General features: G+C 37.8%; 5 protein-coding genes across 5 annotated transcripts; 3 read left to right on the top strand and 2 right to left on the bottom strand.

Annotated features, from left to right (window-relative positions):
- Window positions 1-3,496: 3,496 nt before the first annotated feature.
- LOC133521426 (G-protein coupled receptor 143-like) lies at window positions 3,497-8,554 on the bottom strand. The gene is made up of 7 exons (XM_061856384.1): window positions 8,228-8,554; window positions 7,886-7,997; window positions 7,641-7,735; window positions 6,908-7,086; window positions 5,677-5,836; window positions 5,170-5,337; window positions 3,497-3,826 (listed from the first exon to the last, which is right to left on the bottom strand). The coding sequence occupies exons 1-7, from the start codon at window positions 8,378-8,380 to the stop codon at window positions 3,617-3,619; spliced, it is 1,077 nt and encodes a 358-aa protein (XP_061712368.1). The 5' UTR covers window positions 8,381-8,554; the 3' UTR covers window positions 3,497-3,616.
- An 11,968-nt stretch (window positions 8,555-20,522) lies between these two features.
- LOC133521427 (uncharacterized) lies at window positions 20,523-27,870 on the top strand. Its single transcript, XM_061856385.1, has 2 exons — window positions 20,523-21,352; window positions 26,568-27,870. Exons 1-2 carry the CDS (start codon window positions 20,544-20,546, stop codon window positions 26,746-26,748), a joined length of 990 nt encoding a protein of 329 aa, XP_061712369.1. The 5' UTR covers window positions 20,523-20,543; the 3' UTR covers window positions 26,749-27,870.
- A 3,326-nt stretch (window positions 27,871-31,196) lies between these two features.
- On the top strand, window positions 31,197-57,385 carry LOC133521422 (MICAL-like protein 1). Its single transcript, XM_061856378.1, has 14 exons — window positions 31,197-31,634; window positions 31,710-31,894; window positions 32,392-32,456; window positions 33,134-33,476; window positions 34,134-34,807; window positions 35,292-35,419; window positions 37,523-37,600; window positions 38,288-38,471; window positions 39,571-39,706; window positions 48,641-48,817; window positions 49,673-49,787; window positions 51,917-52,016; window positions 52,783-52,921; window positions 54,538-57,385. Exons 1-14 carry the CDS (start codon window positions 31,483-31,485, stop codon window positions 54,729-54,731), a joined length of 2,670 nt encoding a protein of 889 aa, XP_061712362.1. The 5' UTR covers window positions 31,197-31,482; the 3' UTR covers window positions 54,732-57,385.
- LOC133521423 (nuclear cap-binding protein subunit 3-like) lies at window positions 57,287-62,239 on the bottom strand. Its single transcript, XM_061856379.1, has 3 exons — window positions 61,892-62,239; window positions 61,506-61,800; window positions 57,287-59,776 (listed from the first exon to the last, which is right to left on the bottom strand). The coding sequence occupies exons 1-3, from the start codon at window positions 61,988-61,990 to the stop codon at window positions 58,767-58,769; spliced, it is 1,404 nt and encodes a 467-aa protein (XP_061712363.1). The 5' UTR covers window positions 61,991-62,239; the 3' UTR covers window positions 57,287-58,766.
- A 112-nt stretch (window positions 62,240-62,351) lies between these two features.
- On the top strand, window positions 62,352-71,856 carry LOC133521425 (polymerase delta-interacting protein 3-like). Its single transcript, XM_061856383.1, has 9 exons — window positions 62,352-62,623; window positions 62,698-62,905; window positions 63,387-63,471; window positions 65,258-65,389; window positions 66,179-66,238; window positions 67,317-67,506; window positions 68,193-68,367; window positions 70,634-70,818; window positions 71,604-71,856. Exons 1-9 carry the CDS (start codon window positions 62,559-62,561, stop codon window positions 71,692-71,694), a joined length of 1,191 nt encoding a protein of 396 aa, XP_061712367.1. The 5' UTR covers window positions 62,352-62,558; the 3' UTR covers window positions 71,695-71,856.
- Window positions 71,857-72,089: the final 233 nt, after the last annotated feature.

Here is a 72,089-nt window from a genome sequence, read left to right as displayed (position 1 = left end):
GCGGTTTGCAACCGCGCGTTTTTATGTATCCCATACTTCATGTACGGCAGCGCCCCCACTGCGGTTCGTAAAAAGCGGTTTTTTCGTCAGTTCGGCTCAGAGAGCGGAGCAGTGAGGTGTGTGTTGGGCGCTGCATTATGTCGTCGGAGTCCGAAAGTTCGTTGCCGGTCGAAAGTGAAGCGTTGCCGGTATGCCTTCAAATATCTTTGATCTGTTAGAGGATGCACCCAGTACTTATGTTGGCGAAACGATTTCTATTTTTTTATTTCTTAAAACTAAGGCCACAACACATACTGCTCTGAGGAAATCCATTGTCATACTGAACGTGAAAACCGCGGAAACGCAACCGCAGTGCGAGTTCCTCCGCGGTTCGGCGTTTTCGGCCAGACCGCAACCGCAAGAAAAAAAACCGCAGTGCGTGCTAAGCCTAAGGATACCTATACTAAAACTAATAACGAATAAACTGGAATGGTATGTGAATAAGTACCTAAAGAAACAATTGTACCGCCAAACCTAGCACGAGAGCAGGACGGGGGACAGCACATAGCGTATAGCAGGTAGAGTAAACATATGTTACTCTACCTGTAAGTATGATGAAACATGGGACCATAAATATGTGATGGTGTAGGTACGTTAGTACGATCTTACTTAATATAAGGTTTCGTATATATATTGATGCCAAATTGGTCGAATTGATATATTAATCTAATTAGAAACATTAGTCTTTTAGTAGTAGTAGTAAACTCTTTACTGTACAAAAATACATATTAAAAGTCAAACTTATCCTTTTGAGGGATCTCATCCAGTTAACCTTTTCATAATAAAACGCTTTAAAAATTCTCGCAGGCGTTTCTGTTTAATAAAAAGATATTACGCCTTGTTTTGAAGAAATATATAAGTCTGCCAGGGCTTTACCGTCGAAACACCATGAAATGAGGGTGCACACCCACCGACTGGAATTGGTTTCATGGTGGTATCAGATGGGTATATTTTGGGGTCCCCATGACCACCTTTGAGAGCATTGACATATATCTAAAGACAGGCCTTACGGGCAATGGTCCAGTACAGCGGTGTCACGCACACGAATTCGAGCCAATCGTGCAGTCTAAAGCCACAACGTGATTGGTTGACGAGTTCACATCACGCACGCGATTGGTCGCAACTATTTGCGTTAGACTGCACGATTGGCTCGAATTCGTAAGTGACACCACTGAACTACCACCATTCTTAGTGCCCATTAGGCCCGTCCTTAGATATATGTCAATGTTTGAGAGCGTCTGCCAAGCACTTCCGACAAAAAAAATGCTGACAGATTTCGCTTTTCTGTGTTTACCAATAAATTTCTAACTGCTGCCATAACTATTATTTCGGTATCAGATGGATTAAATCAGCCTCCCTTTTTCGCACCGGAAGTGGCCTTCTTTTTTGTACTTTCAGCAAGTTCTGCCGTGGCAGACTAATAAATTCAGACTTAGCATCGCTTTTATGGGAAACTTGTGCATTTCATCGTGGTACAAGTCGGTACGAAATTTTGCAGTCAGCTCTTCTACGACTAAGATAGAACATTGTGGTTCGATCTCCTAACCCAATTAACTCAGATGATTTCGGGCTAGCGAAGAGAGATGGCGCTGCCATTAATACTCTAAGAACAAATTAAATTACTTTCTATAAAAAATTTTGAATTTGTGTTCTTAGGGTTCCGTACCAAAAAGGTACAAAAGAAAAAATAAATGTCATATACAATTCATATATACACAATATTTTTCGTTTAGCGTTTCTCGATGTACAATCCTGCTAGCGCTATTGGTCTGGTCGAACCGATACCTACTCTATGTATATCAGTCTTATTAGACCGCGGGCCAGGAGCATATTTCGTCAGTCATCGCCTCCCGGCTGATACTTTGTCAGATGATAGTTTAGATTCTGTTTTTAACTTAAATAACCGGCCAAGAGCATGTCGGGCCACGCTCAGTGTAGGGTTCCGTAGTTACTTTTCCGTCACAATAAGCTAAACTGGAGCTTAAAGTGTAGTATATGGTACCTTTCACCCGAGTTAAACAAATAGGCAAATTTGCATAATCAGTACCTAATTATATAATAATAAATAATAATAAATATCTTTATTCACTAATAAAGGACAATATTTGCTTACGTTTTTGTTTACATAGATATAGTTATTAATTAACTTAGCAAGTAGATATAGTACAGTACAGTTACATGGCCAACTACAGTCCCTGAGTCAATATAATAAGGTGTACAATTGGTCAATTAACTGCACTGTTTAGATTACAATAAAATAATATATGATCTTATCTGAATAATATCTGATGTTCTTACCACCGCGATATAACCGGCTGACGATTTTTTTTAATTAATAACAGCATCTGAACTATCATTTGACGAGTATCAAACGGGAGGCGATGACAATTTTTTTTTTGTTTTACGTGTTTCGGTGGCTGCCATTCCTCAACCCACCAACGGAGCGGCAGCTGACGTCCACGAGGATTCATTATACCTAGCCGTTACCCACTACACGAGTTTTCAGCCGGGAGGCGATTGATCATAGAAATTGTTCCCGGCTCGGGGTCTATATCCTACTCGCGTAGATTGTGATATGATCAAGAAGCTTAAGCTTAACTTTTTAAGAAAATCGAATTTATTTACGTCTGTTACTCCAAGCCCCAAGGTGATTCCCTCGAAATATCCCAGTTTTGACAAACACGATATTCACTCATAATTTAAACAAACTGCTTTTATTACTTTTCAACACACTTGCTCAAAACGGCGTTTTTATTCCACTGATTTTTGGCTTATAATCCTATATATTAAACACGCGTGCTTTTTTCAGTATATTATACCACTCGTGCCTTTTCATTTTTTTTATCCGAGTGAGTTAAGAAGGTAACTGATCGCTAATAATATGTATGGAAACGGAGCCTTCTTAAATTGGTCGAGTAGATTTTACAACGTGGACTGGCGGGGCCCGCGGCGAGCCGGCCGGGCGGCGGCGGCGGGCGGGGGGACCGGCCGGCCGCCGGCGGTGGGGCAAGGGGCGACAGGCAGTATGACAGATGCAACACTGCATACTAACCGATTTAACAATTAAAATTTGATTAAAATGAAAATTTCTTATTTCCTCGCAAGTGTGTTAAAAAACGTCGTATGAAACGCTTGTGACAGATGTTTATGTATAAAGCCATAAGCCCCGTTCTCCCGTTTCAGTTTCAATTATAACCTCTTTTTATAAGCTGTTTTGATGTAAATGTGACCATAACTGGCAGTGTTTACATTGACTAAAGAATAAAGATCACAGGGTCGAATAATTGTTGATGCTAGACGGCAATGGATCCAAATGCAGCCGCGGGGGCTCCGAGCCAAGAAGCGGGGACTGCTCGTCGCTGAACTGGAATCCTTTGATTGTGGCACTCGACATTGTGGGTGCCATGCTGTAGCCAGTGGAACTCCACTTGCGATAAACCATAGCGTAAAGTGTTTATGTATAAAGCCATAAGCCCCGTTCTCCCGTTTCAGTTTCAATTATAACCTCTTTTTATAAGCTGTTTTGATGTAAATGTGACCATAACTGGCAGTGTTTACATTGACTAAAGAATAAAGATCACAGGGTCGAATAATTGTTGATGCTAGACGGCAATGGATCCAAATGCAGCCGCGGGGGCTCCGAGCCAAGAAGCGGGGACTGCTCGTCGCTGAACTGGAATCCTTTGATTGTGGCACTCGACATTGTGGGTGCCATGCTGTAGCCAGTGGAACTCCACTTGCGATAAACCATAGCGTTGAATAGCGCTTGCATTGGGTTCATTAAAGCCTGTAAAAAGTAAAAGTAAAGTTATAGTCGGTCAAACAAGTTTGGTACGATAACCCTTCGCGCCTACGTTTTATAAATTTGTACCTTTTTTCTACGGACGCAAATGGCTTAACAGACTAGATCAGTAGTAGGCAAATTTTTTTCATGGGGGGCCCAGAAAGTTTAAGAAATTTAAGAGGAGGGCCAGAATTTCATCAAAACTGTATCTTGATTTGCGATTATCTTAGGCCAATGCCATCTACTAATATTTCATAGGACCGTCGGCGGGCCGGATAAAAGCCTTTCACGGGCCGGAGATGGCCCGCGGGCCGTACTTTGCCCACCACTGGACTAGATGCTTTACCAAGACTCTTTCAGCTTTGCTCTGTTAGATTAACCGGGTTCACACAGAGCCAGCATACGCGCGAGGCAATTTTCTCACGCACAATACGGCCAGTGTAATGGTGCCTCGGCCGAGGCGACGCGCGCGTATGCTTGCTCTGTGTGGACCCGGCTATTGACATATCATGGCAAGAAAGTCCGCATTTTGTGAAGAAAATTTAAAAAATAAATTAATAGTTTAAAAAACACTAGATAAACACGCTTTTATAAATGCACGTATAAAGTCCATTACGTGATCTTTCTCACAAGTGCAAACACGACTATAATACGATATTCCATCATGGAATGCCAGTGCCTATCTTTCGGCTTCATCATCAATCAGACCTAGAAACCTAATCGTGGTCAAAGTTCATTACAAGACTTTTCTTACAAATCCAAATACAGCTATGATACGATGTTCCATCATGAAGTTCCAGTTCATATCTTCCGGCTCCATCATCAGATCAGTTCGACAGTACCATATTATTGTATTGTCATCAGAACTATATACAGCTGCCAGTTTTCATGACGCTACGATCCTTGGAAGATGGTTGAATTAGTTACCTTACCTTAGATTCCATTACGTAGTTACATACTGGTCGATCTAATAAAAGCGTGTTAAAAACACCCTATAACACCTTTTTTATATTTTCATCTACAAAATTTTCAGGACTACAGATTGGCGTGGCCTAATGGCTTGTATTGAGGACATTTTTCAGTCTTGCATGTTAAAGGGTTAAATGAGCTTGTTTATTCACACACAATGTCGTTAAAAATCAATTTTTAAATATCCTAGATGAGGATAAAAAAAAATCTTGATTTAATGATAAAGATAAAACAGTATTGTCTGGTAACATACAATAGCTATCATAATTTACCAATAGGTACGCAAGTAACTCGACATTACGACGATTCTCAACATAATACAAAAAACACGGAACCTTAACTAGGCAACAAAATTGGAGGTTTTCTTTTTTACTTACCATTACATACCAAATAGATATTATAACTTTTACTGGCATATTGAACCACATAGTCCACAATAGTATTCCGTTCAAAAGATTAGGTAACCAGCAAATGTAGAATACTGCATTTATCATAAAAAACTTCAGTCTCAAAGCGTCCACAACACGTCGCTCCTTACTGGTAAACTGAAATCATCAAATAAATGTATAGTAATTTTAAAACATAAGTAATATAGTGGATACCCCTAGTCTGTCACTGTCAGCTGGCTTTAATACGTATGATTTTGTACCTTATCACAATAATCATAAAGACTAAATTACAAGTGATACGATCATGAACTACTTGGGAGTGAGCAATTAGCATGGAAATACAAGGAACTTTCATGAAAAACAATACAGGATTGAGGCAAAAAGTATGGAAAATAAAGGAGTAAGGACCCTTCATGATTAGTTGGATGATTTGAGCAATCAGTGGATAGCCATGGGGTGTGGTGCGCCTTTGAGAACCACACTTCAATTTTGTACCTGAGCGAGCGGCAGCGCCACAGCCATTTCAACATCTTTGCCAGCGAGCACATACATGATGGGGTTTATTACCATCACAAGTGCTATAGGCACATACGTTGCACAGTAGTTGGGGAGAATTTTTAGTAGGGCACTTGTGACTGATGTTAAATTGTGACATCTGAAATTAGGTTTGAAAGATTATGTTGTGTACAATACGCACAAGAGCGTTTTTTTAGGGTGCCGTACCTGTAACGGAAAATACGGACCCCTTTTAAGATCACTCGTGCGTCTCCCTGTCCATCTGTCACAATCTATTTGCTCCAAAACTACTGGACTAATTGAGTTGAAATTTGGTACAGCAATGTAAATCTGTGGCCCAAAGATGGACTTGTAAATGCATTTTCAACATAGGTGCCACTAAGATAATCTTACGGTTTTACTCACGTGTTTTAAGTCACTCGCGCGGCATGTCTTTTTTTATTTTATTTTATTTATTAAGTACAAACATATCGTATATATTACATATGTTACATCACAATAATCTTTAAGTACTTCACATTGTCATATGTACATAGCATTGTCCAAGTATGATATTGGGAACGACATAAGAACTATGGGACATAACATTTTATAACATTAAATTTGTAAGACTTATAAAACAATTAACTACTATATGTACATTATTTACAATTTTACAAATAAATACTAATACTAATATATAATTTAACACAGAATAATTTAAATTTGAAATTTGAAACTAATTATTATTTTTGTTTCGGCAATGTCTTAGATTTAAATGTGGCGACGAAATTTTTGTGGGTTGTAAGGCTGTTGTAACTCGAGCATATTCGTACCATGGGGGCTTGCAGACCAATGTTTGTCCTGGTAACCGGTATAGAAAAGGGTTTAGCTATAGGCCGCCGTGGGTAGTTGTAGGGTGTAGTTAACGAGATTTTCTCAAGTAGTCTAAAAACATATGTGTTATAAAATTATCTTAATGTCTCACAACAGTTTAAATTCTATAGGTGCCACTTTTGGGGAGTAAGTGTGAAAGTAAAAAAAAATAACAAACTATATCATGTTATATATCAATTGACAGGGCTCACTATGAGAATCAGTGAGCAAAAAAGCGCAAAAAATTACCATAACCATAAATGGTTATGCATTGTATATAAGACAATAATTAATATAGATTACGCAACATGACCTTGTTTAAATATTGATAATTAATGCTTAGCTAGGAACTCACGTTGCGTCTGGGAAATAAAGAATAGACAGTCCTACTCCAATAGTGACTGCTGGAAGACCCCAGGCCACTGAGTGGTAAACCATTTGGTGAGAGTCCCTGCCTTTAATAGTAAGCCAAGTGTCAATTGCATAGAATAGTGTCCAGAACCAAGTTGCTGTATAGAAATATTGAGTCCAAGCCTGTAGAACAACAGAACAACATACATGGTACGCCACAGAAAAGGAAAATAAAGTTGACAAAAAAGAAATAAAGTAATTTTTGATTAGCTAATATGAATTGTGCTTGCTTGGTAAATTGTTTCCCAAAGTAAAATGGCAGAAAGATTGAGTCATTTGCTATATTCTCATGCCTAGAAAAAAAATTGCTCAAATTTTCTTTCACCTCTACAAACATAATAATTCGTAAATATATGATTAATAATGACTGTACCTATCTATAATTTGGCAAATGATGTACCATGCACCCTGTATTACAATACAGGATAATAGTTTATTGACATTAATTAATAAACTAGCTACACTTGTAGCACTTCATCATAGACAATAACTCAAGTTTGTTGGCAGGTAGCAAAAATGTTTTGTAATAAGACACAATATCAAAATAATTGTTTGTTTTAAGATTTTATTTTAACTCTAAGCTATTAAAGAAAGTTATTGGTTAAGTACTACAGTAATCAAGAGAACATAAATGAAAAGATAACAGTAAATTTACTCCAACTAAAGCAATTACTTACTGAGGTAATACTGCAGAATAGTACACTAAAACCATCATCTGGCATAGGCATAATAGTTTTATATTTCAACCATAGTGAAGATCTAATTAGGACACCTGAAAAGTAAGATAAAAACTTAAAAATAAACATAATGCATTCATAAATAAACATAAAACAATAAGAGTATTCTTATGTTTGTTAATGATCATGATGTGTATGAGATAAGTGAAACAAGGAGTCAAAAATAAATATTGCAATAAGTTTACCAGAGGATGCCAATAAATCTGCAACAGCTAGCCACATTATAATGTTTCGTCCACGACTGGATGTAAACGTGTTGTACCTTTGTGGTATATTTTGCCATAGATAGTGTACAATCTAAAAAAAATACTGTGCTTAATTAAAGTTCTATGCCAACTACAATGCAACCATTTTAGAAACCTAGAAACTTCAAACAAACTGTACTTGTGTATAGTTTGAAAAACTTTCCATTTGTAAAAAAAAAAAAAAATACTTAACATAATTTATACGCACGGTATTTCACTTATATATTTACTATTCAGTCAGGCATACAATTTAAAGATACGACGCATTTTTAAAGTACGTACCTGGAATAATGCGCCTAAAATACCGACTGTAGAAGAAACCAAACAAACAGTGTTATATGAATCTGTATTAAACTCGTTCATTATTCTCACTGCCATATCTTCATTTTTACCAGAATGATGACAACAAAATGTTTGTATTGTTGGATCAGACATTGTGTTTCATTGGATAATAATACCTCGCCGTAAATATACACTTTTTCACAATTTCTTAGGAGACCAGCCTCAGGAAGTATCGTATAACATTATCTCATATTTGACACTGACATATCAATTCAAAACACGACACACTGACAGTGACAATTGTATCAATAGCTACAGAGTATAAATTCGTTGCGTTCAGAAAATATCATGAGCATGTTTGATAAATGATGTATATATTATAAAACCTAATACTCACTGTAATGTTCTGTTCGCAATACTGCAAGAGTAGAAGCCAGATAACTGCTAGAGTAAGATGGACCGATATTTTATTATTTCTTCAAGCGATTATTTCCAAAAGTATTGACTTTATTAAATGAATGCTTTTAAGAATTGACTGTTAAAAACCATCACTTAAAAGTCAATTCAACTGGTTAACATTGGAAAAAAACTCGAAATTTGCACTCTAGAGGACTGATTAACACACTGTTTAGGGTTCCGTAAAAAGGTACAAAAGGAACCCTTATTAAAGAATAAAGAGCGTCTTTCCAACCCGGAAATTCTAAGTAATACTTTTAATGCAGACTAGGTATTCACTATTCAGAGTACCTCTTATTGCAAAGTATTTGTATTTTAATAGTACAATGTGATACAAGTGTGCTAAGCTGGTCATTACACACGAGGCGATATTGTAAGAAAGCCGATGTGTCTAATGATTATATTATTAGCAATCAGTTACCTCCTTAACTCAGTCGGATAATATGATGAAAAAGCACGAGTGTTATAATATACTGAAAAAGCACGCGTGTTTTATATTGTATCCTAGGATTATGAGCCAAAAATCGGTGGAATAAAAAGGCCGATTTGAGCAAGTGTGTTGAAAAAAGTATTTTAAAAATACATATTTTGTATTTTGCATTTGAAATATTATCTCAAGGAAGTATTTGCATTTAAATATTTTGTAAAAACAATTTTTCACATCTCTGCATTTTAGATTATTACCAAAACTATATGAACGCCAATAGTCAAAAAAATAGGGAAGGACATCTAAGACCATTATTTATTTATTTATACAAGGAATTCCAACAGCTATAAAAGATACATTAAACATTTTAGATAGTAATACAGAGCCAATTACAGGAACTCGCAAATAGAAACTTTATATAGTATATACACTTACACAGTACTCACTAGATACAAAAACACATGTGATACAAGATATTACAATTTGAGATATTATCGCGCAGAAGAACAAGATCAGGGCTATAACCGCGAAAATCTAAGTCCGTTAATTGCGGGCATTTTTCTCTGTCACTCTAATTATGTCTTAGTGAGAGTAAAAGAGAAAGATCCCCGCAATTTGCGAATTTCGGTTTTCATTGTAGGCCCCTGGTAGCTGCCTTCGCTGAGCTATTTAAAAAATCCACTCTGTTTATGTGTATTGTAGGTGAGAAAACATTCTGCACACAGTATTTATTTATTTAGAAATTTGAGAAACAAGCAGGCAAAAACAACACACATAGTTAATCAGATTACACATTCACAAACCACACAGCTTCCACTATTACTAATATTAACGTTTAGGTATGTTGCTCAGAACACTATACAATTTAAATTATGCAAAACTCAGTATACAAACCTACACTTGAAAATATAAAACTATGTTACTAATTAATGAATATTATTTCTATTGTAGTTTTACTTTTTATTGCGGTAATTAACTGTTTGTATTGCAATGAAAAATGGAATACGGAAAAGACATACCTGGCCTAGGTATAAATATTTGTTTTGTTTTTTACCAAGTATACATTTTAAACGTTCTAGCTAAAACCCGTTTCATACATGTATAGTACGCCTTGTGTATATTATAACACATATACATTATACAAATATTTTGTCTTTAATAAAAAAAGAATACATAGTAAATAGTAAAGGCACGCGTAATTAATTTATAACCGAAGAAGTAACTGAAACATTGTAGATGGCTAATATTTAATCCATTTATAAATTATGCCGCACTGGGAGTAGAATTAACCATGTCACTTGGAACAGTTGGGTTCAAAGGGATCACTGTTAAATTGTGCGTTACGGAGAAACACGGGTTAATGGGATCCCGAACGTCACCCGACTCCATCGTGCAGTTTAAGCCGCCATTGTTAGGGCTATTAGCGTCACCGGAAAGCATTAATGCCGAAGGTTGATTCGCAAGAGTGACAGTTTCGTTTGCAATGTCCGTCCCATTATTAGGAACCTCAGGCGGCTCAGTTACATTATTTTCTGCGGCTGTTCTAAGCAAAATAGAACATGGAATTGTTGTAGCAAATTCTCTACCCGCCTTTGTTACAACTGTGACAATGCATTCTGTCTTATCGTCGGCATTTGCATCTTGTGCCTTTTCCTTTACGTCTGCCTCGGGCGTGAAGGAAGTAGCAATTGCACAAGGAATCCCAAGTACTTCCGTCGCATTAGGGCTGCTTATAGTTAGAGTACAATTAACCAAGTCTCCCAGTATCGGGTCTACCACGGGCTCTGTACTATTATTTGGCGCAACCGCCACTGGTTGCCCTCTGTTGTCGTAAATAACTGTATGATGATGGTGGCCAGTTGATCGCGCCAAATTCCATAAAGCTAAACCGGTTAAAAGTGTTCCCACGCCGGCACCTGCAATACCAACACCTTTGAGTGCACTGCTAGTGCGACTTCCACCGCCGAAACCTCTATTTCCGAAGTAACCAGGCATCTGAGATCCGTATCCGTTGAATCCAGAACCCCCATAGCCACCAGAACCGCCGTATCCTCCGTAATGTGCTCCTGGATTCGAATATGCGGGCGGTGGAGCCTGTGGATGGTAGTTGTTACCGTAATTGTTTGTTCCATAGTTTCCTCCGGGCTTGTATCCAGAATACGGAGGGGGTGCAGCCTGGTATGGGGGTGGAGCTATGCCCGAACCGGGGTACTGCGCACCACCAGCCGCAGAGTAAGGTGGAGGAGCTACTCCAGAAGCATGTCCACTCCCTTGTGCTGGTGGATAACCATGGCCTGACGATGGGCTGTTACCAGAAAGACCATTTGAAGGGGGATAACCGCCATTACCTGATAGCCCGGTACTAGCTGGATAGCTGTTACCAGGTGGCTTATTAGCTTGTTGCGGTGCATTGCTCCTTTGAACACTTTCTTGCGCGGGATAACCATGCCCACTGTTGCCTGACATTCCATTTGCTGGAGACTGGCCCCCGCCGCCTGATAAACCATTACCGCCTGGATAACTGGGCTTGTTGTTCGCCGCTTGGGCTTGAGAACTTGTTGCCTGCTTTGGTTGCGTATTACCTCCAGAAAGACCGGTCTGACTCGATGGATACGAATGGGTTTTACTACCAGTCGGCGTAGACTGTTGCCTCTGCGTCTGCGTCTTGCGTTGAGCAGGTTTTTCTTGCCATCCGAAAAGCGATGGTTTTGGGGCTGAGGGTTGAGGGTAGCTGAATGAAGTAGGTGCCGGTTGAGGGGCTGTTTTCCCTCTCGACGAACTTCTCGAACCGGAGCCTGAACCCCGGCTTTTGCCCGTTTTCTTTCCTTCCACACATAATAACACCACCAAAAACAACGTAATCACTATCGTTATTTTCATTTTCGTCGCATGAGTAATCTTGATTACTGGTTGTCAGTAAGCTACGTGTCACCGAGGACTGTCCAACACGCGTTTACACAAAGCAATGGCCTGACACAATCTGTATTTCGATCGTTACGACTGGGAGGTCATTTGTTGGCACTTGGTAGTTGTTCACAACACCACGCTATCGACCTAACTACGTAGGAAGGTACGAGTAAATTTATAACCGTAACAATGTAAGTTCGTATAGAAATATAGATGTATAGATATATGCTGTGTAATAAGAGAGACCCACACAAACAAATAAATGCTTGGATTGGAATCATATGACAGACTTTTCTATTGTAAAACGACGGCTTACCTTCTTAAATTCAGCGTTATTGAACGTACTTCAATTATGTATGAGTAGGAATACTACAAATTATTTCTCTCTTCTATGTGTCGTTTTACATAAGTGAATAAATAGCATAGTAAAATACTACAATAATCGGGATAAGAAGGTGGTACTCTACCTTCTAGTAGTTTTTCGAACCTAAGAACATTCTACAATAAGGTCATCAATCCATTTATCAATTGACACAAGATCTACAAGTACAAAGTACCACAACAGGATAACATTCATTACGCCGGGACCGAAGAACTGTATAAGCCACTTTGTACCTTGTGGCAGGTGCAAGATAAGTATAGAAATGCGTATCGACCGTATCGACGTCCTCATGGTCATGAGACTCATGAGCCAGACATAATCTAATGTTTTCTCGACCGACACATAATATTGCTGATCTACCTTACATACTCGTACTCGTACCTACTTTAAGCATCGGGTTACGCAGCATAGGTAATACATAAGTTATGTACTACTTTACACTCCGTAAACTTCGGAGTATAGGATAAAGATAAGAGATAAAAGATATTTATTCGTGACGATCACAAAACATGTACGAACATGTAGAGACAACAAAAGAAAGAAAAGAGGAAATCATAAAGAGTGCATCACGAAATGGACCCAACAAGTATATAAGTAGGTAAAATATAAGTAAGAATTAAATGTATAGGTAAGGAAAAGCCTAGGTAAGTCTAAGTACATTTAAGTAAACCAAATGGTTAATTTTAATTTTCTTAATATATTTTATTCATCATAATACACACGCACAGATACATAACGTTATTGTAACACTACATTTAACTCAACCAAACAATTGAAAACTATAACATAACAATGTCATATCGAATATCGATCGTCTGAGATAGTATTTGCGTTTAGTAGGAAAAGGTAAATACTAAACACTAATCAATATGTAAACAAGCCCTAATTTTAAGACAAGTGTGGGGGCCTTATCAGAAATATAAATTATAGATTATATCTGAAATGGAGTCAATTAGTGTAATACCAGTGTCTTTGAGAAAGTAACTTTTCACCACACCTGCTGGTAAAGGCTCTCTTGCTTGTTTAAAAACTGATGAGAAAGTTGCATTTTATCCACATGTGTGGTAAATTAATGTGATGCAAATTTTAGAATAGAATAGAATAGAAGAAATTTATTCAGAAAACGCTTAAGTTTAGGTAATACATGAGACGACAGAATCAATTTATTATTAAGCGTCACTGAAAAGGTCTCCACTCAGCTTAATGTTAAGATACCACCTAAGGGTCTCGACGCTGGTCTTCCGTGGAAACCTTTCCGAGAGAGCGCAGCTACACGCTAAAGTACAAAATTTTATATAGGTATTTAAGTACAGAAGTTTCAAGTAAATATCATAAGGCTATAATTATTATTCAATTAAAAACTACAATAACAAATAAATTATTTAAATTATCGGTACCTAAACAGTCAGTCAGTCGTCATACAAGGCGAAATAATTTTGAGTTATTTCCATATATTGGCTGGTAGAATTGACTTTTAAATTATAATTTTGAATGATAATTATTTAATAACGTTTATTTTGATTACATTTGTTGTGATTTTGTTTTATGCTGTGGTGAAAAATTTTGCACTCGGTGGCAAAATTTATTTAACCCTCGTGCCTTGAAACCTTTGCGACGCTCTAGATTCCACTTTTCGCACCACTCACTACGCTCGTGGTTCAATTTTGGAGTCTTTCGCTTGCTCGGGTATTAATATTAGCACGAGCGATTAAACAAAAACTTTGCCTCCATGTAAAACAAATTATTATTTAAACTCAGGAATGCACTCTTGAAATTAACGGAGGTATAAAAAACACGGTGTATAATACTTAATTAATTACCTATGCGACTACGACTACTACATTGTTACACGGGCATGCTACTTGAGAAGTTACGAGTATCATTATGGTGGCATTGTCATAGCGATCGCAAATTAAATGATGACTCATGCTAAGACGAATCCTTTCCCGACACGAATGTTGGCCGGCAGACTTTTCTGTGCCACGTGCCACGACTGCCATGACCAAGTTTTAACCGGGAAACAGTCTTCTTCTTCTTCCTCGCGTTGTCCCGGCAATTTGCCACGGCTCATGGGAGCCTGGAGTCCGCTCGACAATCGACAATTAATCCCAAGATTTGGCGTAGACACTAGTTTTTACGAAAGCGACTGCCATCTGACCTTCCAACCCAGAGGATAAACTAGGCCTTATTGGGATTAGTCCGGTTCCTCACGATGTTTTCCTTCACCGAAAAGCAACTGGTAAATATAAAATATGGCCCTCAGACCACGACAACACGACCTGTTGGCCGTGCCGCCGGCGCGCACCGTATCGCGCAGGAACTCGCCGCTGCCCCGCGCCCTCTCACTGCTCAATGCGCTCCTGGCATCGACGCCTGAATGCGATCTATTTGCTTGGCGATGGGCGGCAGTGTATAGTGAATGCTTGAGATTCTGTGAGGCGATGGATGCTAGGTGCTCAACTGTTCCAATTTAATTTGTTAATGTGCCATTTTTGTTTTATAATTGTTAATACTTATAATTATTATTGCTGTTAGTCTAAGTTTTATGACGCATTGGTTCAACTGTAATGTCATGTAAACATTTTTATCAATAAAAAAAAAAGATATTTTGTACATAAGTTCCGAAAAACTCATTGGTACGAGCCGGGGGCGGGGTTTGAACCCGCGACCTCCGGATTGCAAGTCGCACGCTCTTATCGCTAGGCCACCAGCGCTTAGAGAGAGAGGAAAAAATATAATATTAAAAAAAATCACTTAAATATATCCCACCCATAATAATTTTAAGAAATATAACAACTATAAGTCTGTCAAGCCATTGCCGTCAAAAGAAAAAAAGCGGCAAATTTAAAAAATGTAGGCAAGAAGGGTTATTGTCCCATAGAAAATTTAATTTGTCGCCTTTTTCTACTGACAAAGTTGTTTGAGAGACTATAAATTATATTATAGCAACTTACAAAATACACCTGCATTCCAATTTTCATTAGTATCCTGAGTACCTACTTACTTATAGTTTTTTTTAGTTTCAGAGTAAAATGCCTATGACTTACCTACGGGTACGGACAGACATGACAAAATTGGATTCCATTGTCTAAACACAAGGTATAAATTATAAGTAATGTTATTTTCTTATTATTGTTGGTAATATTGCCGGTTGTATATTTTGTCGTCGTCGTAAACCCCTCCCAATGTAGTTTTTTTGTCGGTACCACGGTCGGTGAGACATACTTTTCTAACTACTAATAGGTATTAAAATTTAAATACAAGAAACGTGATACTTAAATTATAATTATATTACACTTGGACATTCTGCAGTACGACATTTATTAATATAAATGTTTAAAAATGTCGTAGAGATACTTTGGAATCGATTTTTATAACAATAAGAAAGCAGGAAACTATGCAGTGCCGGATTAACCATTAAGCAAAATAAGCACTTGCTTAGGGCACCACGTTTGGGGGGGCACCAAAATCGCTGGCAAAAAAAACGGGTAGTTTGTACATGAACCTTTGTGCATCGTGTACAGGGCACGTAAGCACGTCTCCAACGCAGGCCTTTGCCCCTACGAGGAGACCCATTCCATCAGGCTTGCAATATCCTGATTTTTTCCTCACACTTTACCCATTTGTTCGTGGTTGATTTTTGATTGCCAGCATTCTGCAAGTCTGTCAGCCTTTGAGTCAAAGGGCCTTACACCCAACGTAGAGCTCAGTTTTAGAAAGCTTTTTTTTGTCTTCAACCCTACGTAGAGCTTGTTCTTCAGCCTTCTCGGGGTGTCGAATTTAATAGTAGATCTACACTTTTGTCTTAATTTATAATTATGTCGTGTCCGAATTTCGCTCTCTTGCAACTCGGCCTTCGGCTTCGCACCGAAGTTTTAACAGGTTTTCGAGGATCGGAATTTGTCACTCATGCTGCCCGATCTCTTGCACCCAGATTGGTTTGCGACGTATTGCACACGGCCAAGCTGCATAGCCGCGATCGTGCGAACTAATTGTCAATGTTTTATGATAAAAGAACTGATGACGGAATCAAAGGCTAAAGTGCAGGTTCGGGGCCCCACGAAGGTCGAAAACCAAAAGCTTTTATTTTGAGGTTTTATTTGAACCAAAGGTTTTTAGCAGAATTAATCTTTGTTTTCCTAAGATGTAATTAAGAAGTGATGCCACCCAGATTTTTGATTCTGGTTTATTTCAGCTTCGGCGAAGTCGGTCAGTCGGAGGTCAATAATTGTTCAAGTTTAGGTTCTAAGTTACGTTTGGTATCATTTTCGACAAAATCTAAAATGTAGATCATACCAAATTTCATTCTAATAGGTGCAGCGGTTATTGATTCCCCACATAAACTTCCACCCTCCTTTACACATCCTAAGCGATGATTTTTTAGATTAAAACTATCCTATGTCCTTTCTCGGAACTAAACTAATTATCTCTATACCAAATTTCAACTAAATTGGTTCAGCGGTTGAAGCGTGAAGAGGAATATTAAAAAAAAAAAAAAAAATTTACATGTTTCCACTTCGGAATGGTGTCAATGTGATACCATACTCGTAAATGAGTTCGGCATTCCCCATTTTTACGAAAACGATACCAAACATAGCCTACTAGCTTAACTGATGTAGATATCAAGATAAAGTTGAAAGCCCACACCCTCCTCTAAAAATATACACTACAAAACTTGGTGGCTCCACTTCTTAACTAAATCAACCCTTGGGCTTGGGTCCTAACTCCTAGGGGCCAATCCTGCCAAAGGAAATCTTCGGTTCGAAACGCCTATTTCATCGGCTGCAACTAACTCTAATCACGTGCCCTTTTGAGCGAGACCAAATGCCGAGCAGCAGGAGAGCCCTGATCACATTGGTTCGATTTCGTTAGGTCTTACTCATACTCGGCTTTTTACTTTATGCAAAAGTTGACCTTAAGCCTCACATAAACTTGGCGATGTGTCCAAATCCAGGCTTTCGTCTCTCGCGGCTGGGCATTATGCTTTGTTTACAATTCGCCATTGTTTTTTTTTATAGCGCGCCGCCATCAGACTCTCCGGGCGTCTAACCTAACCTTATGAGGACCTCAGCCTTCGGACTCATTCACACAATTTGTCAATTCCAAGTTCTACTTTCTTGCAGCGTGGGCTTTGGCCTCATACGTAAAAGCGCCGATCTGACCGCGCTTTCAGCCTAATGAAGAGCTCAGCTTTCGACTTAGTTTTTTAAGACACTTGGCCATAGATTCTTGCCAGAGCTCAGCCCTGCTGAAGCTCGACCTTTGGCCTCACATGAATGCGCTTCTGAGAAAAGCTCTCTTTTCAACCCTGCGTGGAGCTCCGCCTTAGTCCTCGCTTACACTGGGTATTTTTTTCAGTCAGTTATAAAACCCAGCCCTCTCGCAACTTCGCCTTTAGGTCTTGCTCGGAAGCGCCAAGTGGGCACTTCGGATCTTCAACCTTATGAAGAGCATGGCCGTTGGATTTGTTTTTTGACTATTGCCACCATTGGTTCAATTCCAAGCACTGCTGTCCTGCAATTTGGCCTTCGGCCTCGCACGATTTCCCGCCACGGTTGAAAAAACTGAGGGTCAACCGCGAACCACGTTCGACGTGTTGTCTCCCTGTCGCACGTACGAATTACAATTGCCTCTGGGCCTCAGTCCTTAATGTAACTTTCGGGTTACTTTTGGTCATGTTACTTCTAGGGTTTATTTGTGAAGTGAACCAAAGCGGGTTTTAATCACATAGTTAGCGGAAAGGCAAGTACACAATCATAGATATAGGTAATTTCAGTCATTTAGTTCACGCATGCTTTGATAAAGGTGACATTAGGATGGCGACTGCACCAGCATTACTGTTGCAACGTTTCTGCTGCAGCACTGTCAATTTCCTTGATAAAATAAGTAATGGATTGAAAATACAAATTGCAGCAGTAATGCGACCATGAACGTAACTTAGTTTACCAAAAAAAAACAATGTTGTCAACGTAATCTGGATGAGCCTAGGCAGAGGGGGCACCAAGATCTAGAAATGCTTAGGGCATCAAAATTTCTTAATCCGGCACTGAAACTATGCAATAATATTATAACAGCTGGCCAATCTAATTGCGCATCAAATCAAAGAATGCAATCAGATATCTTTGTTGGTGTATTGGCAGTGCTTTCCTTATCAAACATATTAAGTGCTTTGTCCATGTTTACGATATAAATCGTAGGGTAGCCCCGGGCTAAACGGATCGCTTTAAAAAGTTGGAACCGCCACTTTCCGTAATCTGCAGTAGGTAATAAGTATGCAATTATACGAAGAATGCGGCAGGCATGTTGTAGTCGTGCCTATAATACAATGACCTAAACAGACATAGTTATAATATATAGATTATAGTTATATATTATGACAAAAAGGGCTTTTCACGGATGCATAGCTGAATGTGCAAGTCGCAAAATGTGCACTAATGCAAATCGCAGAAGGTGTAGATCGTAAAAAGAGCAGGTCGCAAAATGTGCAAATCGTAAAACGAGTAGGTCACAAAATGTATAAATCGTAAAATGTGCACGTCGCAAAATGTGCAAATCGTAAAATGTGCAGGTCGCAAAATGTGCAATTCGTAAAATGTGCAGGTCGCAATATGTGCAGATCACACTGTACTCGTAGATGAGAATGAGAAGTCTTCTTGAATTCTCTTCATCCGGGCGGGTCACGGGTGTTCAATACCCGAGTAGAGCCGATACCGCAGATCCGGACGTGAACTTAACCTGGACCTTAACCTTGTCCTAGAGGAAACGATTCTTGGCGGGCCCGTGTAGTTGTTAGTACGACTTTAAAATAAGAAGTTTTTCCATACGGAGGAAGATTAACTGTCAAAAATGTTAATAAGAGCACTCTATTAAAACACACTAAGGTCCATTTTCATTTGACAGGGTTGAAGGAGGAAAACGTGCCGAAAAAGAGAGCAAAAGAGACCACTGTCCTTTTCTAAAAGTAGTCATTGGTTAAAAAGAATAATCTATGATAGGTGAATATATTATATAAAATACGCGAAGAAAATAATAGAATAAACAAGGACATCTGAATATTTAATCAACGTTAATTTGTAACCAACACGGTAGCCATAGCAATACGATAGGAAGGGACAGTTGTTAGTTAATAGTTAGTTATATTATTATCTGCTTGCACATTTTGCGATCTGCCCATTGTGAGATCTGCACATTTTGCGATCTGCCCATTATGAGAACTGAACATTTTGCGATCTGCCCATTATGAGATCTGCACATTTTGCGATTTGCCCATTATGAGATCTGCACATTTTGCTGTTTGCTCATTGTGAGATCTGCACATTTTGCGATTTGCTCATTTTACCTAACCTGCACATTTTGCGACTTGCACATTCAGCTATGCATCCCTTGCTTTTTTGTCTTAAGTGATAAGACGAGCCACCTGATGGGAAGCAGTCATCGTCGCCCATGGACATAAGCAACATTAAAAAGGCCACTTATGCGTTACGTTGTAGTTAATGTGCATCTGTAATAGACATTTACCGCCTTCATGGGTTATTATTATTCCAAACCTTATATTAAATTTTGAATGTAGTAGGTAGTATAATTTAGGCTGCACAAACGGCGGCTTTATAAACGGTTGACTCTCCTATTTATTAAGTACCTATACCTATAACGAGTCACAAAGCTAGGTTAAACCTAGTTAAACTAAATAAATATATATTAGTTAGAGGCAAAATATTACACAGGTCGGCCAAGTCCTACAGTAAGCTCAATAAGGCTGTGTCGTGGCTACTAGACGACCATATATAAACCTATAGATATATGATAAAAATACTTAAAAACATAGAAATCATCCATAACTCTTAGAACACACAAAAAATGCCCTTACCGGGATTTGAACCCAGGACCTCCAGCTTTGCAGGCAGTTTTTTTATGAGTTAACATTGGGTAGGTAAATGCGTATCGTACCTATTGTTAAGATTACCAAAACATGAATATTATGCTATAATCTTCGAACCACTTAGCTTTCATCTACCTACCTCCTTATGTACCTACCGCTGATTATCAGGTAAGATATTTTACCTTAGATTCCCCTCTTATCTCATACGTCAAGTCTGATCAGATAATGTAATTAAAAGCCAATTAGTTTTATTTTCCAGACCAGTATGTTCTTAGCTACTCTCCAATCGTATAGCCAAAGTTATAAAATAAACATGTTTTTATATATCCTCTTTGCTCTTCTGGCGACAAGCTTAGCACGACCTCCCCATGATTTCGAAATAAGCCCAGATGTAGCAATAGCAAACGTAATTGCGAGAACTCCTGCTCCACTGAACGTGATAACAGTGCCAACGAATTGCCCTGATGGTCAGGAATACATCAATGGACAATGCCGTGATGTTTGGAGAGCATCAGACAATATTGGCAGAACCCCTGCTCCACTGAACGTGATAACGGTGCCAACGAATTGTCCTGATGGTCAGGAATATATCAATGGACAATGCCGTGATGTTTGGAGAGCATCAGACAACATTGGCAGAACCCCTGCTCCACTGAACGTTATAACGGTGCCAACGAATTGTCCTGATGGTCAGGAATACATCAATGGAGAATGCCGTGATGTTTGGAGAGCATCAGACAATATTGGCAGAACCCCTGCTCCACTGAACGTTATAACGGTGCCTACCAATTGCCCTGATGGTCAGGAGTACATCAATGGAGAATGCCGTGATGTTTGGAGAGTATCAGGCAATATTGGCAGAACCCCTGCTCCACTGAACGTTATAACGGTGCCTACCAATTGCCCTGATGGTCAGGAGTACATCAATGGAGAATGTCGTGATGTTTGGAAAGCAGAATATATTGGCAGGACTCCTGCTCCACTGAACATGATAACCGTTCCAACGAATTGCCCTGCTGGTCAAGAATATATCAATGGAGCATGCCGTGATGTTTGGATCAGAATTAATTCAAAGTGAGTACCTACAATTTCAAAAATCCCGTTTGCTTTCATGTTTGAGTGTAGAATTGTGTCATTCATTTGATATTCATATAGCATTTAAATTAACACGGAAACTTATAAGGTAATCGCAAAGTTATTGACCGATTAATTGGCTACTTGACTGTTTTTTGTAAATAATGTCAAACGAAAATCAAGAGATTTTCCTGAGGATTAAATGTATATATGGGACTCATGGCATTTAAGCAACACAAAGATCAGAAATGAGAATTAAAGTCTGACGCTCGACGATTGAAACGCCTCTAACAAAATGATAAGGTGATGTGACGTCACATCATATAAGTCTGTCCTAAATGTATGGAAGATCAAGGAAATTGCCATTTTGACCCTGAAATATTGCGTTTATGTGTATAATTGTCATACAATTTACTTTTCAATTACCACAAAAAAAATTTTTTTTTGAGACTTCGGAACCTTGTATTTTTTTATAATCTCAATATAATTTTTTAAATTCCTTTTTTCTAATGGATGGCTCATTTTCTATCCATTTAACTAAATTTTGTTATAACTTATAATATTCAACATGTGTCAAGTACCCAATTGTTTAATCACTTACTTACCTCTGAGACTTTCATTTTGTTGTGTAATAGATTTCACAAGACATACATATATTGTCTCATTCTTTCAGCAGGTAGGTATAATGCACCGAAGTCGTTGCATAACAGATAAAATAGCTAGGAACATTTACTGCGTCATGCGTAGTCTAGTATACATGTATGTAAAGACATCAACTAGGTATATTCTATTGTTTTAATGAAAGACTTGGGGCGCGCTCTATTTCCTAATTCTTTCAAGAGACTCACTAAACTTCACTTTTATCTGCTTCCTTTCCATAATGATGTCTATAAATTTATGACTGACATGACATAAATTTATTTTTCAACACACTTGCTCAAAACGACGTTTTTATTCCACCGATTTTGGGCTCATAATCTTAGATATTAAATACGCGTGCTTTTTCAGTATAATACAGGGTGACTGGTAATTCGTCGTATTCCTTCAAGGGGGTTATTCTACAGCTTATTTGGAGTGATCTAAGTCCAGTCAACCAGGGGTCAAAACTCATTAGTTTTCAAGTTATTCAAGATTTTAGATTTTTTCAATAAATACCCGCTTTTTGACCTAAAACTAGTATTTTTTTAACCTACGTATTTTTCAAATAAAAAAAAAGATTTTCCGAATAGCCAATGAATCACTGATTACGTAAAATAATAAAAAAAGTACAAAACATATCAAAATTTTGCAAATAAAAGCATCTGAAGTCAGAAGTTTTTGTATTTTTTTTTTCAAATCTTGTTACATTTTAAGGCATAACTAAAAATAAGTAATAACACTTCGCGTACAAATTACAGAATTTATTTCCTCAGTTCATAAGCTTTCTAAAAAGGTACAATTTATGACATTTTATGCTCATTTTTTACAATTAATAATAATAATACCAGAGCAGGTACAGGACTTAGCGTACTTGACTTTACTTGTTTGTGTCGTTTTAAACTCGCCGAAGGCATACTTTGTCTCCAGTTTCTTATCTTCTGAGACTTTAAGTTGCCCGGGGTGACAATTTGGTAAGTAATTAAGTAGGGGAATAAGAAAATTGGAAAAATACAGTTTCATTATTAAATAAAAATTAATCTTAAAAAGGAAAAATTATAAATCTTGCTCGAACTGTTTGCCCTGCCTGCGTATGCAAGAACGAAGCCTTCTTCGTACTTCAGTGATTGTCACTCGCCTCGAAAGCCCGTCTTTCATCGTCTGTGCAGCTGCTAGGATTTTTTGCCGTAGGTCTTCTACGTCACGTATCGGTCTGTCGTAGACCAACGCCTTCATGTGACCCCAGATGTAGAAATCACACGGAGTTAAATCTGGGCTCCTGGCTGGCCAAGGGGTTGGGCCACCTCGACCAATCCATCTTCTTGGGTAGTTTTCATCCATCCACTGCCGCACACCCCGGTAAAAGTGAGCAGGGCAGCCATCGTGCTGATAAATCATGTTAATTCTTGTCGCAAGCGGCACATCTTCCAGTAGCGTCGGTAGCTCATCCCCCAAAAAAATTTCATACGCGATGCCGGTTAATCGAGCTGGCAGAAAAAAAGGTCCGATTAAATTATCGTGCACGATTCCCATCCACACGTTCAAAGAAAATCTTTGTTGGTGAGCTCCTTCGTTTGATTTTTTTGGGTTTTGACCTTTGGGAGCCCAAAAGTGCAGATTGTGGTAATTTGTTATCCCGTCACGGTCGAAATTAGATTCGTCCGTCCACAAATTCGGGATCTTCGATATCAGCATTAATTAAAAATCTGCAGAAATTTATTTTTCTTGCTGGGTCTCCCTCTTCAATAGCGTGTACTGACTGGAGTGTAATGATACGGATACTGTCGAGCTGAGTGCAGGGTAAACCACACCTTCCACTGAGACATACCGAGCCGGTTAGCCATAATTCTCGTCGAAGTAGTACCGTCTGCCGGGAAAAAGTGCAAGATTTCTTCTTCTTCAGCAGGATCGTATTGTTGAGGTCTTCCAGCATAAGCTTGACGGCGTTTAACTGATCCTGTTTCCCGAATAAGACGGTACGATGAACCAAACACGCTTACGTGAGGTAAACGGCGGTTAGGGTAATGAAGTTGGTACTCCCTTCTAGCTGCAGCGGCGTCACCATCACAGAGTCCGTAATAATAAATGATATCTGCGAATTCTTCAAATTCGTAAGTAGCCATTTGAGAAAAAACTTAGTTATCAATATCGTCCGAATTGGAAAGAAAGTTGAAAGTAACTAACTGATTAATTACTACATGACCTATTTAAACCTGGTTAGTCTCACCCCCACCCCATGAGAAGCATCGCCACCCAATAAAATTAAGATAAGATAAGGAACAGAAGGCGAAAAACCCGCCGTAAGAATTAAAGTGACACAAACAAACTAATTAAAGTAATTTAACTTCATTAGCTCATTAGCTAATGACCCTTAATCAGTTTGTTTGTTTCACCAAAGGCAATCTGCAGTGCCTACTACCTCAAGGAATAAGATAAGATAAGAAACTAGAGACAAAGTATGCCTTCGGCGAGTTTAAAACGACACAAACAAGTAAAGTCAAGTACGCTAAGTCCTGTACCTGCTCTGGTATTATTATTATGAATTGTAAAAAATGAGCATAAAATGTCATAAATTGTACCTTTTTAGAAAGCTTATGAACAGAGGAAATGAACAAGATTTGAAAAAAAAAATACAAAAACTTCTGACTTCAGATGCTTTTATTTGCAAAATTTTGATATGTTTTGTACTTTTTTTATTATTTTACGTAATCAGTGATTCATTGGCTATTCGGAAAATCTTATTTTTTTATTTGAAAAATAAGTAGTTAAAAAAAATACGTAGTTTAAAAATATCTAAAATCTTGAATAACTTGAAAACCAATGAGTTTTGACCCCTGGTTGACTGGACTTAAATCACTCCAAATAAGCTGTAGAATAACCCCCTTGAAGGAATACGACGAATTACCAGTCACCCTGTATAACACTCGTGCTTTTTCATTATATCATCCGACTGAGATACGAAGGTAACTGATTGCTAATAATATGCATGGCAACGGAGCTTTCTTAATTTGGTCGAGTAATTCATTTTTTTAACCAACTATCTGGTTTCAAATGTTAGTTCAAAGAGGTTTTATTACACCAAACATAATTTATAGATTAAATTATCTCGTAAATTACATGAATGAATAAACATAATTTTTATCGATTTGATCTCCATCCGTCGAATAGAAATACGAACATATTAGCTTTATTACATTTTTTTCATTGGCTGTTTGTCGATTTCGTTCGCGCTTCTGTCTTGCGCGCGCATTGGAAACGTGCGTAAAAAAAAAGAACGCGCCAGCCATTTTCCGTATTTGTCATAAAATTGGAATAGTTTTGCATGTTTTTAGTTCGAATATTGACGAAAATGTCATTTGAAGCATTGAAAATGAAGAACACATAAAATTGACGCTGCCAGTAATACTAATAGAGGCAAGAGCCGAGAACGATAGCCTTTTACCATCAAAATCGGGTGAAAAATATTTGGCGGCATATAAAACTTTTATTCAATGGAAAATCAGCAAAAACGTCCAGTCTTTGTTGGAAAACGTGTTGGTAGCTTACTTCATTAAATTGTCGAATAAGTGCCTACAAGCCCAGCACGCTTTGGTGCAATTATTCAATGTTAAAACTGTAAGCCACCATTTTGAAAATTGTACTTTTACTGTTTTGACAAAAAAAAAACAAATGTATAAGTTTTGTTTTTTCCTCGCAAGTGTGTTGAAAACGTCGTATGAAACGCGTGTGCATTGGTAATTTCTTATTACACAATATCGCCTCGTGTGTAATGACCAACTTAGCACACTTGTCTCATAATGTACTAAAATTCCGCTTCCCAAAGGTTGTCTGGAAGAGATCGTTTTTTAGCGACAAGACCGTCTGTTGTTTACCTCTCCTTAATGTGCAATAAAGATTATTCTTTATATTGTTTCTGTACTTAGATGTGCAATAAAGAGTATTTGTATTGTAAATTTATACAGTAGAAAAAGGCGAGGCGAAATTTTCTAGGGGACGAAACGATAATAACCTTTCGCGCCTACCTTTTTTAAATATCCGTTTTTTTTACTGACAGAAATGGCTTGACAGACTGTAAGTTCGTTGCTTATCTGTATGATCTAGGTATATGTAAATACTTACAGAGTATACATACACTCTGCCACGGCCACCTTGTCAGTACTTAGAAGAGCGATGTGTGGACTTCCCATGGAAAATTTGAATTTCATGCCCTTTTCCACTGAAAAGTTGGCTGTGTTTTAGTATAAGTATATTGTATGTATGTATGTATGTATATACTTTATTGTACATAGAAATAAAAACACAGTTACTGAGTAAATTAAATACAACAAAGGCGAACTTATCCCTGTAAGGGATCTCTTCCAGTTAACCTTTGAGGAAATGAGTAAAACAGAAGTAACGGTGAATGAATGACAAACACAAACAAAAGTGTACTATCACTGAAATTAATGAAATGCACGTTTATATTGTTATGATATTTCCTAGGGGAGCCATTATCTAAATCTTGTTGACTGCGATACAAACAATACATACTTATAGCTGGTTCGCCAGTTATTAAATAAGAGTTTTCTTTTCTTTTTAGATTTTCACTTTTAGAGGACTCGGCCCCAGAAGTTGAAGATCAGCCAAATAAAGAAATGGTGAAACCAGTCAATATCTTCAATTACTATTCTTGGAAAAATGTTATAAGTGTGCCTAACCAATGCCCGGCGGGATATGCACCAGACGCGCTCGGTGTTTGCAGAGAGATTTGGGTTCTATAATTACCTATATTATATAGACAATTGATGTAAAACTTGGCGATTCATTGACTGTTGTTAAAATTTAGAGCAAGATATTTATGTACTTACCCAAATTTTAATAAATAATCCTGCTAAAAATGGCCTTTTACGTTAACAGGGGCGGTTAGGTCATTAAGGTCCAGTTTAGAATATTATTTTATCCTTTCGGTTTAATTGGCGCAATCGTGGGCGCGACAGATCCATATTTCACCGGTGGGAAAAGATCTGATGACAAAGTCAAGCATGTAGCTCACTGGTTTACTCTTTCCTTAACTCTCACTGGTATTCGACGTAGGTGACGTGAGTAAAGTTCATCATGGACAAGCGAACTTGTAACTTGGCTGATTTTTATTTTCGTTTAGTTTTTTCGGAATAAATATTATATAGAGTTCCCAGTTATATATAAGTGCAATTTTACTGTCCGTCCTACAATATCCTCCTCTGAGCTACGAAAGCGTTATGGTATATCTATTTTCGTAAAACCAACGGATAATTACATATATTTTTGTCCCAAATTGGTGTTTTGTATATATTCCATCCAGAATTAGGAACTCTTCAAAATTTCCAAATTTTATCAAAATCTGACGAAAAACACTGCAATTAAATAAAATTGGCCCATCTAGTGTAAAAGAATCTTCGAATTGAAGTAAATAGAAATTAGTTTTTATCAAAGCAAGAAAAAAATTATTGATATCCGATCAATCTGCCTATTTTTCCATAACTTCCTCCATCATTACAACAGCACGGCCAATTTAAAAATTCAATCAAATGACAATAAAATTGGCTCTGCAATTTTAAGTGCTCACCAATATATACAGCGACAACACATCATTCAACTAAAAATGTTGTTGATTTTACTTTTTGCGCTTGCGGGAACCACAGCACTCCCTCTTCGAGACAATGAAGAGAAATCTCCTGTTCCTGAATTAACGTCTAATGCGGCTGCTCCTGTCTGCAAGCCTGAAGAATGCAGTGAAGTTCGAGTACGAAGGGCAGTGAATGCCGCAACGCCAGCTTCTCGTTCTTGCTCTTGTCACGGTTAGGCAAGGCTATTAGTTTTCATTTTCTAAATAAAATAATGATGGCATCAGCATCACGGCTATAGTTATGAATTATTATTTGTATTTTGCTTTTTACATTTTGTGTAACAGGGGCGATGTATCCATAGGACTCGATTCCAACAAGCGTGCTAGTTTGCCTACTTTTGAGGCACTAGGAATTTTTTTTCTGCTTAAAAGGATAGACCAAGGCCGCCCCGAAACCGCCTTTCATGCAAACGTAGTCCTCATTTTTCTCTCTGGATATGTATTAACATTATTAAAAGAGGACCCTTCCGAGGTTTTCCCGAGGATCTACAGTATGGGGTTCTTCATAAAAGGAGTGTATCAGGTTTTTAAAGGGTCGGCAAAGTGTATGTAACACCTCTGGAGTTGCAGGCGTCCACAGGCTCCGGTGACTGCTTAACATCAGGTGGGCCGTATGCTTGTTTGCTTGCGTATGCCGTGCCAAAAAAAAAAAAACATTATTAAAAATATTATGACACAGTTTGTTGTATATCAACCACAGCTTCGCCCCTGTATTTGATTATTTTTTCAAATCTTTAATTAATATAAGTATAAGTTAGGAGCATTTAAAAATTTGTATGAAATCTGTTTTTTGCTCTTAATTTTTACAGAAATAAAATATCGGAAAAGGTCAAACAACTACGATTATACACCGCCACTAAATTGATAACTATTAATTTCGTTCCCGTTTAAATTGTACTCATTTAGTACAGTCGCCATCAGATATATCGGAGCGGCCGAGTTGCTCAAACATATCTGGACGCACTCTTATATTTGTGAGCACGTTCAAATATTTGTGAGCACCCTGGCCGCTCTGATATATCTGATGGCGACTTTACTAAATGAGTAAAATTGTACTGTAAGTAATACGTGGTTTTGTCACAAATTTATTTTTAGGGTTCTGTACCAAAAGGTACAAAGAGAACCCTTAAGGTGCGACTCTGTCCGTCCATCCGTTTGTCTGTCTGTCACATCGCTAAATATCTGGAGAACAACTTAAGCTATCGATTTGAAATTTGGAATAGTTATTAAATTAAATTAAATTAAATAAACATTTATTTCAGAATTATTTCCATATTATATTATATTATATTATATTATATTAGTAACTTATTACCTAATAAACTAAACCTATATTAATACCTATTTTATTTTATAATGTAGTATCCTATCTCGATTGTTATGGGCATGTAGGCTGCTCCAGTACTGCCAGAAAGCTGTTATGAACAACGCTATCCCAGAACTAACCCCCCCCCCCCCCCCCCCTAATTATCTCTGCAGTTTACTATAAATTTTACAGGAAAAATATACTCTGATCTCTACTCGTATCTTAGTAACTTTTTTTAACTAACAAAAAACATTTCTGAATTAGTTTGTAATTTAACTAACTTTACGTGTTTATTACACTTGAAATGTCTATGTGATATACATAAAAGACACCTTTTTTCAAATAAAAGTTCAATTTTTTGAAATTGCTTTACATGACTGAGAATTATCCTCAATAAACCAACAAACGTGCATTAAATCGCGCAAATTAGACAACTTGCCGATAGATGGCGCTGTACACAAATATATTTAATATAGGTTCTTCGGTAGCGAGTAGATTATTGTACTAAAATACATAGAACTGTCTTTGAACTTTTTTCTTTATCAGTTTTACTTAGGTATTATTTTATTTGTGCCTTCTCTTTTACGCATTTTACGTATGAAGCTGTAAACAAATTGTTAAGTGTTGCTGCCGTGACGATGGAAACATTTTTTCGCTTGCTATCCGACTGTAGCGAACGGACGGACACGACGAAACTATAAGGGTTCCGTTTTTGTCATTTTGGCTTAGGAACCCTAAAACCCGACATACATATTAGCCTATTCGCTGATAGGTGGCGCTGTACACAGACTTAGTATGCTTCTAGTCAAAAAGATTTCGTGCTTAAAGTTGCACGAGATAATTGAAAGTGCATATCCACGGCATTGACATAAATGTACTACGGAACCCTTGGCGCCCGAGTTAAACGAATTCGCGCTTAATCGTTTTTTTTTGACGTGATAACGTCTTCCAAATTGATGAACACCGGTAAAACGTAGTGATTATATGCTCTTTGAACACCGGTAGCATACACGAAAAAGTGTCACGTTGTGGACAGATCTCCATGGTAACGTTACGGCCACGTTGTGGACATATCTCCATGGTAACTCCTTTGTATTATATAAAATCATGATAATTCAGCGATAATAATTCAATTCAATTCATAAATAAAAGTATGCATTTTTTCATTAATGTTTTCTTATGACGTTATCACGCAACATTATCTTCCGTAAACCGACTTTACAGACAACCAGTTTTTATGTTTCCTCATGGGTAGGCTGGCCTACCTCCACTATCAATACGGAGTGCCGTTTTAAGCGTTTTAAGACGTCCTTTATAATACTCAAATGTAAGCAGGATTATTGCAAATTGGAATATATAAGGAGGAAAATCTCTATGTTTGAAAAATCAAAATAGTATTTTATGCAACAGTTGTATAAGAAGGGTCAAAAAAGGCGAGTGGCGTGAGTTACAATGTGAGCCGGAGCCGAAGGCGTAGGCGAACATTGTAAAGGAATACGCCACGAGCATTTTTTGAACTACTTATACAACGTTGCATACAATATTTTTCCTACGAGTCAACAAAAATAAATCTTAATTTAGGTAAACAAAGCAAAAGTATATAGCCAAGACGCGCGAGCATACCTTGTTACGCTCCCAGCCCGCCCCGGGCCGCGGCCGGCCGGTCAGCGACACCTCGTAACTCATGAGGCCCTGGTACTTGCTACTTGCTAAATTAAATTTTTGGACAGTTTTTTCTCAATTTTGGCCACCGTAGCCTACGGATACTAACAAGCAACGCTAAGCGGTCTTCGTAGTCTATGGGTGTTGCTATATTACGGGTGTCACATGCGTGTTTCTGACTTATGAAGTAATTATTTTTACTATGCAACCAAATGAATATTTTGTAAGTTGGCAGCAATGCACTTAGTTTAAAACTGTATTCGTTTTGGTTTTGTTAGGTTGGTAGCCATTAATCGCAGTAACATTATAGCGATTAAAAGCACAAGAGCTTTTATGAGGAATAGACAATATAGACTTTTCTTGAAACCTTTTATGTATGTTCTTATATTCGTGATAATGAATGCATAAATGACAGATAACAGTAGAGGAGTAGGAAAAACATTAAATAAATGGCGCCGCAATACACCGAAATATACGCTCTGCTATGGAGTGTACTCCATAGCAGAGCGTATATTTAGTCAAATTACCCACACATGTGTATCCAGCCTTATTTTCATTAAAGCCGCACAATGAAAAGCACGCATGTATTGGACCATAATAATACAGCTGTCAAATAACTTTGACGTTTCAGAAATGTCATTTACTGAATAGCAGTTAGCACTCTACTTGTACTTGCACTAAATGCCAACCCAACAATCACTTTTGTTCAACTAAAGATTATTCAATCGGGCTCATAAATTATTTCATTAAAGCTAAAATCTGATTGTGTGGCATAATCTTCTTCGTAACATTAATTGAAGATGCACGGAAACTTATATGAGTCATCGTGTAGATGACCGTTGTGGCTTACTTTCTAGACACTAGTAACTAAAATACTCGAAAATGTCTGAGGTAAAAGGGACGAAGGCCTTGGAATTATGGTGTAAACGCCTAATCAAGGATTGCCCTAATGTGCAGATTGATAATATGACTACATCATGGAGAAATGGCATCGCTTTCTGTGCATTAGTTCATCACTTCAGGCCTGACTTAATGTAAGTTATTTTACATTGTTTTTATATGTATAGTTTAATGAATATATATAACTAATTGAAGGTTCTTTTTTACAGAGATATATCGAGTTTAAAACCAGAAAACATTTATGAAAACAACCAGCAGGCATTTAGTATTGCGGAGAAACATTTGGGAATTCCCGCGCTGCTGGATCCTGAGGATATGGTGGAGAACGAAGTGCCAGACAGATTGTCTATTCTCACTTATTTGTCTCAGTTTTATCAACGTCTTGGCCACACAGGTAAATTCTTTATGTATATGAACATTTGTGTTGCAGGTGCATGTGTAAAACTGATAAGAAAAATGGAAATACAGTGTAAATTTTATATAATGACACTCTAGGTACCAGACGTTTTTTGAAACTATAGAGAGTTATTGTTACATAGAGAGAAATTAATTGTAAAATAAACCAACCATAGCCAACAAATCTTGATGTTATACCGAGTGACGTTATATAGAATTTACACTGTACTAATAAATTTCTCTTGTGTTTTCAAAAGCGTTAAATGTATAGTTGTGTGATTGTGATATTTTATGTATAATTAGTTTGCTTCATATATGTTATGCCCTTATTCTGAAATGTGGGTGTACCTAATGCCCTTATTTCCTTAACTAGAACAGGAAAGATATTACGTACCTACATCATTAAAATGATGAATATCTCTGGTATGGTATATCCTCCTAGGTACATTAATCATATCTGTGCAAAAAAAAATAGGATATCATTTTTTTTTCCAGTAAACACTAAAGCCTCTGAAAATGAATCCAAGACCCCAGAGCCTCCATCAACCTCTACAGCAGCGGTGAGTACATTTTACATGTTAATGTTATCCTTATTCTCTCTTGGTTTTGTTTGCCATACCTTGTATATTCTTTTGGATCTTTGACATTTATCTAAACTTACTTACACTGTGAGCACAGTGATCCATAACGAGATTTATATTTACATGTAAACTATTCCCCTGAATAATAATGTTTTCTGGTAATACCCAAATTTTTCTATTTGTCAACCTATTAATTAGATCAGTTGGGATTATGTTAGCTGTTATTCTTTAGTTTGTGATAATTTAAGACTGTTTATGGTGTGAAAAACAGTATTATAGCCAGCACAATTACTTTTTATAATTTCACTTCTATTGCATGAGATTAGATTGGTTTTATTACATACTTATTTATGAGCATACATTTGGTGAAAACAACAAAATGTATGCTAATATATGTCTTAGTTCCTACATAGGTATATGTCTATCCTTTTTCTGTGATGTGTTTGTTACAGTATAATATGTGATGTTTTTCTCTACTACAAGTAGCAGTGTGTCATTGTCATAAATGTATAAATTATTGAAGCTAAACAAACAAATTCATTCAGTGCCTATGTATAGTAAACATTATTATAATTTGGACAATATAAAAATATGTAATGATACACTACTGATTTCTTGCATTCCATACTCTATTCTTTATTTATTTTCACTTATAGGCACCATTCAAATTCGGAAAGACAGGCCTAGACAAGTGTGCTGCATGCGGCCTGCCTGTTTACCTTGCACAGCGTCTCATTGTCTCACACAAGCTCTATCATAGAAGATGTTTCCGTTGCTCCAAGTGCTCGGGTCACTTGAACCCCAAGAATTTCCAAGTTATCGAAGGATCTGAATTTTGTTGTGATAGTTGCAAGAATGAAAAGATAATGCCTGCATTTCTTAATAATAATGACCAAATAGGAATGTTAGCATTTCATGAAGACTTGTCTAAACCTAATGAGCTCCCCAGTGAAGAGCCTATTGTTCCAAAACATAAGACAAGGCCTCAGTCAATCTTAGGTGAGTATCTTTACAAAACTTCCCTTTACTACATCTTCTCTATTACTTTAGAACTGGCTTTGTTGTATGTCAAGTCTATGTTATTTGTGTTAAATATGAAAATGTTATTGTTATTGCAAGCATATTTAACAATACTTCTCTATTTAAAAATGTTAGTAAGTATGTAGTATAATATTTTAAATGTACTTAGATAGCTAATTTAGATTTCGGATTAGAAATGCACCTGTAACATTTTGGCTGTTTGGATTAGATTAATTAGATGCACCTTTTTAACCACTTCGTAAATGAGATCAATACGTTACTGGTATTTTGTTAATAGATATTGTAATTACTAATTTTAAACATAGTTTGCACAGCACTATAGCCACACTATATTTAAAATTAATATAGTTACTTTTCCTATATGATAAAATCTTCAATGAATTATTTTAACTTGCACTGATAAAAAAAGAACTAGTGATATGAAACAATTTTTGTTATAAGAAACCTGTGTCCCAAAATTAGTGATAAGAAACCTGTGTCCCAAAAGTTAGTGTAGATGCTTCATAAATACAACTGCAGCTTTCCCATATTAACTTAATGATGGTATTTTACATTATAATCTAATTGACCATTATTAACTATTAGTATAATAAGACTCATTTGCTTTTATTACAGAGAAAATAAGCATGTTCGAAAAGCAATCAGATAAAGAAGTTAATCTAGAAGACAAGTTAGGGAATATGTCTTTATCTGACAATTTAGATAGTAAACTTAAAGACAGTACAGCTAGTGTTTTAAACACCAGCAAGTTACAATCTCAAGCAGCAGACAATATGGAGTCAGTGGTTGACAATGGTGCTAAAGATAATACCGAATTATTTAAACAAAGCCCTGAAAAAGTTTACAAGAGTAATATAAATAAAATTAATTTCTTGCAAACGCAACTCGCTGAAGATACCAATGGTGACAATCAGTATATTGTTTGTGATACTGAGATCCAACATGAAAAATTTAATAATTCGAAAGATGATAACGAAATCAGTGATTCTGGTTTTAAGGAAAAATTTGACTCCACTGAAAGTGTGCGAAAAGACGAGAGTAATATGACTGATGATATTAGAATAGCGAAAACCCATGTTAGTCAGCCACCTGAAATTGACTGTCCTCCGTCAGAAACAAATGAATCTAGTATTATTGAGCCTCAAATATCGATTAGTGTACCCCCACGGAAGAAAAAAAATCTTACGCCAAGTGAAAAAACGACAGAAGCTAAAAAATCAGACAATGAGAAAAAAGTCGACAAACTTTATCCTGACCATTTAAACCCGTTTTCGGACGATGAAGAAGAGGTATGTAACAATTACAAATGTAACACAATATTAATCACTATGATTCTATTGATTTATGTATTTGGATGATCATTTGACGCGCGTAATATGCAAAAGCGCCTGGCAGAACTTTAGCAAATGTCGCACCACGCACAAAGGGAGGTTCAATGTAGTAACTTAATAAATTACTTACCAAGTTTGAACAGTATAGTTCTTATAGTTTCGGGAAAAAGTGGATGTGACATAAACGGACAGACAGACGGACATGACGAATCTATAAGGGTTCCGTTTTTTGCCATTTGGCTACGGAACCCTAAAAAGGCTTGGAAAATTACGAGTTTTGTAAGAGATCCTGAATAATATTCGAATAGTTTCTGAAAAAAAATCCTGTTATGTAAAGATGTACAAGCAGGCCTTAAGAATACTGAAGTGACTATGAATCCCTACTACTTTATATTTTTAATATTCGTACTACACACTTATTTATCGTACTCAAATATTTTAGGAGGAAGCCAGTAAAGATACATCAAAGCCAGTGAGCACCAACCCTTTTGGCAGCAGCGACGAGGAGGACGACGATGTGCCGCCGATCCATCCTCCGAGACTGCCCACTGAACAAACCTCTACTCCCACGTATGTATGATAATTGACGACCTGTGAATCTTATGGCTATGGGATACGATCTATTAGTGGTCAATCTATGAAGCCCTATGTTAATTGTAAAGGTTCACTGATCAGTTAGGTAGGAAGGTACGCAGCGTCGATTCGAACCACGGACCGCTGCTCCATCCTCCGAAACCAAGACTGCCATGGACAAACCTCTCGTCCCACATATGTATGGTACTTGCCGATTTGTGCACCTTATTGCTATGAGATAAGGTCTATCAATGAACAAAGTGTGTTGCTGTTAAGTTTCGTATTCATTATAAAAATTGGTTAAGCAACATTAAGTTGATGAGTAAAGCAAGTTGCCGGAAACAACCAAAAGTACCTACGAATTGCTATACGCAGTATTATCAGTATCATTTTATTAGAAACTCGGCAACAAGAACTCAGCTCTACTATTCATCTAGGCATTCGGACGCAAAACTAGCGACGACGTTGTTTTGTGCACAAAAAGATGCCCAAACGACGTAGAGTTAAACCAAAATAAGTTGGCAGCGATTTTGATAGCCCAGACGGTGCAAGTGTTAAGAAAACGTCATCATTTCATAATAAATAAATAATAATAAATAAATATTATAGGACATTATTACACAAATTGACTAAGTCCCACAGTAAGCTCAATAAGGCTTGTGTTGAGGGTACTTAGACAACGATATATATATAATATACAAATATTTACAAATATAAATACATAGAAAACACCCATGACTCAGGAACAAATATCCATGCTCATCACACAAATAAATGCCCTTACCAGGATTTGAACCCCGGACCATCAGCTTCGTAGACAGGGTCACTACCCACTAGGACAAACCAGTCGTCGAATATTTCATAGAAGTTTAACATTTAAAATAACACGTACCGCGCCTGGGCTAACAAAATCGCTGCCAAATTACCTTGGTCTGACTCTAACCCTTTCATATACCATAGTCATCAGTTAGTAACATTCTTTTAAAAAGGCTAATGGCGTTATTCATAAACGCTTTACTGGCCTGAATTAGCTATGAATCGTTTGTCTTTATCTGTCATTTTGACTTATGTATTTGTAAGAAAGGGATAAAACATAATTTAACTAAATCAGGCCCGTAAAGTTTTATGAATAAGGGGGTAAAAGGATAAGAACATCTGCTTCTCCATACAAACTAACCCCCTTATTCATAAAGGTTTACTAAAGTTGACAAGCCGCTAATTATCGTTTGTCCCTTTCCATCATACCAATACGTCGGAAAGGGACAAACGATTATTAGCGGCTTGTCAACTGTAGTAGACGTTTATGAATAAGGGGGTTAGTCCCCATTTTCCTCTCAGGATATCAACATTATTGAAAACATTTGTACACAATTAAATGTATATAACCATAGTTCTGACCTCTCCGTTTGATTTTTTTCTATTAATTGCATTGCATCTAATCCTGTTATAGTATTTTATGCAACCGTTGTTTAAGAGAGGTCAAAAAAGGCGAGTGGCGTGTTTAAAAATTTGAGGCGAAGCCGAAAACTGTTAATAAAGACGCCACGAGTATTTTTTGACTCAGTTAAACAACGTTGCATACAATACCTACCTACCTACTTACCTACCTACTTACTTACTTTGAAATAAAACTGTAAATTTAACAAATATTTTTCATGTCATTCATCATTTTAAGGCAGCAGTTTTAGTGACTTCTTGGGCCTTCACTGATATTTCTTCAGGCATAGTCACTAACCCCCTTATTCATAAACGTGTACTAAAGTTACGAAGCCGCTGATCATCGTTTATCCCTTTCGCGTGAGTTTTTGGGGAATAGACTTGTCTTGACATCTATAAGGTAGGGTTTTAAAGATGTGTGCACGACCCTTTAAATGACAAATAAAAGTACGGAAGTAGAAAAAAATATTTTCATTAAAGCTAATATCCTGAGAGGAAAATAGAGACTACGAGTATGTTTGTATGTAGAAGCGGTCACATGCCGTCGTCCGTTTCGTCTTAAGTGTAAGTATTTAATAACCATAATACACACCATATAAATTTTTGAAGGAGTATTAGAAGCTCTGAATATCTACCTAAGTACCATTTGGTTTATGTTTACAGGAAACGCCTGATAGCCGCCAACCCCTTTTGGTCTGACGGTGAGGAGCCCTCATCCGACGATGAACCTCATAATGGAAGGTAGATTTCTATCACAAAATGATTGTAGTGGCCATAGACAAAGAAACGTAGATTCGTAAAGTAGTGAAACATATTTTAGCTTAAGTTATGGCATTGTTATGTGCCATACGTTTTGCGGTAGCTGCTTAACTGAATTTTCACACAATAGCGGATACTAATTAGCGCATAATGTACGATGCTGTACAAAGCCTTCTTTTAAGTTGTCAAAGCTGGGCCTACCAATTTTATTTTGTAAAAGGTACTTTACGTGTCTTATGTCCCTTTAAAGCACAACCTCACATAAAATAATCTTATAGACATACCCCACACAAACACAAGAAAAGTTTGTATGTATGTTCTAATGGGAGCGCGCATATAAAAAATGGTTTATCTTTTATTTTGCCGACGCGGCAAATGCATCAATCAGTTATAGAATGTGTTATGGCGCACATAAACTAAACCAATATTTTGATTCGACAACCGCGTGGTAAACTATCCAGTGTTGTGCAATCGCACCCTTAAATTCCTCTAGAAAAAATTGTTATAGATGATATTTAGTACAATTTACACTGCCGTCACACGCAACGGATCGCGGCTTCAGTGTGAAAATTGCTTATTACAGCGCAGTAAAGCCAGTAAACGCTTTAAAAGTCGCTTTCACGCTTAAACTTTGTCTGATATGTTCTAACAAAATGTATTCTATTTCAGTACAAACATGTACAAGTCGTCATTGACCACAAGCACGCCGAACCTGCCGAGCGGCCGCCGGAAGAAAGTGAAGGCGCCGCCGCCGCCAGTGCTCAAGGTCACCGAGGTCCCCGCCACGTCCATGGACGATGTCGCGAGCATATCTTCGCTCAGCTCTTACACGTCCACCGTACATTCTGACCAAGTAAGTTGTTCTTATATGAACCACGGCTAATTGGCCCTCTATACCTTAGTTTTCTGCTCAAAACGCTTATTACTTTCGTAGTCGATATCTAGCGTCAAGTAGCGGATTTTTCTGTACCGCTACTTGACACTAGATGTCACGGGTGTTGCGACTGACGAAAAATGTATTGCTCAACAATTTACATCTAATATTACAAGCAGAAGGAGTTGAAAATAGAGTTCCAGTTAATGCGGTTATAATATTAGCTGAAAATTGTTGAGCATTAGACTATTCGTTCGTCGCGACATCTAATGTCAAGTGACAGTACTGATAAATTCGCTACTCGACCCTAGATGTCGACTACGATAATAAGCGATTTGGTAAGAAAACTGATCTATAGAGTGAGCACTCTATGTTGTCCCGCCCATGATGCCGGTTGTCAATGTCACTGTGCGAGTTTGACAGCAATATATAGTTATGCGCATGCAATAAAGATAGCAACAGGCGGGTCAATGTACAAAAACTGGAAAACGTCTCTTCTTTAGGCGAAATTTGTTCTGTTTTGATACGATGATTCTGTTTCTGATCGTAAGGGTGTCACTGTTTACTTACGAACAGACGTCACATAGGCTGTGCGTGGACTTCCATAGACGACACAGGATTTTAGTTTCCGGATAATGTACTTATCATCACAAAGTCTAATGGTTAAAAGAGGTAGGTATTGTTCAAGTACAAAAAAAATCGTGGATGGCCTAATAATAACCAACGTGACGTGATGAGCACGTTGCGCAAACGCCTCCTTTGTATTACATTACATTAGTAAGTGGCCAGGTGCCTAGATAATCATTGAGAGAAAACGCCAATTGAAACTTAAATAATCTATGGAAATAGTCACGTAACTTTTTTCTGTTTTTTCATTTCGTTTGTCGATGTACGATTGTCATCTTTGCTCGGCCCCCCGTTTCATGAAGCGTCTGTTTGATAATTTGCTTCAACTGGATCACAATTTCGATTTTAAGATGCGTGTCTAAGTACCAATTCTATCCGCTTATAAATTCGGCTCCCTCATTGCCTAGGCCTACCCAAATTCGACTAACTGGAATAACTTGTTTTGTTGCAGAAATCATATGGCATGTCGACTCCAAGGCTAAAAAAGAAACGTATGGCGCCAACACCACCCGATAGCATGTCCATGTCCGGCTGTGGTTCTATGGAGAAAGGCGTCGACCACTCCGACATGAGGAACAACTCCGATGGTAAGTATCATTACATCCTACCTCGAATACTGAACTTCGCAAATGCGGGCATCTTTATTTGTCACTATAATTACACCTTACTTCTTGGCCTTAGCACCTTTTCAATACTAAAACCATAGGATCACAAAAGAACATAAAATCACCCCTGTGACCAGTTATTTGTTGTTGTCCTAAGACATCCCAGAGGTGTAGAGGCCCTATGTATCTTCAGCGGCTCTTCTGTGACTAGTTAGGGAAACTGTTCCCCCCCCCCCCCCCCCATTTAAAATTAAACGGATGCGATAGCAGCGCACAGGTAACAGGGCATGGCGGGTACTTCTCGTACGTGTAGAAGTAATACTCAATATAAGATTGTTCAGACCATCTCGGAACTAAAAGACGTCAGGCAAGGGTAGGTCGGGTCCTTAGTATAAAAGTAACCTTGTATCTTGTTGTGTCTCGTATGTGTTGTATGCAACACGTGTATCGAAAACTCCAGTTTTAAATTAAAAATGTTATACCTAATCTTAATATCGTTTGTCCTTCCTTAGTTTCAAAGATTAATTGAAAGTGATAAATTGATAATTAATGATTCATTAAGCTGCAATAAAGATTAAAGAACAATATTTGCCATAATTATCAATCTACTATAATTATGATATTATTATCGTTTTCAACGTCTCTATTTCTTCTATAATATAATGAATATAAATCACTATTAATTGAACACATCCACTTTGGTAAAATCTGTTTTGGTAAAAGTTACACAAGTAGAAAATTAGGATCCAGTCCTACGTACAGTTTTTCGTATTTTTACTGTGTAAAATGAGTATACTTACACTACAGAACAATCCACGGTATTTGTTATTTACCTTTCATATCGTTGGGTAAAGTTGCAAACCTTGTAACTCCATTACAGGACATTAGAGAATTGCTACTTTGGCCAATAATACATAAAGTTGCAAACCTCGTAACTATTCCGGAGAATCTAAAAAAAGCGTTTTGAGGAATGAATTCCCAGCAAGCTGGAAATCGTTTTATACCTTCATTTGGTCCTAAATGCGTGTGAGTTTGCGCAATCCCAGGAGATGTGCTAAAATTTTGGGAGTCTTGTGAAATACATTTTTCATTGGATTGCCAAACCACACAATATAGAAGGCACTACCCATCAACTACAATAGCACTGCCAGCAAGATTTGCTGGATCTGACACTGGTGAAAAGCGATTTCGGATTTTAACATGATCATATCAAAAATAAAGACATTCAAAATGGCGGGCATTTTTTACCACTTTGACAACGAATTCATATGAAGGTATCTTTCTGATCCTCATCAATTTTCATCATAATTGAGTGGTGGTAGCCGAGTGGATATGACGTCCGACTTTCAATCCGGAGGTTGTGGGTTCAAATCCTGGCTCGTACCAATGAGTTTTTCGGAACTTATGTACGAAATGTCATTTGATATTGACCACTAGCTTTTCGGTGAAGGAAAACATCGTGGGGAAACCTGCATACATCTGCGAAGAAATTCAAAGGTGTATGAGAAGTCCCCAATCCGCATTGGGCTAGCGTGGGGAGTATAGCCCGAGCCCTCTCGCTCATGAGAGGAGGCCTGTGCCCAGCAGTGGGACGTATATAGGCTGAATTATTATATTATCATAATTGGAGCAAATTTTCCGTCGGACGTACCGTTTCGAGCCACAAGCAAAAAACGGAAAAAAAGCAAAAAAAAATGCACACCTGGGATTGCGCAAACTCGGATTATACGCATTTAGGACCACCTGAAGGCATTAAAACGAATTCCAGCTTGCTATGAATGATTTCTTTGAAAAAATCTAATTTGATTGGTCTTTAAGCAGATATTGAACTAGAGTTCAATATCAGGGCTTGGAAACCATTTTATTTTTCAAACCGTTTTCGTTCATTCACTCGGGAGCGAAAAGGATTTCGTTTCCGTTTGCGGTTACCGGTTAAAGAACTGTACTATTGAGATACCAGTTTATACCAAATTCGTTCGTCTTTCGTTTTTGCGGAACGAAATTAACCGGTTAAATTGAAAATATTATGAGTAAGTGTTATATCTGTCACGTATGAAGACGAGTTTAACCGAGCGCCTCCGACAGCCGAGAGGAACTGGTGTAATATGTTTTTACGCGAACCATACAATTTCGTTCCCTCCTCTTACCGGCAAGGAGAGAGAACGAAATTTAGTGTGTTTTATATGACTTTTTTTCATGATTATGCAAAACTGAGTCAGTAAATTAACTCAATCCCATCGCACCAAAAGTAGCTGATACGCTGCGCGAAGAACAGGCGGGTTTTCGCCCGGGTCGCTCCTGCACTGACCACACCAACACCCTACGTATCCTTATAAAACAGTGCGTCGAATGGCAATCGGAACTGTTCTTGGCTTTCGTTGACTTCGAAAAGGCCTTCGACACTGTGAAATGGAGCGCGTTGTGGTCTAGCCTAAGCAGGAGGGGTATCCCTATCTGTATCGTCCGCATAATACGCTCTTTATACTAAGGTAGCACATGCAGGGTGGTCCATAAGAAAAAACTTGGAGCGCCGATACAGATATCAGCCGGAGTAAGGCAAGGGCGCCTTCTATTACCGCTTTTATTTGTGATTCTCTTGGATGACGTCATGCATAATGTGGTATCGACACCGAGAGGTATACCATGGGACACGAACGTTTTAGAGGACTTAGAGTGTTGATTTCGTCTACTCTTGCTCATCTAGAAGCCAAACTTGAAAGTCTTAAAGAAGAGGCTGATAGAATGGGCCTGCGAATCAACAGACGTAAGACAGTTAGCATGCGAGTTAAGTCAAGTGCAACGGATCCGCTATCACTGGGGGGTGAGAACCTAGACTCAGTGTCAAAGTTTGTGTACCTGGGGAGCGTACTATCCTGCAAAGGTGGAGCGGATGAAGACATCGACAACAGGATAAAGAAGGCGAAGGCTGCGTTCGCTCAGTTAAAGGCTGTTTGGGAGTCAAATGTGCTCACGCGACGGGTTAAACTTTCCCTCTTCGAATCCATTGTGAAATCTGTGTTGCTTTTTGGCTGCAAAACGTGGAGAGTGACTAAAGGCCTAACTAATAAACTTCAGGTCTTCGTCAACAAGTCCCTCAGGTCGATCCTTAGCGTTTTCTGGCCAAAAACCATTCGAAATGAAGGCCTATGGAGTATATGCTGGCAAACACCCATTGAAGAAGAAATTGCGACACGGAAATGGAGATGGATAGGGCATACTATTCGAAGAGGGGAAACGAATAATGCTACCATAGCTTTCGCGTGGAAACCGCTGGACGGAAGCCGTGGCTCCGGGCGTCCTGTACACTCTTGGCAACGGTCCGTCCTAAGAGAGCTACGAGCGGTCGGGTTGAGCTGGAGCGAGGCCAGAAGGCGAGCTGAAGATAGGAAGGCATGGCGCGAGCTTGTGAAGGCCCTTTGCACTTCTGGCTGGGGTGCTTTAGGACACCAACAAGACTGTAAAACATATACTTTGGAACGTGAAATTTAGAAATTTATCTATATTTGGAAAAGATATCTAGGATGTCAGTCATCATGTCGCACTGTCTGGTCTAGTGGGTAGTTACCCTGCCTATGAAGCCGATGGTCCCGGGTTCAAATCCTGGTAAGGGCATTTATTCGTGTGATGAGCATGGATATTTGTTCCTGAGTCATGGATTTTCTATGTAAATTGTAATAATAAAACATTTATTTCAGACAGAGCCCATACAATTTTATTAGTTAATCTTATTAATTGATGTACTTTATTTAATCGTATGGCATACATATCGTAAAAATAGAGACAATATAATTAATTAAATGTCTACACATAGACCAGTCAGCCACTTCATGGCTTCGTCGCTCAGGGTGATCAGGTCTTCGGGAGGGCCGGCGACATAACGCGTTATAGGGCAGTCTTGAATTATGTGCTGGATGGTTTGGGCTTCCGCACCGCAGCTGCAGGCCGGAGAATCCACCCACCCACAGCGGTGTTTGTAGTAGGCGCATCGACCGTGACCAGTACGAAGTCTATTAAGTCTACACCAGTCTCTTCTAGGGAGGTCCGACCCCATTATTCTAGAGCCAGGCGTAATTTCAGAGCCTAGTTTCCCCGCCATTGACAAATACCACGATTTTGCCCACTCGCGTTTTAGATTAAATTGAGTATCTATTAGGTGTTTGGCGATACTACACGAGGGATTTCTAGATTTGAGGCGTTGCTTGTTTGGCTCTAAAAACTCTGCGAAACATGGTAGGTTAGGGTTGTTTTGGATCTTGGACACTTCCCGAAGCAAGGCGTCCTTCCTCCTGAGTTCTGGCGGGGCAATCCGTGACAGCACAGGGAGCCAGTGGCAAGGGGTAGATTGGAGCGTTCCAGATATGACTCGCATGGCTTTGTTCAGTTCGACATCTACTTTAGAGGTATGAGCACTGCCCAGCCACGCTGCTGCACAGTATTCGGCTGTTGAAAACACCAGAGATAGCGCTGATGTTCGCAACACTTCGGCACTTGCTCCCCAAGAGGTGCCACTTAGTTTTTGCACGATGTTGTTGCGACTCTGGAGTTTGCGAGCGGTGTTGAAGAGGTGTTGTTTGAACGTCATGGAGCGGTCAAGGGTGACTCCGAGATACTTGGGGGAGAAATTGTGTCTAACCAAAGATCCATTCAGCGACACCTTAAGTTCACGCTTGGCCAATAGGTTGTGCAGATGGAAGCAGCAGACCTCTGTTTTACTAGTGCTAGGAGTCAATCGCCAAATTCTGAAGTAGTCTGCCAACCGTGCCAAGTCACTGGATAGTGTAAGTTCCAGGTTGTCAAAGTTTTTGTGTTGAGATACTAGGCAGATGTCGTCGGCGTATATGAACTTCCTAGCGCTGGTGCTTGGGAGGTCAGATATGTACATATTGAACAGTATCGGTGCCAGCACGGAACCCTGGGGGAGTCCATTATTCAGCTTTCTGACATCACTAACATTAGAGCCCAAGTAAACACTGAATCTTCGCTGACAGAGCATGTTGGAAATCAGGTTAGCAATGGTGAAGCTTGGGACAACCGAAAGAAGCTTGAAGATTAACCCCTCCCTCCAGACGGTATCGTAAGCTGCAGTAAGATCGACGAACACCGCTCCGGACTTCAGTCCCTTCTGGAACCCGTTTTCTAGGTGTGTCGTAAGAGCCAGGACCTGGTCTGTACAGCTTCGACCAGATCGAAAGCCCGCTTGTTCTACTGGGACTACACTATTAATCAGGGGAGCTATCCTACGATAAAGGAGTCTTTCAAGCAGTTTATAGCAGTTGCTTAACAAAGCAATAGGGCGGTAGCTAGAAGGGTCGTTCTCCTTTTTCCCAGGCTTGAGAATTGCTATAACTTTCGACTCTTTGAAAGTCCTGGGAAGTTGATTGCGGCTGAAAACGTTGGAAAAGAAGAGGGAGAGCCATTTCACCGCATTGGGCCCCAGTTTCTGCAGGAACTCGTTATAGACTCCATCCACTCCAGCGGCCTTACCGGCTGATAGTCCTTTAATCGCTAGGTTTATTTCTTCTGTTGTGAAAGGTCTTGCCAGATCAGGGTCCTCCACTAGATTAGCCTTCAGTTCCTTAAACTTTTTCTTAATCTTCCTGGTTTCCAATTTATCGCCCCTAGCTCTGGAAGTGGAAACTATTCGGTTTGCGATCTCGTTTGGGTGAATTACAGTCGCCGTCAGCCGTGGAGGTGCCGTTTTCCCCGTGAGTTTGTTCAGAACGCTCCATGCTTTTCGGCTTGACCGCTTGAAATCCATAGATTCGACTGTATTTTTCCACTTCTTTGCTCGATTGGCATCCAGCGAAAGTAATAGCTCTGTCCCTATAGAGCAGTCACCCGTTTCCCGGTAGGATCTGTATAAGCTTTCACTTTCGCTACTCCATCCGGGGACGTACTCTTTCCTGAAACCTCTGCAAATGTTGCGCTTGGCAGATGATAGAACAAGACCCAGGAATCTGTCATAGCTTTCTGCTACAGGTGGGATAAAACGAATTCCCGCGTCGACGGATTTGGCGAAACCGCTCCAATCCGCTCGCTTGAAATTCCATCGGGGGAGGGGCATAGAGTTTGTAAGAGGGATCTTTATGCCTACATCCACGATTACCGGTCTGTGTTGGCTGTTAGGGAAGTCCTTTAGAACCATCCGGTTTACAGAGAGGGGTTTTCCTGTGTCATCCTTGCTAACAAAAGTGAGATCTGGATTGTAGTCCTTCCTCCAGCGAGCTGAATGAAAGGTGCCTCTATCTTTTGCATCGAACACGAGGAACAGGTTGTGCGTTTCTGCCCACTGTACCAGAGTTAGCCCGTTGGTATCATCTGCAGCGTAACGCCATAGTGTATGGTGGCTGTTGAAGTCGCCGGTGTAGACGCATGGGTGCTCAAAAACAGGAGGTCCATAGTTCGCCCAACTGGCCAGGGGGGGCTTGTATATGTTAGCAATCCTAATTTCGGCTACCTGGACGACGATGATGAAATTGTTAGCGGAAGCGTCCGAGAACATCACGCTGGTATTCTTTAGGTCGGATCGAATGTAGGTAGCGATGCCGTAGCTGCGGTGGTTTAACGCTTTGAGGAGTCTGAAACCGGGGATATGACCTCTGTTTTCGATGTCCTGCTCATCCCTGGTGTGGGTTTCCTGTAAGTTCAGGACGTCGATTTTGTAGTCTTTAAGAAGTCTGGAAATGTAGTCGCATTTCGGTCTACTAATACCCTCTACATTAATCTGACAAATTCGGACTGATGATCCGAGATCTCTGGTCCGTGTGATCATTGTGCTCATATATTAATCGCTTCTATTTTACTTGCTGCGAGGCTCTCGTTTCGAATAGTGCAGTGCAGCAGCCAGAGTTGATTACTCTTTAGCACCACCCAGGGGACACGTGCGGGGTATCTAAGGTAATCTTCCCGCGGACGCGAGTAATCATTGCCCCCCCCCCCCCATTGATGTACTTAACTAGCATTACAATTTACAACTAAAAAGTGAAATAAAATAAATAAACATAATAAGCACAACAGTGTTCAGCAGTGTTTGACAACATGCTTGGACGTCCACCGGGCTACGTAGGGTTGTCCCAGCAGTTAGCAAACACGCTCAAGATGCGATTGGGACTGCCGCGCAGACGGGACATGAGCGAGGCACACCTTTTCCTCATGACGGCCGCAAAGCCGTCTGTCCTGGCTTCGGCAAACATTCCAGACGCGTTACAGTGTCGCGGCAGCACCATCAGCACCCGGAACGCGTTATTGTATTGGACGCGAAGATCGCTGAACGCCCTTTGCGTATAATTGACCCACAGCCTGCATGAGTAGAAAAATACACAAAGGCTTTAAAAAGAGTAATCTTAACTTCGCTCCCGTTCAACGTCCACGTTGTCTTTTAAGTCTTTGGTGACTCAGTGACCCAAATATTTAAATTGGCTAACTTGCTTTAAAGGCACACCTGTTAAATAAATTGCTGGTAGCGTGTAGGTTTTGGTACCTGCCTTAATTTATATATGTATATATTATATATATCGTTGTCTAAGTACCAGCAACACAAGCCTTATTGAGCTTACCGTGGGACTATAGTCAATTTGTGTAATAATGTCCTATAATATTTATTTATTTTATGTCGGATAGTTTTGGCGCGTTGTTACATCCGCTACTATTGATGCTGACTGTAACCTAAAAGATATTTTTTTTCTCGTTTTTATTTTACCGTTTCGTCGCCATGCATGATTTATGTATCCATGCCAAATTGCAGCTTTCTAGCACTAAACCCAAAAAAAGAGTAGATTCTGAAAACTCGGGATCTTGTGTTTTATTCAGTTTTACTTACTACTCTCTTAAGGCAGGTATTTTACTCGCTCTTGGGGTTTCTCCATTTTTAATACAGATTCAATGTAATACTGCATGGGATCAATGTACAATTGTTCATCATAATGCATATTTTATACAAAAACATGCTAATTTGTGCTATCAAACCTGTGTTACGCGAATTACAGCTAAAACTTAACATGGATATTTAGCATCTACTAAAATATGATTGCTTCTGGTCTTGAGTCAATTGGTTCTTATTCTTATTACTGATAAACCCATCCACTTGAAATATGTAGTACTATCGGGGTAGATCCCCTCGAACAGGAAATGCCTATGTGCATGTTGATATAGAATAGATATCCACAATAGCTGTTACCAAGGATGATATCTGTTACTAAGATGTACCCAATGTACCTACACGTCTCACTAAACAATGCAGGTGTATGTAAAGTCCCCAAACCGCTTCACCGTGGGGACTATAGCGTAATCCCTCTTGTCCATGAGTGGAGGCCCGTGCCCAGCAATAAGACGTATATAGGCTAAATTATTATTAAAATTGTTCAAGGTTAAATATCTAATACAATATAGGTCCGTTATACGCGAGTGACCTTTCAAAAGTCAACCATATAAGTAAATTATATTATGTATGTACTTGTATGACTGTAATGTATGTAACTGCTTAAAGATGTGATTAACTTTCAATAAGACTACTACGACGACGAGGGGGGGGGGGGGGGGGGTTAGGCATATCTATTGTCCTGTAGAAGGAGGTATATTGATTGGCTAGTTGATGATGATATAGGCATAGTAAAACTATGTTATTAGGCCACATTAAATCTCATAGCCATGTTATAAACACTGGAATGCTATAGTAGATTTTACATTACATATAGTGCGACTTTACCGCACTAGTGCGAATTAGCACACATGTCGAAGATTTAAAGGGTCATATGTACTGTAAAACTTTGGCCGATACTTGTGCGAATAGGTAATTCGAAACTCGTGTCAATTTAAAACACTCCCTTCGGTCGTATTTTTATTATTTATCGCATCTCGATGCGAATTTCCTATTTTTCGCACTTGTATTATTTGTTTATACTATTATTTGTTTGTTAGGTGGACGTCGTCTGAAAGGCCCGGCACCCGGCCTTCCGCTTCCAGAGCGACGCGAAGTGAAAATGCAGATGTCCCCCGAAGAGCTGCAAGTGCAACTTGACATGCTGGAGACGCAGCAGCTGGGCCTGGAGCGGCAGGGCGTGCTGATCGAGCAGATGATCCGGGACAAATGCGAAGGTAGGTTCACTACTGGTGCGAGGTGAACATGCAGATGTCTGCACTCTGGAGAGCTGCAGGTGTAACTCGACATGGTAGAAACACAGCAGCTGGGCCTGGAGCGGCAGGACGTGCTGATCGAGCAGATGATCCGGGACAAGTGCGAAGGTAGGTTCAGTACTGTTGCGAGGTGAACATGCAGATGTCTGCACTCAGGAGAACTGCAGGTGTAACTCGACATGGTGGAGACACAGCAGCTAGGCTTAGAGCGGCAGAGCGTAGTCATCGAGCAGATGATCCGGGGCAAGTCGAAGGTAGGTTCAGTACTGGTGCGAGGTGAACAACACAGCAGCTGGGCTCAGAGTGGCAGGGCGTGCTCATAGAGCAAATGATCCGGGACAAGTGCGAAGGTACAGTGCTGGTGCCGACCGCCGCGTGAGCTCAGATTTACATACAAACTATACACAGAAGGAGAATACATTCTACATACCTATTCACCTGCCGTACCTACATATTGATCAATATCAAAAGTTTGAAAATGTTGTGTCATATACGTACGTAAATCATTATCTTGCTTTACATAATTAATATCTCAAATTTAAACATGACAAGTACTTAATTAATTATTACCTAATCAATTAATTAGAGACAAACTAAGTAACAATTAGATTATGTTATTAGGTTTTTGCAGTAGATACATAATGAATGCAAATGTTATTAATTTACTGCGGTCGAAAGTTATACTTTATCATCAACACGAAAACTAAGATTTTTTCATCTAATAATTGATACTTGAGTATTGATTGCTTTTACACGTGTCGTGTTAACTCAAACGCGGCTGCTTTTGTTTATTCTTGAAATTATGTCCGCCCATAGGAGAAGATGCAGTACCAGCGCCGCAGGAGGAAGTGGAAGATCTCGTCATTCAACTCTGCGAGCTGGTCAACGAGAAGAACGATCTATTCAGGAAACAAACGGAGCTCATGTATATGTAAGTGGCTTAACATTACTACCTAGTAAAGTAGTAAAACATAGATGGTTGCGCCCGTGACATGAGGGACAGAACATTCGCAATGCGACAATACGACTACAGTTATTTGTTTTACAAGGAGGCAAAATTGTTGTTTAACCGCTCGTGCTAATATCGATACCCGAGCAAGCGAAAGATTCCAAAATTGAACTACGAGCGTAGCGAGTGGTTCGAGAAGTGGAATCTTGAGCGTTGCGAGGGTTTCAAGGTACGAGGGTTAAACAAACTTTGCCTCCGAGTGAAACTACATTTTTCACCACACCAACGAGGAAAATACTAACTATGAAATACCAAAAAAAAATAAACAAATCAAATCCAAATAAAAATTTATTAAAAATTTATCATCCAAAATCATCATTTAAAAGTTAATTCTACCAGCTAACATAAGGAAACGACTCAAAATTTGCATCTGTTTACTTTGCCCCACATGCGGATGAAATGCAACTTTCTCATTAGTTTTTGAACAATCAAAAGGGCCTTTACCAGTTGGTGTGGTGAAAAATTAAAATCACGTTTTAACATTCCTGAAAACATACCAAAAACAACCTACGTAATTTGGTCGGGTTATTTGTTACCCACCGTAAATTTACGGTGAAGAATAAAAATAATTTCAGACTGTAACAAAGGCAAACAATAATAGCGCTTTATCTGCTACTCCTACTGAAAGTTCCATAAGTGCATCTTGTTCGGTCATCTGGCGGCTCCCCCATATTTCTTCGCTATATTATTGTACCTCTATGTAGTGAAACCACTCAAATATAGTCTAGAATCTCCCATGAGTCAAAAGTAACTCGAATATCTTCGTTAGGGTATTATTTAAAAGATGCGGCTCCTAGGAAAAAAAAACATATATGGAAGATAAAATTTCAAATAAAACCGAAAAGAACATTGGTATTGATACTTAATTACGTATTGAACTTTTGGACCAGAGTTGGGTGATTTTACTTGCGGGACTTAAGGGAGTCTGGAGTCTTCTCGGCAACTTAATTCTAAAAATTGGCACAAGCCCTAGTTCTTTCCAACCCAAGAGGAAAACTAAAATAGGCTTTATTGGGTAATCCATTTTCCTCACATTTTTTTTCCTTTTACGAAAAGCGTTTGGTAAAAACCAAATGATATAGATAAGCTCCGATTCCGAGAAATTCGATTTGTACGAACCGGGCATAATGCGGGGGAAAAACATACTGTCAGACCAAGATAAGTTGGCAGCGATTTTGATAGCCCAGACGGTTGCAATGTCATGTAAACGTCATAATAATTTCATAAAAGTTTTACGTTTAAAATAACACGTTCACCGTTTGACCTTCTTACTTACGTTGACAAAATTTTCATTTTACGATTGCTGTGTAACAATTTAATTTATGAGGAAACTAGTCTATTCCAGACGTGCAGTTGTACAATTTTAAAGAGATTATAACCTTCAACACAAAAAGATCGGACTCACTACACAGCTAAAATGCAATCATTTCATTGTCTTCATCAGCACGTCTATTTTGCGAAATGGTACTTATCGCGTGGAAGTCACGTATTAAAGAAAGAACGCTTGCCAAGACGAATTTCGAAATAAGATCTTTTTCGAGGAAGTGTGATGAAAACAACATAATAGTCTCTCTCTCTCCCAGTATATAAAAATTGACTGAGAACTTCTTTTGAAGTTGGTTAAAAACAATCAATGATTATAGTGGGATACGTTATCAGCTAGAATGGTATTCTAAATATTTAGAATGCCTATCTATGTAAACTAAATTATCACAGTACCAAAATATCCTTTACAGTACATATGGTGCTACTTTCCCGCACGCGTGCGAGAATGAGCACCTTTCGTGCATATGTCAAAACCTTAAAGAGCCATATGTACTGTAAAACGTTGTACGATACACGTGCGAATAGGTAATTCGCAACTCGTGTTGATTTAAAACACTCTCTTCGGTCGTGTTTTAATTTATCACCACTCGTTGCGAATTTCCTATTTTGCATCCTGCACTTGTATCGTGAATAACTATTATTTGCCTGTGTCATTATAATCATGTATGTATTACAAGTATGGAACAAACCAATTACGTAATTAAATATTTAGATTTGTATTTCAGTCGGCGACAGCAGCGATTGGAGCAGGAGCAAGCTGATATCGAGCACGAAATCAGGGTGATTCAGTCGCGGCCCGCGGTTAATCGCATCGATGCTGATAAGGTAATAACAACAAAGTAATTAATTTAATATACAATCGGACGATCACAAGCCGGAAATGCCGACGTGGACGTGGCACGCACGTAACATGGTCAATCAAACCTTTTGTATATACAATCGTTTGCACCGTAGCGAACGAAACTGTAATTTCTATCACTCTTCCATATTAGTGCGACAGAGAGACATTCGCGTATCGTTGCTACGGTGCAAACGATTGGCATCTTGGCTAGGCACACTAATCCACTTATGTTTTGTTTGGCACATCCAGGCGGTTCAATAAATAAATATTTGGGGACAATCTTACGCAAATCGACCTGTTCCCAAACTAAGCAAAGCTTGTACTATGGGTACTAGTCGACGATATAATATACATAGAAAACACCCATTACTCAGGAACATCTGTGTTCATCACATAAATAAATGCCCTGACCGTTATTCGAACCCGGGACCATCGGCTTCATAGGCAGGGTCACTGTCACTACCCACTAGGCCAGACTGGTCGTCTGGTCGTTAATGGGTGTTGCGTTCAGTTCGCATACAACGAAGGTCAATGTTAGAGGACCTTAAGATCCACCGATCATGTACATTCAGCGAGCATCACATCACCACTGAACTGTGCCGTATATCCGTAAGGATTTCTGTTTCCGTCATCTGTTGGTGCAGCCCTCTTGTCTCTTGACAAAACACTTCCTGTTCAGCGTTCTCAGTAGATATGGCCTTTGTTAAGTTATGATACTCATATAAATGAAAAATACCAATTTTCCGGCAGGCCCGCGAAGAGCAGCTGGTGTCGCGGCTGGTGCAGATCGTGCGCATGCGCGACGAGCTGGTGCAGCAGATCGACGCCGAGCGCCGCCGCGAGCGCCAGGAGGACCTGGCCATCGCCTGCTCCATCGCCACCAAGCGGGGTAAGCCACACTCAGATACTGCTCCTGGGTACAACCCTGGGTAACCCTGGGCGAGGACCAATGAGTGCGTAGAGTTAGACCAAGCTAAGTTGGTAGTGATTTAGATAGCACAGACTGTGCAAGTATTATTTTAAACATTATTATTTCATAGAAGTTTGCACAATCTGTGCTATCAAAATCACTGCCAACTTAGCGTGGTCTAACTCTAGTTACTTTTCCGTTAAGAAAATATCGTGAGTAAACCTGCATATTCGTAAGTACATTGCGAAGAGATTCGAAGATGTGCTAGTTGTCTAAAGCAATCGAAGAGGAGACTAGTGGGACGTATGTCTAAAGAACGAAAGAAACTAAGAATCATGTCCCGCGTTTTCATGGAAAACATAGGCATATATGACTTTCTCTTCTTTGGCAATCTACTAATATATACTTATAATAATGCTGCCGCTGGCAAGTTGTTATGCTTAATCATTATCATTACAGACTAGTTAATGTATTTTTCTCCAATATGCTCGGAAATGTTCACCTTATTGTAGCAAAACTAGTACGGGAAGTTCTCGTTATGGTCAAACTCAAATTTAAAAAATTCAAACCTTTATTGTCGTGTTTTAGCGGACGGGAAAGTTATTACTGTATTGTTTTTTACTTTTTAAAAACATGTATCCACGAAGACAAACGCAAACAGCCAATTAATACAGCCGCAGGCTGCTTCTACACGACCCGGTCAGCGTCATTTCAAGCTATAGGATAGAGTCGTGTCGTGTAAGACCGTCGTGTAAGATCGTGTGAATATTGCTTAATAAAATCAAAGACTATATAACTTTAATATTTTTACAGTACATATGGTGCTACTTTATCGCACTAGTGCGAAAATTAGCATATTACGTTACTGTGCCGAACATTTAAAGGGCCATATGTACTGTAAAACGTTGTACGATACATGTGCGAATAGGTTATTCGCAACTCGTGTCGATTTAAAACACTCCCTTCGGTCGTGTTTTAATTTATCGCCACTTGTTTCGTATTTCCTATTTTTCGCACTTGTATCATAATGTACTATTTTTAAGGACTCATGCGTGCAAATACAGCTTATATTCCACAAGTATATTGAATGGTAGTGAATGGCAGAATAGTTGTGCCTTTAACTTTTAAAAAATAATTAAAGAGGGAAAATGGAAATTGTTTTTGACGAATTTGATGTGAAGGTTCGATTTGAGTGCTGATTGATGTTTAAATTAAGATTAGTTTACCTGATTTCCTCGCATGTTTGGAGAAAAGCACTATATATGCCTCGGCAGGAACAGCAATTCGTGGATTCGTCTTCTTTGTCGAAATCGAAGCTCATCCACGAATTGCCCTTTCCCGTCCTCTGCAATAATATACTATTATACAAATATTATTTCTGCAGCTTAAAAATACGCAACTTTAATTTAATAAACAATACTTGTTACACTAGCATACGAGTCACGCGAACGTCATTCGAATATGCAGTTTACAAGACAACTGATCATAGTCTGTGCATAGTGAGCCGGCCGCTATTGAATGTCGGACGGGAACGCCTACTTGCCATCTCCATCCTACTCTGTGGTTATTTAACTGTGTACAACTATATTTTTCAGCTCAAAGGAACAGCGACTCCAACAGCTCATCAATGAAATCGACGGAGGTTGTCCCGACGCCCAAGAAAAACAAAGTAAAGGACAAAGTTAAAAAGCAACTGAAGAAAGCAAAGCACACTCTTATTTCAAAGAGAAAAGATGATTCAGACAAAAAAGAGGCAAAACCCGAAAAAGAAAAGAAATCGAAACAGTAAGAATAATATACTACACGTGTGAACTGTAAAAATAGCAGGAGAATACAAGGAAAATCGAAAGAACATTTGGAACAATTATAGCGGTCAATAAACGAAGACTTGATATTCGTAACATTGATCAATTATCGTAGTATTTTATAGGTGTATATTGAGTATTGATAGACTTGCTCTGTTCAGAAGAATAAATAAACGGCAACTAGCAAAGATATTCAAATATATGTAAAATACCCAAATTTAGTAAATAGCACTGTGATTAGTACTTACGTATTGGTAAACTAACGGAGACTAACAAATTATGTAGTATTATTAATAGCTCGCTACTTATTATTACTTCTTAATTTTGATAATGGACGCAATTTCGTACCATTCGTACGTACCACATTATTTGTATTTATGTTTGTGGCCTTTGCTATAAGCGACGCTGTTTTGATGTCCATGTAAACTGCTTTACATTATTATTATTTAGTTTTCATATTTTGATGCTGTTTTTTTATTAAAGCATAAAAGACATTTATAATGTGTTAAATATACTTAAGTGGCATGGCATACTAAAGTACTTAAGCAAGACTGAAACATTCCAACTAAATTATACATGATGAAAAATATTATATTCCATTTAAATATAAATTGGAGTTATAACGTGTCATAAAAATATCTTAATTTTAATTTATTTTCCACTAGGTATTGTGCCTATATTGGTAATGAATTACGCTTAGATATTACTGAAGTGAACTGTTTTCAAATGTTCAATGATAACGGGAATCCTAGATCAGAAAGGAAACCTGCGAATGATGAGTAACAGGACGGGGGCAGAAATTATATGGGCTGAATAAACGCCAATATTAGTTATATAAAAGGATTCCTAAAGCGATGGATTGAACGTTTTAACTATGGCAAAAAATCAAAAAAATCTTAGTCAATAATATTGTGCCACGCTAACGTAATATTAATCTTCGTTAAGTTGTATTGTTATAATATCGATATACACTAAACACCACGTAGGCAGACAACACAATAGTCGAATATAGTATATTCTCACAATAATGCACAAATATGTTTATATTATATCTCGAATTACACCAAACTTCGACAATTTGTACGTACGAAACTGAATGCATTTTGTTTTTAATAGATTTTTTTATCATTTTGAATTTATTTTATTTATATGTTCGTCAAGTAGCAAATTATAATATACACGGTAGAAGATTTCAAGAAAATTTACATTTGCTTACAATGTTATTTTTGAACTCTTCTTTCGGGTATGTTTCGCTGCACAATATATACTAAATATTATTTATTAAGTAAAAAAGCCTGTTTAGTACTATAATATCTTCTATCCAAACTATGTAAAGTTAAAAAATGTTGGCTAATTTAAATTTTTAGTTTTGTTTATTTTTAATGTATTAAAAAAATCGGCCAAGTGCGAGTCGGACTCGCGCAAAGGGTTCCGTATCATTATCTAAAAATCACTTTTTTGTATGGGAGCATCCTTAAATATTTATTACAGTACATATGGTGCTAGTTTATAGCACTAGTGCGAAAATTAGCATATTACGTTACTGTGTCGGACATTTAAAGGGCCATATGTACTGTAAAACGTTGTACGATACATGTGCGAATAGGCAATTCGCAACTCGTGTCGGTTTAAAACACTCCCTTCGGTCGTGTTTTAATTTATCGCCACTCGTTTCGAATTTCCTATTTTTCGCACTTGTATCGTAATGTACTATTTTATTGTTTTTAGTATTTGTTGTTATAGCGGCAACGGAAATACAATATAATCTGTAAAAATTTCAACTGGCTAACTATCACGGTTCATGAGATACAGCCTGGTGACAGACGCACGGACGGACAGCGGTCTCAGTAATAGGGTCCCATTTGACCCTTTGGGTACGGAACCCTAAAAAAAGAGACCTTCGCAAGCTTTGATAGCGGGTGTATCTAAACATGTAATACTACCAAACGAAGTTCTTACTGTTCTATTTAAATTCTGCTTTATAAAAATGTACTGTCCCGTTCTTAAGTTTTTACAAAGTAATAGTATTCCCGCCATTATGTGTTTAATATTACAATTTATTGATAAAATTTATTTAAAAAAAATACTATTTTGTAACTTCTTTAAAAGGATGGTTCTTAATGTGTAGTTAACCCTTTTCCAAGCATAGTACGATTTATAGACCACATACGCGCCAATAGAAGTTCAAATTAAATTGCAATTTCGGGAAATGTGACTTGTCTTCAAATGAATCATCGAAGCTGGATTAATTGGGAGTATATTTGATTTTTTTGAGAAAACCTTGTATGTAGATTGGTGCGGCCTGGAAAAGGGTTACATAAGTATATTTTTGGTACAGTTCTTTTTTTGTATTTGCACACCCGCCATCTTGATTCTCACCTTCGCAAATTGTACTTAAACTGGCAATATACTCAAAGATGTTGAATTAAATACTCCTGTCTTCCGAATTATTACGTGTATGTATATTTGTACGTGTTTAATGCACAGGGTTTTTTATTATCACAAAAATTACTAGATATTTAAATAGAGAAAACTCGAATGAGATGGTCACGTTTTTTATTATCCTTAATTATTAACATTCTGTTTGTATCAATGCACTTATATTTCAAATATGCAAAATAAAGATTTATTTACTACATTATCTCTTTTACTTTGACTCTAACCTGCATAATGTAATCGTACATTGATCATAAGATTCGTAAGAATTTTCATTAAAAGATTTATTTTGACAATACACTTTTGATTTATGTAATTCAAATAAGAATTAAGAAGTCAGGTATTCAATAGAATAGGACCGACGCAAAATATGAGGTAAACAAGTAACCTAGACATTAATCTAATTTCATAATTAAAATACAAAATACAGTAGAAATACTCCAATTAACTAAAATTATGCTGGGTCAGCACTCAAAGAGGATGACGATCTGCAACTCCATAGAACAATGTAATTCACGGTTGCCCCATGGTCGCAGTGTAGATAAATAGGTTTCTTCTTTTTCGTATCATATGAATGAGACAACCATTGACACTTCACAACAAAGAGCTTTACAAGGTGGCAACACAATAAGCGAAGCGAGTAATTGTGTATATGTTCATCCATCCAAACATCTACTAGCAACTATGCTGTTCTAGTGCAAGTACAAATATTGTAAGTAAGTCGGACATTAACACAATCAGGCCATTACAGTTATTTGGTTTCTTATAAACCCGACCAAAAACCGACGTTGAGGCGCAAAATAATCTTGAATGACGTAATAATAATTTTGCAACTTTCTGTGGTGATTCTCTTGAAAGTAGCTCAAGCTGCATTCAAGGGAATACAACATCACAACTTCTTTCAAGAGAATCACCATCCAGAAAGACACTGCAATCCAGCGTGACATCATTCAAGCTTAGTTTCGAGCCTCAACGAAATGGTCTAGATCAGGGGTTGGTAAAAATCTGCAATAATAGCAGCTCAAAGACCCACTAGTGTTGATGTCAGTGATCCAAGAACTATGAAGTGTTAATTGAGCCACAGTTGAACCTTCAAAGAGCCGCCGTTCTTGCAGACCCCTGACGAAGATGAAACATCCAGTTTGAATATCCAAGCACTCTATACATTCTCTTCACATTAAAATCATCCCTCCCTCATAGAGTTGTGTCCCATTAATGAATGTTTCCAATAGAAAACAGAAAATGTTCTTGAAAAGGGCCTGACTCTTCTCCCTCATCCTCTCTCCTCTCCAAGTATCTGAGCCAGTATTCGCGTGGCCGTGGCCTCGCCAATCATTCCAACAATTAACTAAGTGATCATTCCCTTGGCCTCGCCAATCATTGCAACAAATAACTAACAAGGAAAGGTACCCAACTGTCCGGTTCCAATTTGATTTATATTTATATAAGTTATAGAGTAGTTTTTTTTAGCTCTCCCAATAAGTTGAGTTTGGGCAGCTAAAAAAAATACTCTATAACTTATATAAATATAAATCAAATTGGAACCGGACAGTTGGGTACCTTTCCTTGTAAGTGATCATTCCCTATTTATTGTCTATTTCAATCCGTAAGGGTGCTCTTTTGTATTTACTAATTCTATCCCTTAAATCATCTGTCTTAGTAGTAGAGTGCTTTTTTGACTTTAGTATCTGTCTCAAATCATTGTGATCACTTGCATTGGTAGGCTTGGACTCTAGTCTTGACCATACACTGGAAGAACTCTTTGCAGTAGACATTTTTTGAACTCTACTCATTGTGTTATGGTCAGATTCATCGGAAGAGTATGAGTACTCATCACTTGATGATGGTACATCTTCATGCAGAATTTTTGCACCTAATCTAGACTGGACATTGTTTCTAGCTTTATTTGTAGTTGTTTTATTGTGGTACTTGAATTTATCTGACAACAGTACTGATTCTCTTGGTGTATAATTACTTCTTGAATTTACCACTTCTATGGACAGAGGAGCATAAACATCTTTATCAGCAATAGCTTTAGTCAATTCCATTGCTTGTCTTTTCTTATTCTGCTTAGATTCTTCATCATCAGCATGCATCCTCATTCTAGGGGCCTTAGACTTCTTTTTCCACTCTGTATCAGAATCACTATCTTCATCTTGCTCTTCAACATTGTTATGATGTCTTTTGCCAAGGCGCATGGCTAGTCTCTTGTTTCTGATTTGTACTTTTGGCACAGGTTCCTCAATTTCATCTTCATAATCATTTTTGGGTAATCTGTGCTGAATAACTTCCTGGTTGTCATACACACCCCAAGATTTACATAAATCTCCCCAGGGGTTTTTAGTTGGTGGATCCAAAATTTCATCATAATACCCTTCTGGTGCTTTCCTTTCTGGCACCTTTTTTGGTAATTTCTTATCTCCATTTGTAGCAAAACGCATCAATATCAGGTCCTTTTTAGGGTGTGGAACACCTTCCCTCCAGTGATGTGACGATTTCTTGAGCATATCTTTTAAATCTTCATTTTTTATTTCCCGTGAATGCACTAACAATGCCAATGCAGCTGATATATGATCTTGACAGACTATGTTACCTGCCAATGAGTGAAAAACAGGAATTATTTACTTGAACTCTAATTCAAACACAAGTTAAAACACTATAATTTACAAATTGTACAAAACAATTTATAAACCTAGCCTATGTTGTTCCTACAACTACAAAAGATTGGAATTATGGAAACAAAGACTTGCAATCATCATAACAAGTTTTAAAGCTTAAACTTTACCATATTGTTGGGGATAGTGCAATACCGAGCAACTAACAAAGTCAAAAGAGTTCAATTTAAACAATGTACAAGGTAATTGAACCTTACTGCATTTGTTAGTTATGCAGCATTGCACTATTCTTGACAATATTATGATAAAAGCTGAAAACAGTAATGAACAGGGGTCGTACAAAAAGTGCGGATGACGTCAAACCACTTATAGGATGATTTCAAATAGCATTTTTGATTTTCATAAACAATTATCACTTATCATTTATCAACCTCTTTATTAAACGATATCGCCACTTGAAATGAGTAAGTACGTTTTTGACTGACATATTGTCAATCAGATGAACAATAAATTGACTTTGTTATTGTTCAGCTATTGTATCTTCACGATTATATTTAGCTAAAATTTATATTTCCTAATGTATAAGAAAACGCTCTAAAATGTCATCTTTACTCGAATATTGTGGCAATTTTCCGTTTTTGGAGGTACGTAACAAACACGTATACTGCTCTTGCTGTAATCAAGATATACCAACGAAGGTAAGCAATATTAAAAGACATTTGGAGACAACCAAACATGTCGGAAACGTAGAAAAAAAAGGGCAAAGTGAATTTAATATGAACCTTACAAATTTTATGATAGCAGCAAACAACATCAAATTATCTTTTTTTTATTTTTACTAATCTTACCTACTGTTCCCACTTTTGAATATTAAACCTATTTATCTGAGGATCCCACAGACTTGTTCTAACTAATTTCAAATAATTATACCTTATGGTAACAAGTTTCGTGAAATTTATTTTATTCACTACATCACCCTACCACCTGTATTATTAATTCCATGGATTTATTTACGATTATTTTGTTACTTCATTAATACTACTTTGTTACTACATGTCACACGGAAGTTTAAATACAAACTCAAACATCAAGTGTGTGCAAGATTACGTCATTTTTACGTCATCTGCACTTTTTGTCGGACCCCTGGTAATGAAGTACATACATAATGGGAAACAACAGACAATACAAAAAACAAGTACTTGATAACATAAGTGAACCTCATTTCATTATGAATATTAATTATAAAACAAAAGATAAATGGTTTACCAAAGTTATTATGTAAACACGACAATCAGTATTTTGTAACATTATAGAAATTAGAGTCTTAGTGTGAGTTACATGCATGTGAGTGTGTTGCCATATGCTGTAAACTTATGTTTATGAAATGATTAATAAGTAGTATAATATGTATAATACACATTATAATCATGGCTATGAATCAATAAAATGTGGATGAATTGAAACAGATTAAAGCATGTACATTTTTTTTGCAAATACTACATACTCATTTATAATGTGGTATTTTTGTCACAAAGTATTATGTCTATGTGCAATTGTGCATCCATCAGATTGATGTGAATGACAATAGTCACTACAGTACAATTTTATTTTGAATTTAATAATTGTATTGCAGCAAACACTAGATGGGTAAATTAAAGTGAGAGTTCACTTGAAGAACTATGAATATTTCAATAATGCAAAACTTACATGAATTTTCATCAATCCATTCAAGGCTGACTGGCTTATAATCTGCAAGATACTCAAATATATCTTTTTCCTTAAGCCCAGCAACTCCATTTAAATGTAGTGCATCAAAGCGAAAATGTCGTTCATTTCCACTTTCTATTCCAAAATTACGGTACAGCTCATCAATTTGCTTTTGTGTTACTAGTCTGTTTCCTGAGAGATTCAACCCAAATCTTTTTGCTCTCTCTTCTAACTTCTTTGCGTCTATTTTTTCTAGTTGTGTGATGATTAATCCTTCCTTTTCTGCCTTATAAAGCTAGAACATAAATTCATTATATATAAATAAATGTAGCGGTTATATATTAAAAAATAATCTCAAAATAAGCGTCCACCAACTTGTTACATACCAGTGTAGGCTTTACGTCTTCTTCTGGAATACAATCATTATCTTCATCCCCTAGCATCGGATCGTCACTCATTTCTCCTTCCTCTTTATCCATTTCCATTGTTGTTGTTGTGTTATTGTATTTCTGCTAAACAAAGTAAATTGCCTACTGAAAATGAAATGATTTCCGTATGGTAGAGCGAAGTATCGAATTGATTTGTCACATATTACCACAGATTACTAAAATGCTTGGTTTTGGGTTATGTGGATATTAGGTCTGTTCTACACGTTATTATAAGACTAATCATTTGGATTTTTGACAAATAATATTTAATATAATACCTAACTAAGCCAAAATCTACTGTTTAAGTTGAAAATTGTTATTTTACCTCCTCTACATCTGAAAATTTCACCTGTGGGTGTCAGTACGTGATATTTGCTACTGTATATTACTGCCATTACACTGTGGCGCCGTTGGAAAAACAATGGGTTGTGCCGAAATTAAAACAAATCTAATTTATCTGTGGTAGAAATTGCATTGCCCCGCGCCGCCTGTCAATTTATTTCTCTATCGGTCGAAGAAATAAAATAATTACAGAGAATTCTTATTAGTAGTTTGTAACAGAAGTAGGCCGTTGGAGCTGACCTTAGTTTCGGAGTTACTCACTTCTTCTTTGTATTATTTAACAATGACTTCCTTAATTGACATGAGTTTAGAGGATATCATACAAAAACGACGGAAAGAAAATAAAAGGTAACTGTTGTGCATTGCTATTTAACAGCTTGGATTACTTATGATAAAATTAATCTTGTTTGAATTATTTTCAGATCTAAAATCAAGCCTCAAAATGGCAATCCGAAAAGTCAACCCAAGCTCAAAACTACAGCAACTCAAAAAAAGATACCGATTGTAGACGCCAGAAATAAAATTATTTCTAAAAAGCGTACACAAATAACAGATGCACGTGAAAAATTAGCTGAACTAGCCAAACATAAGGATGCACGTCTTAAACTTGAACAAATGAGAAAACAGAGGGTATGTCAAACTCTCATTCTCTTATATGAAGTACTAGTAAATTCATATAAATTTTGCTATATTCTTATACTGGGCATAGCTTATGTCCTTAACATTAATTTAATATTATTTAGTGGAAATGTGTGAATACTTTTACTCTGCTATATAACCTTACTTTGGTTATAGATGTTGACTATGCAACCTGGACATTGGTCCTGAAATCGACAGCTTAATTATCAAGACTCTGTAGCTTTGATGCCTCTGTGGAACACATATCACATAATTAGCTAAAATTTAACCCCTCTCAAACTTTATTGTTTCTACAGTATGTATATACTTCCTACACATAGGAAACTTGAATAGAATAAGTCCTTTCATTAAGCTTTTAATTATGGAAGAAATTATTCTTTATTGTACCACAAAAGAAAACAAAATCAGAAGTAGGTAATATGAATAAAAATAATACAATAGAAGTAATATGTAATGTATTTTTTTCTTTCAGATTGCAAAGTTACAAACAAAGGATAGGAACATTTTTAATAGGAATCAGCTGCCATTTATGAGAACTGTCCAAAATAAGGAAAGAGGTAATTTATTCTGGTCCTGTTAGATAGTAAAAAAAATTTTGGTGCTCAAAATAAACTACTGTGTAAACTCTATATAGTGACACGTTTTTTGATCATTTAGAGAGTTTTCGTTATATAGAGAAATTAATATTAAAGTAAAGCAACTAGCCAACAAATATCAATGTTATATGATGTTTACACTGTATATCTATTCTGTTCTGCTAAATTCACGGATATCCAGATGGAACACATTCAGTTTATTATAATTTTTTATAATTATTATAATTATAATCTTTAATTCAGACCAAGGATCCATATTTTGTTAGTAATGTATTTGTTATTAGAACACTCACTATAATCAAGTGAAAACATCTTGTGAAATGGGGCACTTCCATCAATATACTATTGCAGTTTCACTTATTTCCATTAAATAAATAAATAAAATAAATAAATATTATAGGACATTATTACACAAATTGACTAAGTCCCACAGTAAGCTCAATAAGGCTTGTGTTGAGGGACAACGATATATATAATATATAAATATTTATAAATACTTAAATACATAGAAAACGCCCATGACTCAGGAACAAATATCCATGCTCATCAGACGAATAAATTCCCTTACCAGGAATTGAACCTGGGACCATCGGCTTTATAGGCAGGGTACCTACCCAGAGGCCAGACCGGTCGTCAAAAACACAAAGCAATGTTGCTTTATATAATGTAGATAAAAATTGCTTGGGGTATAAATATAATTATATCATACAATTTGATCAAAAGGTTTTTATCAAAAAAGAAAGTTGATTGAGAAGTTGACATATATTTAAGAGATAATCGTTAAGTCATCAAAGTAGCTGACATTTAATCTAAATATTGTATTTACATTATTTAACCACTTAGAATTTTTCATCAAGTGTGCTTGTGTTACTGCCGGTATGAAGTTTTGTCTTATTTATCAGACTGTGGCGATATGAGCTGGATATTGTTTATCTTATGTATCAGACTACAGTGGTTAAAAGGTTAATTTACCCACAACTGTATTAAAATGGGTTATTATGAACAAATCAATTAATAAACATGGTATTACAGTATATAACCAACGAAAAAGTAACTCAGCGATTGAAATAATAACTAAGCAACTAAGCCAGGGGTCACCAATTAGTTTCGCTCGGGGTCTGTTTTAAGAAATGAAATGACCATCGCGGTCCGCACAACATTTTATAGAAAAAATATTTATTAAACAAATGTAATTACAGAAATAACAAAGGTATTTTTTTACATATCAATGAGAAAAATGTCATTTTTTGTTGCGGACTATCTGGACTATCTAAGCTAGTGACTTCGCCCGGCCGTTTTCAAATTGACGTCAACAAAGATAATGCGGGGGATATATTTTTATTTTAAATTACGTACTCTGTAGTGCAAAAGTTGCTGTGTTCTCGCGGTCCGCACAAAATGGGTCGGCGGTCCGGATGCGGACCGCGGTCCGCCATTTGGCGACCCCTGAACTAAGCCTTGAGAGACGACTTGTCGAGTCATGGCGTTATTCATAAGTTATCGTCAAATCAAAATAAACCTTTCATAATGGTTTGTCCCTATCCATTTTAGATATTTCTCATTTCCTTTGTTAGCAAGAAGCAAAACTTAACAGAGGTTTGTAAGGGGCATGGCACAGTGCGAATCGGATGCAGTGTGCTATGCCCGTAACAGGTTGCTAAGTATTATGATTAAGGGGCTTAATATTTTAGCTGCTCAGTATATTCGATTGCTTGTTTTTTAATGTTCTAATAAACATTATTTTCAGTATTTCTAGACCCCTCAAGGCAAGTGCGTTCTCAACCCCTCGCCCTCCATAGGGCCAAGATGGCGGTGAATCGGCAGCTAACCACTAACAAGAGAAATATAGAGACCAGATCTTTTGAAAATAGGTCCATTGGTAAGTTTTAAGGTGGTGAGAACATAGATTTTTATTAACTTTATACTGTTATCACACTGACTGATACGTATTCGCATGTTGCTCTGGTGTATAAGCGTGACAACGTTATGCACGTACATAATATATAGCGATGTCCCGCTTGCACACCGGAGCTGGAGTGGCGTGGGCATCCAATATAAATATCACCTTATATAATCCAGTAAAAATACCTACAAAAAAAAAGAACATTCACGATAAAATAAATTATGTTAACAATGAGTTAGGTGTTACATATGTTGCACTTGGTATTATCTGCATAATATTAGGTCATTACCTATGAAATTGGCGTTTTGTATGGAGAACTTTAACGAAATTCGATTTTTCATACAATGAATTTTGCGGATTATTTTGTCATGGCATTTTCAAACCAAACAAATTTTTGCCAGTAATCTGAGATATTTTTAAGGCACATTTTCTATCTAATATTTTTTTTTTAAATCTGTCCCGTCAGAAAAATATAAGTCATTTAAATACTCGAGCCGGCAGCACATGAAAAGAGCCGTTTTCAGAATTAAAAAATTGATGTATTGTTATGTAGCGCACTAATGAAATTAAAAAATACTTCGAAGTTACTATTAAAATAAATAAACTATGATTTCATAGATAATGACCCAATAGAAATTGAATTTAGATAACATGCTAAATAAATGTTACAGTGTACTTAAATGCCTTTGCATATGTCTATTTCAGAGTGGTTTTCATATACTTTACAGAAATGATTGGGTTCTAAGAATACTAACGTTGTTTCAGGTCTTAAAACAAACAAGTTCTCAGTTAACGTATCAAATTGGAAACAAACTAAAAATACTGGTAAGAAATCATCTTTTATTTTGTATTGTCTTTCCTCTTTGATCTTATGGTCTTTAAGAGTCCCCGGCAAGCTCGGCCGAATTTCACCTTCCCATACAAACGGGAGTATCGTTCTCATTTTAAAACGCGTTGGATTGTAATGACACTACACATATAATAATATGAGGTAGATCTAGTCCTGTAATTAGTTTATAGAGCTTCAGATTGTAAAACAAACGAAATAGAGCAAAAACAAGTTATGTATGAAAAATTAGCTTTATTTTGTTTTACTACGGTATCCACACACTATCTAAAGCTACATAAACTAATAACAGAACAGGACTAGATCTACCTTATCCTATTGTAAGTACAAAGTGTCAGACCAATCTAGCTAGTCGTTTTATAATAAGAGCGTAACTTACGTTTGTATGGAGGACCGAGCTTGCTGGGGACCCTTAAGTTACCTACCACATATAATTCAGGTTGGTAAAGAGGTTGCACGATGGTTTTCTAGTAGCAGGTGGCTTAGTTTAGGGACTGAAACTACTTTTAATATTTATTTACTTAACACAATATAATTAAACCGCAACCAGCTGACCCTTCAACCCATAACTATAATAACTTCTTACCAACTGTCTCAGTTACGTAGTAGACAAGTAGAGTTTGTTACAATTTTGCTTTACGTAGTTATCTGGTACCTTTGTTATTATTATTATTCAGAGCCACTGCTGGGCAAAGGCCTTCCCCCTCTTATTCCACCCGTCTCTGTTTATTGCTATATCTGGCCAGCCTCTCAAAAAGGAGTCCAAGTTATCCCGCCATCGCCGAGGTCTACCGGCTCCTCGGTTAGACTCGTGGGGCTCCCACTCAGTGGTTATCTTGGCCCAGTCTTTGTTACTCAATAAACATCAATACCCTAGTTCACAATATTTTATTGCAATTAGTACCATATGATAGTCCACAAACAAAACATCTACTTATATTACAACTAAATTTCCCGCGTAATTTGTACGATTGTGAACTAGGGTATTGATATATAACATTCCATAATTAGGTAATACATCTAATTAATTCTCTAACAATATATCTTAAATTACAGGAATTACCAGGAGTGCACCATTGAGACCAATTGTGAGAACTGTTGAAAATGATATTGAAATGTATGATGTCCCTATGGACAGTGATGTCGAGATGGAGCCCCGGGTATCCTTGAACCGTAAAGCTAGTCTGCAGCTTAAGATAATAGCACATAACAATGAACCAAGGGAAAGTAGAAGCTCTGTACACAGGTTAATACAATGAATGAATGAAAAACTTTATTTCAAGCAACTAGTGCCTCATAGATAAATACCTTAAAACTAGTATACATATAACAAAAAAATAAATTGTAAAACATAAAACTACAAAACACATCATGGTTGCGATGTATGACACTGCAGTGTCAGGAACGCGACCGCGGAACCCCCGGAACTTGACACCCTTCGGCCGAAACTCCTCGTTTTTTTTTGTGTCGAGATTCCAACTTCGCGACCCTCAAGAAGAAACCGAACCTTCCCTGTGAGAAACTTTACGATGTCCTCGACAATAATAATAATGCCATAGGCTTAGCACACGAAGGCCACGATTGTATCTCGCCCGCGAGGTATACAATTGCAAAAAGACCAGTAGTCTATCTCGCGCGCGAGATACTGTCATAACTGAATAAAATTACAAGGGTACATTCATCAGTTCAATTTTCTAAAAATACCTTTCCAAACAAAATATTATTTATTTATTCTACAGCTTAGGCGAGGTTTCGGCAAATTTTTGAGCTTTTAAAAAGAAGAGAGAGCAACATATGTTGGTTTCATCATCATCATAATTTTAAGAGCCTGGCTCTTGTCGGTGGAGTAATCGCCGTCTGCCACTGCTATGGGCCGTAATTAAGAATTGTTAACAATGTTTATGATTTCTTTCAAACATCGTTTTAATTTAGAAGTGCTCCAGTAGAACGCGATATCAGTCCACCTAGACCGCCTTCAATACTGAAGAAGCGTCCGATGGCTGCGCTCAGAACAGATAAGAAAGTTGAGAGGCCAGAGAAGCCTAACACGGAGTACAGGATCATCGTCAGCAGCTTGGGCAGCACTGTCACCGCTGGGGATATCGAGGTGCGTAAATATTAATTATCTTAGCTTCCCGAGTAGCGACCAAATCATTTATATAAAAGTGAAAATGTAAATTTCGTGTGTATAAAACAGGTGCATACCTCCTCTATAGATCAATTGGTGATTGTCTAAGCGACTTAGACAAAGTCTAAGAGAAGACACCTATTATTGAGGGCCTACCGCGAAAATCGAAATTACGTTATCTGTCGCTTTGTCACTCGAATACGAAAGAGTGGCAGGACTAAGCTCACTGATAGCCTCGAGACTTAAAATGCGAAAGTTTATTAGGCATTTGTAACTCAATCACGCGAAAACGGCTGCCAGATTTTGGATGATTTAGGTATACTAGACTTGCTCACGTCATTATTGCTTACCATGTCAAACATTGCCCGATTTGCCTAGTTTCAAAAAAGCGGCCAAGTGCGAGTCGGACTCGCCCATGAAGGGTTCCGTACCATTTATGACGTATTAAAAAAAACTACTTACTAGATCTCGTTCAAACCAATTTTCGGTGGAAGTTTGCATGGTAATCTATATCATATATTTTTTTTAGTTTTATCATCCTGTTATTTTAGAAGTTACAGGGGGGGGGGGACACATTTTATCACTTTGGAAGTGTCTCTCGCGCAAACTATTTAGTTTAGAAAAAAATGATATTAGAAACGTCAATATCATTTTTGAAGACCTATCCATAGATACACCACACGTATGGGTTTGATGAAAAAAATTATTTTATTATGACGTATAAAAAAAACTACTTACTAGATCTCGTTCAAACCAATTTTCGGTGGAAGTTTGCATGGTAATGTACATCATATATTTTTTTTACTTTTATCATTCTCTTATTTTAGCACTTACCACTTTGGAAGTGTCTCTCGCGCAAACTATGCAGTTTAGAAAAAAATTATATTAGAAACCTCAATATCATTTTTGCGGTTCATATAATACATCTACTTACCAAGTTTGAACAGTATAGTTCTTATAGTTTCGGAAAAAAGTGGCTGTGACATAAACGGACAGACAGACGGACATGACGAATCTATAAGGGTTCTGTTTTTAAGGTTCCGTAGCCAAATGGCAAAAAACGGAACCCGTATAGATTCGTCATGTCCGTCTGTCTGTCCGATTATGTCACCGCCACTTTTTTCCGAAACTATAAGAGCTGTTCAAACTTGGTAAGTAGATGTAGTCTATGAACGGCATTAGGATTTTTACACCAAAATAGAAAAAAAAACAATAAATTTTGTGTGTAGTGGTAAAATGTGTGTCCCCCCCCCCCCCCCCCCGTAACTTCTAAAATAACAGAATGAAAAATCTAAAAAAAAATATATGATATACATTGCCATGCAAACTTCCACCGAAAATTGGTTTGAACGAGATCTAGTAAGTAGTTTTTTTAATACGTCATAAAATTAAAAAAAAAAATTTTTCTTCAAACCCATACGTGTGAGGTATCTATGGATAGGTCTTCAAAAATGATATTTAGGTTCCTAATATCATTTTTTTCTAAACTGAATAGTTTGCGCGAGAGATACTTCCAAAGTGAAAAAATGTGTGCCCCCCCACCTGAAACTTCTAAAATAACAGAATGAAAAATCTAAAAAAATATATGAAATACATTACCATGCAAACTTCAACCGAAAATTGGTTTGAACGAGATCTAGTAAGTAGTTTTTTTTAATACGTCATAAATGGTACGGAACCCTTCATGGGCGAGTCCGACTCGCACTTGGCCGCTTTTTTGCCATTTGGCTACGGAACCCTAAAAAGAGAAAGTTGGTTACGACATCTAGCAGCCCTGCCCGCGTAGCCAACGTGCATATCGTTCACGCTTCGTGGCGAACGAAACGCAACTGTCACAGTCGCACTAATATGAAAGAGTGATAGAGAGAGATGACTACGCTACGCTACGGAGCGTTAACGATTGTAATGTTGGATACGCGGCCTGTGCCGTCCTAATACGTTCCGCGTTTAGAACTAAAGTTTTCCGCTCATTAGGGTTCCGTAGCCAAATGGCAAAAAAACGGAACCCTTATAGATTCGTCATGTCCGTCTGTCTGTCCGATTATTTTTAGTTCAATCGTTGGCAAAACTAATTGCTAGAGTCACCCAGCTAAATCTACAACGACGTGGCAAGCGACCGAGTAGGCAAGCGCCACTACAAACGCCAAATTACTTTAAAAATGATGACGATTGTCTCTCTTCCACACTCACAAAAATGGTTCAGAATTTAGATATACAATGATTTTACCCACGTTTTTCTTTTTAGGAATTGTTTGGTGACGTTGGCGGCATGATAGAGTCCCGGCTTGTCCGTCCAGGCACGGCTGAAGTAATCTACAAGACCCTGGAGGACGCCCAGCGAGCGGTCGACCTCTACCACAAACGGCAGCTGGACGGGCAGCCAATGAACTGCTTGCTGGTCACGCCGCGCACCAACGCAGCTCCGGCAAGGTATAGTTTCCTAGTACCTATCACAAATCTTTAAGGGCTTATTAAGTTATTACACTTATTCTCCCGTCGGACCTTACGATCGTTGTCTCGAATAGGGGATATTACTGCTATGTTCTGCCGTCAGAGTGCAGCACTAGCACCTGTCGCAAACCATAGAGTAACTTATACATACTGTGCCTTAAACTGTTTTAAGTTTTTTGACAAGTTTTCAAATAATAAAAAAATAAAAAAATATGACACTGATGCATCAATGCGGTTTGTTTATAAAGGGCCTACCAGAAAACGCGAACATCGAAATGTAGTTATCCGGGACATAAGGCCTCACCTGACAACACTACAGTCAATCATGATATTCATGATCATTTATTTCCAAATAAATCTTTTCATAACGGTATTTTGTACGGATTCCATTTACGAGCACGCGTATAAATACTATTCTAGTTTCGCCATCATATCGATTGTACCCGCTGTTTTAATATCGAGTGAAATATGTGCGTATACATGTGACACAAATGTAAATATCATTGACATATATCTAAGGACGGGCTTTACAGGCAATAAGGATAGGGCCAGTACAGCGGTGGCACGCACATGAATTCGAGCCAATCGTGCAGTCTAATGCCACAACGCAATTGGTTGAAGAGTTCACATTACGCGCGCGATTGGTTGCAATTGGCTCGAATTCATGAGTGACACCACAGAACTAGAACCATTCTTACAGCCCGTCCTTAGATTTACATGTGAATGGTAAATATAATATTTAATACCTATTTACTTTGTTTCAGAAGTGGAAACAAACCCGGATTATACAGCACCAATTCAAACGTTGAACCTGATCTGTCCACTTTCCACAAGGTGTTATTCAGTAATTTGTAAGTAAATAATATACAAAAAATAATTATCAACGCAAGTAAGCATATATTTCAGACAAGTAGTTAAACATTTTTTCCTATTTTTGTGTTAACATCCAGTTATCTACATATGTTTGTGTGCATTATAGTAATGAAAGTTGGGATATTAAAGCAAACTGAATATCTATTGTTTTTTTTTCTTTTACCCTTAGGTTTTGTTAGATGTTCCCCTCGTTTGTATGTGAGGTCGGCACGCGCATGTGACATCACTGGCAAGTTAGGCTTAATGCGCTAGTTTCCGTCCAGCTCTACTTCTCGTCCACTGGACGGAGTAGCAACTATTATTTTTCATTTTTTGTACAGAGACACATATTAAAGTAGACTGCACTCTCGCCTCAAAAAAAACGTGCCGAGCGGGAT

Source organism: Cydia pomonella, chromosome 9 (genome assembly GCF_033807575.1).
Source record: "Cydia pomonella isolate Wapato2018A chromosome 9, ilCydPomo1, whole genome shotgun sequence".
Taxonomy (NCBI): domain Eukaryota; kingdom Metazoa; phylum Arthropoda; class Insecta; order Lepidoptera; family Tortricidae; genus Cydia; species Cydia pomonella.
The sequence above is the reverse complement of the archived record's forward strand: the minus strand, read 5'-3'. Positions and strand labels throughout refer to the sequence as shown.

Excerpts from the sequence above, each read along its gene's own strand:
- LOC133521426 (XM_061856384.1), bottom strand. The coding sequence starts at position 8,380 with ATGTCTGATCCAACAATACAAACATTTTGTTGTCATCATTCTGGTAAA. Across the intron at positions 7,736-7,885 it reads AGATTTATTGGCATCCTCTG|GTGTCCTAATTAGATCTTCA; the intron begins GTAAACTTATTG and ends CTTACTTTTCAG. Across the intron at positions 7,087-7,640 it reads TATTCTGCAGTATTACCTCA|GCTTGGACTCAATATTTCTA; the intron begins GTAAGTAATTGC and ends GTTGTTCTACAG.
- LOC133521427 (XM_061856385.1), top strand. The coding sequence starts at position 20,544 with ATGTTCTTAGCTACTCTCCAATCGTATAGCCAAAGTTATAAAATAAAC. Across the intron at positions 21,353-26,567 it reads TGGATCAGAATTAATTCAAA|ATTTTCACTTTTAGAGGACT; the intron begins GTGAGTACCTAC and ends TTTTCTTTTTAG.
- LOC133521422 (XM_061856378.1), top strand. The coding sequence starts at position 31,483 with ATGTCTGAGGTAAAAGGGACGAAGGCCTTGGAATTATGGTGTAAACGC. Across the intron at positions 35,420-37,522 it reads GAACAAACCTCTACTCCCAC|GAAACGCCTGATAGCCGCCA; the intron begins GTATGTATGATA and ends TTATGTTTACAG. Across the intron at positions 37,601-38,287 it reads GATGAACCTCATAATGGAAG|TACAAACATGTACAAGTCGT; the intron begins GTAGATTTCTAT and ends ATTCTATTTCAG.
- LOC133521423 (XM_061856379.1), bottom strand. The coding sequence starts at position 61,990 with ATGGAAATGGATAAAGAGGAAGGAGAAATGAGTGACGATCCGATGCTA. Across the intron at positions 61,801-61,891 it reads AAGACGTAAAGCCTACACTG|CTTTATAAGGCAGAAAAGGA; the intron begins GTATGTAACAAG and ends TTTATGTTCTAG. Across the intron at positions 59,777-61,505 it reads ATGGATTGATGAAAATTCAT|GTAACATAGTCTGTCAAGAT; the intron begins GTAAGTTTTGCA and ends ACTCATTGGCAG.
- LOC133521425 (XM_061856383.1), top strand. The coding sequence starts at position 62,559 with ATGACTTCCTTAATTGACATGAGTTTAGAGGATATCATACAAAAACGA. Across the intron at positions 62,906-63,386 it reads AACAAATGAGAAAACAGAGG|ATTGCAAAGTTACAAACAAA; the intron begins GTATGTCAAACT and ends TTTTTCTTTCAG. Across the intron at positions 63,472-65,257 it reads TGTCCAAAATAAGGAAAGAG|TATTTCTAGACCCCTCAAGG; the intron begins GTAATTTATTCT and ends CATTATTTTCAG.